General features: G+C 41.0%; 1 protein-coding gene across 1 annotated transcript; it reads right to left on the bottom strand.

The window, feature by feature from the left end:
* Positions 1-26,670: 26,670 nt before the first annotated feature.
* LOC127467694 (ovostatin-like) lies at positions 26,671-59,014 on the bottom strand. Its single transcript, XM_051779900.1, has 35 exons — positions 58,908-59,014; positions 57,188-57,371; positions 56,357-56,513; positions 55,348-55,400; positions 54,859-54,879; positions 53,952-54,120; positions 52,651-52,735; positions 51,857-51,974; positions 51,107-51,227; positions 50,769-50,878; positions 49,752-49,910; positions 48,804-49,028; positions 48,526-48,583; positions 47,516-47,661; positions 46,976-47,119; positions 46,171-46,341; positions 45,390-45,513; positions 43,977-44,073; positions 43,040-43,268; positions 42,387-42,513; positions 41,040-41,161; positions 40,323-40,374; positions 39,918-40,001; positions 38,774-38,950; positions 38,210-38,291; positions 37,210-37,366; positions 36,672-36,746; positions 35,491-35,656; positions 34,645-34,865; positions 33,363-33,578; positions 33,098-33,222; positions 32,816-32,906; positions 31,011-31,082; positions 28,164-28,266; positions 26,671-27,291 (listed from the first exon to the last, which is right to left on the bottom strand). Exons 1-35 carry the CDS (start codon positions 58,970-58,972, stop codon positions 27,242-27,244), a joined length of 4,356 nt encoding a protein of 1,451 aa, XP_051635860.1. The 5' UTR covers positions 58,973-59,014; the 3' UTR covers positions 26,671-27,241.
* Between the last annotated feature and the right edge of the window lie 452 nt (positions 59,015-59,466).

Raw genomic sequence — 59,466 nt, 5'->3', positions numbered from 1 at the left:
AAATGTGATGGGCTGCTGCTCTAGATATGGAAGTATGTTCTGTTTTCACTGTGAATATGTACAAATATTACACAATGATGTTGGGAGTCATCCTTGCCTCCCTAGAATGGTGATCATCTTCCATCATTCAGTGTCACCTGGAGCGCAAATGTTCCAGGTGGCTCCTCCTTCCCATTGCCAGTTCAGATCTGTGCTGCTCTGAGTCATGTTTGTAACAGATGTTGCTCAGAAATAGTGCTGTTCCCTTGACTTGGTCTTCTGCAAACCTCTGGTTGTAGGAGCTTATCTAGAAGCTGAATCTAGTGAGAAAAAAGTTAGCTAAATTCCAGCAGATCATTAAACAGAAATATTCAGTTCAAACTATGAGCACTTCCTGACCAGCCTAACTAGGTGGGGTGTTTGCACCAGTCCATGGAAAACTGTTAAAATTGCAGCCATAGTGCTATCAGCATGCCTTCCAGCACTGTGCAGTGAAAGGATTCAGTAACACTCTTTATGGAGATTCATGATCTCTGTGAAGATTTCTGTTGTGTGCGACTAACCCGGCAGAGAAAACGCTGCAGCACAAACCACCTTGAATGTGCCTTTGTGAAACCATGTTAATAGCAGAGGTTCTCTGTTCTGCACAAGAGAGCTTATTAGACCACAACAGCACAGGCAGCCCTATTTGCTCTCTGTCTGAAGATCAAGCTTTGAAAAAGAGTGAATGTTAAGACTAAATGTTAGCTGTAACAGCATGTCTTGACTCTGACATACTAGCCAGAAAAATGCAGGGAAGAGCACTGCAAAGGACCAGGAAAAATGTCTGTAGATAAAAGGAAATTTAAGGATGGTGTTCAAAAATCAGGCACAGACTCTTGTAGAATTAAATTTATCACCTTTTGTAAACTGCAAAAGTTAGGAAAACAGTCAGGAGGCAGCCAATGTCTGCTGGTGGGAAGTGTTACAAATATATGTCATATGGAGAAGGAATGAACACATACTCACTCAAACCAGAAGATTTAGCAGACTATCAGTCAGAGATGGAAACACTGATAAAAAGACAGGGTTGTGTAACTGCCAAGTAATAAAACCCATACAAATCTTTTTCCAGAAATGCCCCTGTCATTTGTCCTCTCCCATCTTTTACTTTAATAAATAAATTGTGCAAAATAGTGGCTTTCAAAGAAATAGTGTCCTGGGCATTTGCTGGAAAACATGACTCGTGCCAAGTTGTCTGTTGTCATTTAGACTGCTGAAAACTGAAACCAAAACCCAATCTGAATGGACATATGCAAAGTACACTTTAAAGATGAGTATATAATAATTCAAAATTCATAGATCTACAGAACCATCGAACCCTGTGATTCAAGGTGATATTTGCTATCATCTTCTTCCATGAATTTACCATTCACAAGGTATAAAATACCTGCTTCTCAGTTCCCCAAGAACCACTTACCAGCTCTCTGACGCCCTAATTCCCACTTTGCTCCACAAACACTAACGACCCTATTAGCTCAGGCAGTTGGTGCTTCGGCTGACTCCTCTCTCACAGAGCTCAGAACAAGTGGTCTGAACTTATACTTAGCTTGAAAGCTTTTGGGTGTTTTTTCGGTCCTGAAGGGGAGATTGTGTGTTTGAAAGACTGGCTACTTCTTCCAACAAGGCTATATATATCACTGCTGAAAAAGGCACACAACATCTTTGCTGTACACAGTGGTGGTTTCAATGACCTATCAGTCATAATTTTAACCACAGGAAAGATATTTCCTCATGCAATAATACTTCATATGTGTCTGTGGTCACTGTGCACATGGCAGGTCAAGAGAAAATCTGTACGTGCCTAACATCTTCAGTGACTGGTCCCCATATTAAGCTGATACAAAAGGCAAGTGAATCATTGTACCTAATTGTTGATCACAAGGAATTTAAATTATGCCATGTCACAGTAAATCTAACCAAAATCCCTAAATCAAATATCTTATATCCTTCCAAGCAGAGTGGATTTCTATACCAATGATAGCAATTAATTTTGTTTCTTCCTGCTTTAAAATAAATGATTACATATGTTTACTCTCACTTTTAAAGATAGCACATCTTTTGGCTGTTTCATAGGAGGTTTTTGAAACATATATTTCTAATGCTAAATTAAAACTATAACATTTTTCTGAAATTTTGTTTGGTTCCAAAGAACACTTGGGGAAATTAGCTTAATTCTAGATAATTCTCGTAGAGATTACAGTAAGTGTTATATTCCAGTAGGTTACATGTGCTGATACACTGGATTTCCTTTACAGATATTATTATATTTAAATGGAGCAAGACACCAGGTCAGTAAGTAACAGATGCCATGGAAGCACTTTTCCTGAGTGTATCGTGACGACTATTTTTTATTTTCTGAAGCATTCAAATTTCCACAATATTTCCTTCACAGTTTCTTTTCATCAGCACTTTAAAATGTATTATTTTGAGTTGGACTGACTGACACAAAAGTTAATACAGGCCATGATGAATATTGATAAATTCCGGTCACAGCACACTTTATCCTCCAAAGTTGCCTCTAAGCTGTACAGTCTTCAGTGCATTGCTTGGCAAAGATGACAGAAAAATTTGATGTGCCCTACTCCCAAGTTTAAAACTCAAACCTTTAAACTCCTAAGTTTATGATCACTACGGAAAGCACATTTTCCCTTGAAAATAATGTAAGATATTAAGCTGTGTCATTTTAATCACCTTAATTCTGGCATAGCTTCCTCTGACTTCTTTCTTTAGCTTTGTGGATGACTGCCAATTATCCAGTAACAGAGTGGCTTGCTGGTGACTGCAATTGCAGGAAGAAAAGGTGTCTGTGAGTGGGTGTAAATACTCTCAGTACTATCACAACAGTATTATATGTGGGAATCCTTGTCCGCCACAGAAGTCTTAAGCAATTTTGGAACCACTGTCACCAAAGGTAGATAATCCCAAGAAAGACACTTGCATCTTTAATATGTTCCTCTTCTGTCTCCTGAAGGACTGTAGCACAGTGCTGAACCCTCAAAGCCAAAGCAAAGCAATAAATTGAACTTCAACCTTTGGTGTTAAAAAACTGAGGAAATGATTCTTGAAAACACTGGTATTGTGCCTAAGGAGGTCCATGTCCTTTCACCTAAGAACCTCTGCTGGAAACCAGCAGATCTAGTAAAGGAATGTCTCTTGCTAGTACCTACATCCTCTTTGTGTGGTGACAGGTGAGAAAAGAATCACTGTAAGACCCGAGACTTATATTAACAGCTCTGGTTAACAAAATTATGCTGGCTGTTCAGCTAAAGGCTGAAAAAATACTCCAGGAGAGGAAAAAAAAAATTATTTTAAAGGAAGTCCAAATAATGATGTGGTTCCCCAACCTGTGTATTTAAAGCAAAGAAATCAAAAGCAATGTATTTCAAATGACAAAAAATATGACAAGAAAAAGTAATTGTATAAATCAATAGAAGTAACAGCAACACCCAAAGACATAAGAAAGGGTTTATTATTGTGTGGGAGACAAAATATTTCACAGGCCATAGTTAAGAGAAGGTCCTTTATCAACAAACCTCAGGAAACAGGAATATTATACAAGTTGCAACAAGCAGAAAAAGGAAGATATGCAATGAAATGAAATGCCATAAAAAGGCTTCATCAGCAAAACTTCAAATGAAACTGAAAATGTCAGAACTAATAAAGATGATCCACTTTGGTTGCTTGTTGAATATCTTAACCTGAGAGAAGGGCCTGGTGGCAGATAAACTGTTTTTCAGACACGGACAGCTGGGCTGCCAGATATAATCCATATATCTGTGGTGTCATATGAACAGATGAGTAAATTCAGGCATGGCAAGTGCATCAATTAATTATTCTCATTTTGATGCACTTTGTAGATTAAATTGCAAACCAGATCGGTGGCTGCATTTTTAAATAGTCCTGTGACCATATTTTATGGGATATAAGGTAGCCCATTTGTAGAGTAAGCCCTACAGAAAGTAGGGTTTATCTGCCATTCTCACTTATATTATAACGAACTTCATAAACTTGGTCTTTTCTTAAAAGAAACCTAGACTGTGTTGCAAAAAAGGCTATAACCAATCTTGTTAACCCTTGGGCATGAGAGACCTATAGTGTGTCTCTCTGATACTTACAGTGCACAGCACACACAGAGTAGGATCAGTTGTTGAAATCCCACTATTAAATCCATTAAAGGCAATTAGTGAGAGATATCTAATAATTTTAAAATATATAAACAAGAAACTCTTTGCATGTTCACAGATATTTTTTGGATATTATAGAGAAATGAAGATACTCCCTGATGTAGTAATGAATGACAAGCTATTTTCATTTTTACTTTTGTGCTGCTCATACTATTGCCAAGGAAGGGGAGAGAAAAAGCCAAAGCATTCACAAATGTGTCTGAGAACAGCACTTGGGACAATTATCTATGCTCTTTTTGAGTCATATGACTATGCTTTTCAGATAAAGCTTTATAATATAAAAAGACATACTAAATGCACATAAAATTTGTGTTTAGCTTTAGCTGTTATATGCTCCCTTTCTCCTCAAATGAAGTACAGGCATCTCATAAAGATCATTCTGCTGGCCCTGAGGTTGATGTTCAAGTTAGGTTGAATGGTACTGAAGCCAGACTTTCCTCAGAGATGCAGTGGCAGGAGCAGAGGCAATGGGCCAAGCTGCATACAGAGAAATTCTGAACAAATGAAAGAAAAAAAGTGCTTCCCCCAAGGGTTATGTAATAACAGAATAGGTACCCACAGGTCTCATGAGATATCCATCCCCAGAGACCATCCAAACTTCATAGCACAACGCCATGAGCAAGAGTGCCAGTACAGAAAAAAAGTACTTAAATTGTGTAGGCATTTCAAAGATCTTTCCTGTTTGGATTTGATGTTCAGTTATAGCTATAAAAAAAAGGTGAAACTCTATATCAATGCCTCCTCTGAATGGCTTTGCTAGAAGAAGGGAGAAGAAAGCAGTGGCATAGACCATGCTGTACTTGTCTGGTATAACATCCACTTACTGCAGAGATGTGCAAGGGGTCTCACTCCTCAGCAGTGCTGGATGGGGGTCCTGGCCCCCTCCACAGGGGCCTCAGGCCAGAGCCTGCAGTCTGAGCTGAAGGGGCTGAAGTTTATGCTTAGTTTATGCTTAGTTGAGTTAATGACTTGTTGGGTAACATAGGGCAAGTCCATTGGGCTCTCTCTGCGCTACAGCTAAGCCAGATGTAATTTGGTACTCAAGACAAGGGTCTTTCCCCAGTGCAGAGAGGAGCTGAGATTCAGCTGCTGTGTTTGTTCAGTTTGAGATGGAGGATGCTACAGGAAAGCCAGACAAGAAAGTCCTAATGGAGCATGAGGCAAGGAAATCAGATATTCTCATGTTTAATCCTTTCCCCTGCACTTCTGCTTTGTTCTGTTGCACCTTGATAGGCAGGGCAGAGCACGTTTGACCTTTCATGTCAGGGAAAGGTGTATGAGCCGTGACACTGCAACACAGCTGGAGAACATACCATTTATCAGGTCCCCTTTGAACACTGTCCTGCTACAGAGCCTGCCCTGGTGGCATTACACCACTGCACTTCCCACCTCTTTTGGGGTACCCTGCACTGGAAACAAGTGGTTGGAAGGCAACAGGACAAGACCTTGCCTAAGCAGCCAAGGGCTCTGAAGAGAGAGCCACCTGTGCATCCCACACTCAACATACAGGACTTTCCAGATGAGCTTTACCATGGCACAGACCTTGGGTAATTGTGTAATGTGGACACACCTTGCCTTGACAAGGAGAACAGCGAGGGGAATCAGTGGGGCCTAAAGCTAGTCACTTCTAGTTAAGTGAAGTAGAAAACACATGGCATGGTTATGCAATTGCTTCCAGGATTAACCCAGCCTTAACCTCCCCATGGGTAGTGAGCCAAAGAGTATGAGGCTGAAAAAAATGTGCAAGGTTAGCACTTTAGTAGCACGCACAGAGAGTCCTGTCAGTACACTGTATGGTGATTTTTATTCCCTCTGCCTCTGACTACCTTGTTTAAGTTTACCCTCCCTTCAATCTCAAATAGGAATTTTTAAATTTCCCAACTGTCAGGTTACATACACAGTCTGACGACATGGAGTCCAGAAGCACTGCTGAAATCATGTTCTCAAGGGAGGTGCTGGTTTGCCCAGCAGGAACATTGCTGTGGCAGAAACAAGGAGCAGAGGACTCCGGAGTAGGATCAAAAGGCATCAGGAGATGAGTGTGCTGAGCTTGTGAGAGTATCAGAAAGAGGAAGAGTAAGAAGTTTCCTTGAAGGAGGCTATTAGGTCCTGTATTCAATACAATGCCTTGCTTTTAGGATTTTCTTGACCCTCAAAAGTTAACCCTTTAGGAGGTTGAGCAGAAAGAAGCTTTCACTTTCTTTGAGCTGCAGGATTAGCTTACACAACATTGCTTCTTCACTTGAAAATTTTTGAGAAAAATTTTAATTGTTGCTCTGAATAAGAAGTTGAAATATACATGAGTGATGTTCTCAAGAAATCCTTCTCTATGTTATGCCCCACAGCCAGTGGGGTCAGAGATGTGACCATGCTTCCCTGCTACCTGCCTGATGAATCAGATGCAGAGGGTCATTTGAGTGCAAACAGAGCCCTACCTCCCTAACTGTCTACCAGGTAGGCTGCAAATGAACTCAAAGAAATAATCAGAGAACAAGGCTGAGTTGTTTCCTCACAGCAATTTGACACATCACCATTTGTTGACTGAAGGTTCCTCTGGCACCTTTCTGGTCTTTGATCAGTGAATTGGTTGATCATTACTCACACTTCGTATTTGACACAGATGGTGAGAAGAACATCTGTAAAATAAAAGAAGTCTTTCAGCTGAGGTCTCTCTGTGCCATTGTTTAATAGCTTGGCACTATTACGTGTGACACTGCAGGGATCACAGAAGATTTGAGCCAAAAGATGGAGCAACTAAATTCCCTGGACCAAGGACTCTTTTGTCTAACAAGAGTGGTAGCTAAGCAATTGAGGGGCCTAAGCAAGAGAATGATGCTACAGTGGAGCTCATCTTTCTGGAGAGATCCATTTTTTTTACAGTAGATTTTGCATCCTGCTGCCTGCACTGTGGGTAAGACTCACCATCTACAGTAAAAAAGCTTATGTTCCCTTTCCAAAGTAAGTATCGTCAGTATAAGTCATCTTCTTAACATGACATCAGCCCTTTGCAGATCCTTGAGTGTGAAATCCACATGAACAGTAAAACTCCCATGGCATAAATAAACTCTACAAGAAGTATTTAATACAAAGGGAAGTAAGCTTGAGAGAGCATTATAGTCAAAGATATTATCATGTGATTATACTCTTTGTTAATTCTTTTTATTAAAAAGAATTGAATTTCAGAACAGCTTTTAATGTACTTCTAACAGAGCCATGCACAGACCCATAGGAGATCCAGAAGCTGCAGAGCAGATGTGAGGACACTGACAGACAACCATAGTGAGTTGGGAATTTCCCATTTCTCACAGTGTTGCTGACTCAGTTCAAGGACCTGCACAACAATTTCAGCTCTTTTAAACTTAGATGTGCAATACTGAGCACAGTAAACCAGTTTCAGTGCCTTTGAGTTGGCAGCAGTATGATAGTCTGTAGCAACTCTTAGGCCAGTGAGCCTGATTTTCTCACATATAGGCAACAGAGTTTGCTTAGCCTGTATGTCTTGCCAAAATTCAAGTGGTTCTGACCTTCTAATGCCTAAAGCACTCCCTCCTCAAATCTCAGATTGAATGATATGACACCTCAGGATTATCAGGAAAAAATTACATTCAGTCTAGTGGGTGTCCCTGTCTTACTAAGACCACAATTAATATACTTCAGTTTCAAGTGTGTGGCACAAAACCTAGAGCCAAGGTTCCAGAAATCTTGGAGGTGTCAGAATGTGTTTTAAGAATATTGCTGTTGCCTGTGGGAGTGGGAGCCAGGGAGACATGATCTACATGCATATATCTGGAGGAATGGTATGAGCATGGGATGTTTATTAGATTTGACTGCAACCAGCAATTAGCTGAGTCAGAGGATAAAAATGAGTAATAAACATTACATTTTCAGCATGTAGAGGAAGGGATTGCACTGAGAAATGTGCACTTGATGTTTTTATATTCAGGTTTGGCCTTCCAGGAAGAGAGGGCTCCAAAAGAATGATAAAAATGCACACTTCTTTTTTTTTTTCCCCAGGACCTTGTTTCTTCCCAGAAAATGATGTTTGGCAGAACAGAATAACATTTGGCCAGACCTTAGGGGATTTTTATGAGTTCCATGTGCAGTGTACTGAAGCCTTAGTTTAATTGGCCTTAAATCCCTCAGAAAGATACACATCCTGCATCCACATCCACTCAGCCTGCTCTCTTTTTTCAACCTTGTTATTGTAACTATAGATTTCTCTTGCTTTAGTCCAGTCTTATGCTCATGTAAATCGAGTCAGTTGCTACAGTTTGGGGTGTGTCAGGAAAGCAAAATTCACAGCCTTTTTTTTAAAAAGGCTTTTCTCCTACTTCCAGAGAAGTTTTAATTTTGGAACTTAGCATGGAAACCAGCACTCTACCCAAAGCTATTTCATGCCCCACAAATTCCTCATCTGTGGAACTTAACGAAATGGTTTTTTATAACATCAATATCATGCATATGCTAGGTGGTCAGTCCTGCGCAATTCTAAAACTAAAATTGCTTAGTACGTTTTTCAAAAGAAATTGACTCAGGAAGAGGGATATTCTGCGTTGACATGATTAATTTTCACTGGGGGAGAAAAAATAACCAAGTCCGAGCGTGGCTTTAGCAAATCGCCCGGTGAGATGGATCCTTTCAAAACACATGCTAGCTCTCAGCACTTGAGCAGTTTGCACTGAAATTCTCGTTCGGGCCCTTGCACGGGAGGATCCGTGCCCGGTCCCTCCCCGTCTCCCCCCAGATCCGTGCCCGCTCCATGCCTGTCTGTTCCCGGATCCGTGCCCAGTCGGTCCACATCTTCCCCCAGATCCAGGCCCAGTCCATTCCCATCTCCCCCTGGATCCGTGCCCGATCCATCCCTCCCCGCTATCGAGAGGCGCGGAGCCAGAGCTCCGCCTGGTGAGTGAGGGAGGAGCCGCGACCATGAGAGCTCGGCGCGGATGGGCGAGCGCTGCCGGCGTCGCGGTGGCCCCCGATAAGAGGAGCATCATCCATGTTTCTTTCCAGAGCTCTGCTGCCTCGTCTCCAGCCATGCCTCCCAGTGCTTTTGTCCTCCCTGCTCCGGTAGTGCCTGGCTCACACTGTTCCCATCCATCCACCAGCTCTGGCATGCTGCAGCCCAATAGTGCTTTGTGTTTGCAGAAATCACCGTGACTCCAAGTGTAACGAAGCAGGGATTAACGAGGGGTTCAGGAAAACGGAGAGGCTTGTTGCTAGTGGCTGTGGCAGGGCATCTCGATCCATCGTGATCTCTTTTGGACAAACTCTGGCCAGACTTGTGGACTGGAGGGCCCGGAACGCTGAGATCGAGGATATGGGACCAGGCGCTTACCAGGCCTGGACTGCAACTGGCCCCTTTCTTCACCCTCTCCTGTACTAAGCATGATGCAGTGTCACTCCATGATGTCCATATGTAAACCCCTATGCTTATGCTGCAGAGGCAGAGGAAGCGCCCTCTCAGGGCTGGGGAAATGTGAAGGGCTGTTCAGCAGCCATGAGCAATGGGTGCCAACCTCTGGAGGTGGGAGGGACTGAACATGCTACATTTTGTGGTAGTTGCCAGCAGTTATCAGGTGTAGCTTAGAGAGGAGGTGAGTGCTTGCAGGCAGGACAGGTATGTTCCTCTCTTCATCCTCCTCTAGCCAGCAATCACAGTATGTGGACTATCATTAAAATGTCTGTTCTGTGACACTCAAAAAAGGCCAATGCCCAACGTAAAAGGGAGGTTTATTGATGGAAAGGTATACATGATTATGCTACATATCTGGAGAGATGTGCCGTGAAAGGAAACAGCGAATGCGACACTCGCTCAAATGACCATAGAATCCCACTGTGATTTGTAACGTGAAATGGCTCTTTCCAGGACTTCATGACAGAAGCAAATAGGGTGCTTGACCACTTGTTCAATGTTTATGGTGGTCCTGCAGAGGAAAATCCAAAAGAAAATAACCTCAAAGAAAACAAACCAACGGCTGCAGGATACAAAATACAGGTATTTTACTTCAAGATACAGGGTAGTCAGTTCCTTCTGTGGAAGCTGGACCAAGGTCTGGCAGCAAGCTATGCCTGTACCACTTGGAAACTGCTCAGCAAATAACAACCAGCATAACCGCTGTGCTGAGCAGGTTGCAGACTGGACCCGCTCTATAGCAAGGCAGTATTGTGCCTCTGACTACTTAACACACTGCTTCCATGATTCATACCACCTCATGACCTCCTCAGATAACTGTCCATGAGAAGGTTTCTATAAGTCCATGTGAAACACCTTGCCTATGCCTCTGAAGCACAGGCTTCAGGGGGGGAGAATTTCAAGGATGGCTACAGGTAGACTGTTCCTTGCTACGTGTCCATGCTTTTGAGGAAACTTAGAAGGTATTTCCCAGTCTCTCCATTATTCTGCACTTTGGCTTTCATTCTAGAAGCTAAGCTTTTCCTATGAACAGCAACCTGGTCTCAACTTGGAGTCCCACTGCCATGGTACAGGACCTGGCTACTGTCTCTCTCTGCTCCCTGAGAAGCCTCATGGAGACCTTATATCTTTGAGAACAGTGATGTTTTACCCACTCTTTCAATCCCCCTGCTCTTGCTACTTTATATTTCACTTCCTTACCTGCTTGGATTTTTTTCTGGCTTTCGCTTACCTTTTAAAATCATTAGTCCATTTCTTCAACAATCTCTTTGCAAGGTGATGTATATTGAGCAACAGCATACTCTTCTGGAGAAGAAGGAAATAAATGTTCCAATTAGCCACTTCCTGTACCTTTCCCTGGAAGCGGATATACCTTACGCATGCTTAAGCTGGAGATCCTTGAAATGTCCTTCATTCTGACACATGCATTTTTGTTTTCTAGTCATGCTCACTTGACACCTCGGGCATGAGACCAAACTCACTGAACTGAAATGACTCTCTCCCCTGGCCCTAGATTCAAATACTGATGGAGTTCAGAGGAGTGTTGGTTCCAGCAGGGCTGGGTCTGGGTCTCCCTTAATGCACACAGTGTTTCTACTGTCCCTCCCCCAGACTTCAGATTGGTTAAAATCAAAGACCTACCTGTAGGTCTACACAGGAGCTAGCTTGGAGTGAGTCACTATAAAGTTCTGCCCAACTGAGAAAATGATTTCTTTCCTTTTCTTCTGTGAGATCTGGAAATGAAGGGACAGAGACCACGTCTTCTTATTTGTACAACACCGTCTGGAGCAGACGAGGGGGGTAACATTGCATATTCCAAATCCCACTGATGCTGCACGTAGAGTATGGTACAGAAATTATCTGAAACATGTTTGGAGACTCCAAAGTGAAGCTGACATAAAGAGCTATGTGTTTGTTATCCTGCTTGTATTACCTGATTCTGTAATTATTACAGATCCTACTGTCAGAGAAGGAAAAATTGTCCAAAGGGATTGAGTTTAATTCTCCATGATTTCTCCAATGGTCAGGATGATAAAGTCTGGTATTCCAATACCTTCCATTTCGGACATGAACATTATGTTCCACCAAGAAATTGGGAATCAATTTAATGTACATCACTGGGATATTGGCTTCTTTTGTTAGTTCTACAGGGCCACGAGCAAATTTACTTTGACATTTACTATGTAAATTCTGATTCAGGGATTAGATTACAGGTTAAATTTTGTAGTAAACTAGTGCAAGAGAAGTAATGGAAATCTTTCCAGAGGAGAACAAAAGCAGTGTTGGAAGGACTGGGGTTTATGAGAAACCTACCAAGGAGACGTGTACACAAGGGAACCTCTTTTCTTTTGTTTATCTACTTTTGACTGAAAGGAGAAAGAGTTTTGATTCATTTCTTTGTGCTTTTTTGGATTAACTTTGTTTTCTAGTGGCTAGTAGGGCAGGTGTCAGTTTGAAGCTGTTTGGAAAGTTGGAAAATTGGAAAGTTACATGCAGTTTGGGAAGTAATCTGCTTAGTGATTATGGGGGGAAACTGATGAGGAAGACAACATGATAAATGCCTTTTATAGAGTTTAATCATGTTTTAGTTGTATCTATTACATGCTGTTTCCATTCTTTGTGGTAATCAAATAGACAGTGACCAGAACTTACATTTTGCAGATAAAGAAGAAAGTGATTTTTCTTGTTTTCTACTTGCATCACTGTATTACTGCCAATGAGCTTTAAAACAAGAAAATGAAGACAAATATATTTATAAAACATTAAAAAACAAGTGCTACCTCAGCCCTTATCACTGCATGGCTGTGGGATTCATTCTTCTCCTAGCCAAGTATCAAGGGCTGGAAACTGGTTTTTAGAGTCGTTGTTGAATAGATGGAAAGGATAGAGAAAAACCTACCACTTGACTTAGTCTTGAGTATGAACACTTCCCAAATGCACAAGTCACTGCAATTCATTTGGGGAATACTGCCTGACTCCAGTGTGATATATTTTTCAGGGCTAGTCTGACAGGTTTCCCAACAGTTCCCTACCTGGGCAGTGTCAGCTCCCTGTTGCAGCTACCTGCTGGTCAGTCTTGAGCAGGAACTTTTCCTAGGTTTTAATGTGGGAAGGTCTGTGTGTTTGAAGCTCCCTGTAGGGCATTCCCTCCACCCAGTAATAAAGACAGTGCAGCCATGCAAACACCTCGCAGGGTTTGTGGCTGAATGATTCTTAACCACACCTCTGTTTCTGTCATGACCAGTCTTCTCCTCTGTCCCTGCAGGGAGTAATTTAATCTTGTTCCTTTAATTTACCTTATCCAGGGAAGACTTAACAGGAACAAAGCCAGAGAGCATCTCCACATCAATAATGAGCATGTTGGAGCTGCTGTGCTTCCCTATGTAACTGAAACAACAGAGGCCCCTGTCAGTGTGGATCATGCCTGGGGAAGCAAACCTCAGCTCCCTTCTGGTTTCATACAGCATGGAGAGGTTGGTGTGAATCACACACACTTGCTGACTGACTCAGGTGGGAGACACTGGTGAGGCCCCCAGCATGAAGTGGACCAAGTATGTGCTACCACCAACAGTTACTGTCACAAGGTCTTTTGGGATATTGTGTCTTACAGGCTGATATCATCAACATATTGATCAGCTCACGTTTCTTGACTTCATAAGCAGAACTGAAAACACACAGCAATGTTCTCTGTGTGTTGTGTCATCTGTGCAACTGGTTTGTTGATGGTGCATTACCTGCTTATGGGGACAATATCAAATTTTGCTGGTCGATCTAGTGGGCAGGATGCATTTGATATCTCTACTGAAAGCAGAAATCCAAAGGCCCCCTGTGGAAGGTGAATGTTGTATCTCAGTGCTGTCTGGAAGAGGAAAAAACCTTTTGTTCAAGCATGCCAAGGATATTTCTTTGTATTCCAAAAAAAACAGGTGTGTCAGACTTATGAACTTTTCTGGCAATCTTGCTCTTGGTTTTATGTGGAAGATCCTTGCTTACATCTGTGACGAACACATCAGACTTCTGCTCTTTGACAATGAAGGTATTTGTATCCAGAGTCACCTCTGAGAAAGAAACTAGATGCTGATTAGAAAGGACTCTTTTTCCATGCTGTAACTCCATAGGAGTCAAAATATGGGATGGAGAAAGGAATATTTAAATAGTTTAGGGAAGTCAAGTAATTAGGAAAAATAAAGAGAAGTCACCTAGAAAATCATCAAAACTGTGGCTAAAATCATCAAAATTGTGTGCAGAAAGTGAGACACAATGAAGAGAAGAGCAGACATTTACTTGCATAAATACACATCCACTGCCATTCATGGTTAGGCTGTATTTCCCAGGGACCTCAGGAAGGGGAGTCTGTTGCACCAGGAGCCTGTTCTCATTGTTGACAATAAATACCTTCTCAAAAGGCTTTTTGGAAGTGATCTTGACTCCATTTTGTGTAGCAGAGTTGTAGGTGGCCTCACCATAAGCAGCAAGGGCTTGAAGAGCAATGACTGTGTCCTGAAGAAAAAGAAAATAATAAAACACAGTTAGCTACGCAGTGTGACCAGTGCAGAGGAGATCAAAGTCACAATTCCAATATGAATCACAGTCACTTTATCCTGGCTAAAAAAAGCCTAAATCTGTGTATAGTTCTATGGTTCCCATACAAAAGGAGCCATTTCATTCTGTCATGTGTGTTTTAGGGTGGAAGAAATCTCACTCCCCATACAAAGGTCTCGGAACATAAAATCTGAGCACTAGAACACACTTCTAGAGTTTTTCATTGTGGTGAATCCTGTGTTTTCTGGGGAACTGCAGAGAACTTCTTGGTCATATAACAGCTGGGATTTGGTGTTTTCTAGGCTTGTCACCGATATAAATATCTGTATTTGTTGGTAGTCAAATTACTCTTGTGTGGCTTTAACCATTTTATAGTTAAGAAGAGGGGGAAAAGTAGTATTTTGGTCTCTAAGAGAGAGGTGTTTGGTCTCTGTGTGTTTTAGATGGCAGATGGAAAAGTGAAATAAGACTAGGTAGTCAAAGCCTTGCTGGAACCCTGAAACAGTGTCCCAATTCCTAGGACTGAGTGGAGAGTGGAAGGTAGTTTTGGCACCTGCGTAGAAGAGAAACCTCCATAAGGATTCTGCTGCCTTATGATCCACTGCACAATCCCTGAGGCCTTTATGAGATCCTTGTTATTCCAGCTGGGTTTGTAGAGCAATGCCAACAACACGTAACTGGTGATCTCAACTTCAGCTGATGGGGCATGGTCAAGGAAGGAGGGAGATTCTTCTGATGGAGACCTCTCCTCCTGCTCCCAGTGCTGTGAGCCATCTGAATAAGCAAAGAGAGGCTGAGTAGCAACCAAAATTGATTACAGGTGCCACTGCTCTGTGCTGCCTCAGAGGCTTAACTGTGTCCTGGCCTCTTCCTCAAAAGTACACTCTGAAAACCAGTGGATGTACCATAGATTAACTCTGTAGGTTATTTGCTGAGTTTGGTTCATGTGCTCATACTCTCAATATTGTCGAGGTTAGACCGTCAGTAAGATCTGTTCCACCTTCCCAATTCCCAAATTCCCAAAATGGCTGAAACTCACCGATTTCTTTTACTGATTTCTGTAACTCTTCAAGGAAGGATTCACATTTTTCTGTCTTGCCAGCTAAGCAGAAAGCATAGGCCATGAGTGCCTGAGTGTAAACATCACTGAAACTCTTCTCAGATGCAGTCTCCAGACAAAAAAAGGCATTTCGGATTACAGGATCCTTAAAAACAAGAAAGCATGTGGGTCTAATTCAGGACAGTAGTTTTCACCTGGTCAAAAATTCATTTTCTTTAAAACTGTTTTTCATCCTGTCACTATCACAGCAATGAGAATGGAACTTCAGCTTGTATAATGACTTCAGGAGAGAGAATACAGAAGTCTTCAAGGAGGGTTTTCACAGGAAACATCAGACAAATGAAGTAGCTTTTAATCATGTTCTTGAAGAGGTTGGTCTATAACCAGAAGACTGTTATGTTTCTTTCACAGCTAATTCCTGCTGCTTACCTCCATGATAATAATTTAGTCTGCACTTCTATTGTCGAGAGTTTGTTTTCTTGAACAAATCTAGCCTAGTAGTCTCTATCCTCAATGATTCTGTTATAACTTTAATTTAATTTAATTGTGAGGTTGCACTCGGTTTATACCCAGTAAAAAATGCACAGTTTGACCCTGTGTCCTCACTAATGCAATAATCAAGAAGGTCTTCAGAAAAGATATGACAAATTGGAGGCTAACGCATACATCGAAGTCTAACATCTGCTCTGTAGTCTCCTTTGTATTAGCAACTTTTTGAAAAGGACAGATAAGCTTTTGCTAGACCTTTGTTTTTCCAATGTAGCTTTTAGTTACATCTGTAGACTTTATAGATTTACCTGCAATAAATTACTTTCTTGACTGGACCATGTTTGAGGCTAAACCATAGTGTGTAGTTTGCTACCTGTCATGTGTGAGTTACTAACTGTCAAGTTTTTTTATTGGAAAATAAAAGGTGTTACTAAATGTTTTGCAGGTCTCAAACAGAAAATCTAACACCACTGGTTTGTACAATCTCTGCTTGAACAGTGGTGGCTTAAGAGGTATAGAAACAGGGACCTTCTCTATCACAGCAACCAGTGCAGATACAGAGCATGGTCATGTACTCTGGGAGGTCTGTCCCTCTCTTTCTCTCTCTTTACTACTTAGACAGACACTGGAGCCAAGTCAACAACTGGGGACCAATTCCAGATGAATACCAGCAGCTGAAGGTCTCCTTACCAAGCTGGAGTGCCCAGCTTCTAGCATGGCAATGGTGGTGTAGGCAGAAAGTGACAGCTCGTCATCTACTCCTCCCTGAAAAGGACGCGGAGAGGGAAATAATCAGTGAATGCCACAAATGAGAAGTCTTTAAAATATGAATTGCCACATACCAGCTGTGAGAGTGTGGCAAAATCTGGAGACAGCCCAAAAGGAAGGAGAACATTTGCATAGCTCTTAAATAGCTCATGAATCAAGAGAAGCCCATTGCTATCAAATCAAGAAATGATTTGATACTCCTTCAGGCTTACAGTCCTTTAACCCCTATCACAGGTGCTCATGAGATGTAAAATATATTGTAGGAAAGCTGACTGACCTGAAAATAGTTGTTGTAAGATGTGGAGAGTTAGCCCTGGGAAGAGGGCAGGCATTAGGAGTGAGATATAGTATTTGGTAGTAATGGGAGAGAAAAAGTATAAATTTGACAAAGAAGTTATTCTCTGCTACCTTCAAGGCATTGTTGAAGAGTGTCCCAACACTTCGGAAACAGCCATCTGGCTTCTGTTTGCTTGCCAGCCACACAAAGGTTTGAAACTGGGCATTGTCATCAATATAGATGAAGTGACTAGCTTGTGCAAATGATCTGTACACAAAGGCAGTGAGCCTGCAAGGGAAAGATGAAGCTCTGAGATGAGCACTGGAAGTAGAAACAGAAAAAGTCAGCCCTCCCATTCATGCTGTTCCTAAGCATGAAGAGTTACAACCAGGATGTTGGTGACTTGCTTTCTCTTTGTGTGCTCATCTGTGAGAGAGCAGTTAAAGGAGTAGTAGCTAAATGGGACATGGGAAGGATGTCCAGCACACTCTGAGGTTGATCCTGTCTACAGAGCACTTCAGTGCAATGGGTTTCATGAGAGACAGCAGGAGTAGAAATCAGAAAGCCAGCTGGGTCTTTAGGGATCAACTTAGGGATAAAGTCTTTGTGCATCCTGCCTGGCAGGGGGTGGAGAGACATCTTTCTTAGTACTTACTGAGTCTCGGCCCTAGACAGCTCTGTAGATCTGATTTAGCTAGTGAAGCTGCCTCTTACCTGCATCATGTGAACTGAATACAAATTCAGCTCTGAGCCATTTCTGCTCCTAGTCACTCACTGGGTATTCCCTTCTTTATCTCTGGTGCCAAAGATGCTGTAGGAACCATCAGGATGTTTGTATGACAGCTGGCTGGGGTCAGTACACCACTGTATGTTATCAAAATGGCTTAAATTTTGTAGACCTGAGGCCAGAGATATATGGCTTGAAAGGCAGAGTACCTGCATGGGAGCATGATTTTCTCTAATATCCTGATCTGTTGTATGACTGTCTCTTCTAGTTTTTGGTTAGTGTGTAATGCGGAGAATTGGGCAGCACTGAACTTTCTTCAATAGAAACATAGGGCATAGGGTGACTATGAAATGTTTTTCACGTATACCTTCAAAATTTTCACAGAAGTATCAAACCATATGAAACTGGAACAGGCAGAAGCAATAGGTGGTTCTCCAGAGGTCTCTCTGTGGCATGCTGTGGCTGCTCAGAACACAGACAACCGTCTGATGTTCTGTTTTGAAAACCCACCTCACTGTCATTTCTGTTGAAGAGGATCTCTACAGATTCTACAGTTAAGGAGATTCACTAAGAATCAGGCTTTATTTTCTCTGCAATGGGATACCCATACCAGGAGCAGTTGAGAAATTCACTGACAAAGGCTTGAACTTGAGTTGACATGGTGAAAAAAGGAGACGATCAGCATTGCATGTTCTTGCTTTTCGTGGCTTTCTCAGATAGTTACAAATTTATTGCAACATAATAAAGTATTCATTCCGAATAAGTCAATTTGATAATCATCACAGTCCATATCCTTATGCGGCAGGAAGGTTTCTAAGGCTACTTTTGAAAGTTTAATCTAAAGGTCAAGTGGGTTAAGTGACATTCAACGGTTGTAGAGATGGAGGAGAGTAGTTGTGTATAACTTACTGTTATAAGGAGCAGAGATTTGGCACCAAATATAAAGTTGATTGTGACTTTAGTCAGAAAGTCCACCCTTGTATTTCCAAGATCTGGCACTAGTCACAATGTCTGCTGTGCACACACGCCTTCTGAATAGTAACCAAATGAAGGACAAAAATGACTCAGGCTTCCTATATCTAGATAATTCACTGCACTAGTTTAAGCCCTCCACTAACCATAATGAAGAAGGTAATGAAATAAACAAACAAGAAATGCAATTATCTGTAATAGAGAAGTTATTGCATTAATATGATTGCAATCAAATACCCTGGGTGAAAAAAAGCTACCATACCTTATCACAACAAAGGAAACTAGAAGGCATCCCATCTTCTTGTCTATAACATATAATAACTTGTCTTTCACAGGAAAAATAACATACCACTTGATATAACAAAAAGATTGTTTTCAGGGCAAATATTTACAAAGCGACTGACATTTGGGGTTTATGATTTTTTAACCATAAGACTACATCTCATTGTTCTTCAAATCCTAGCATTCTGTTTAACTGAACCGTATATGTGTAAGAAGCTTGTGGAGATTGCTCTATAGGGAAACTAGAGATGCTACTTCATCACCAGGTCAAAAGACTGTATTTCATAGAATCGCAGAATGGCCTGGGTTGGAAGGGACCTTAAAGATCATTTAGTTCCAAATCCCCTGCCATGGGCAGGAACACCTTCCACTAGACCAGGTTGCTCAGAGCCCCATCCAACCTGGCCTTGAACACTTCCAGGGATGGGGCATCCACAGCTTTTCTGGGTAACCTGTTCCAGTGCATCACCACCCTCACAAGGAAAAATTTCTTCCTGTTATCTAATCTAAACCTTCCCTCCTTCAGTCTGAAGCCATTCCCCCTTGACATACCACTGCATTCCCTTGTAAATAACCTCTCTTCATCTTTCTTGTAGTCAGGTACTAGAAGGTGTACTTTTTGGGGGTTCATTTTCTTCCTCATAGAAGAATTAATTCAGATGACTGGCGTCTAAGTTAACCTAAACCTCCTAACCACACACCCACACACCCAGAATATGTGTAAGACTCTCTCCTTATTCCTCTGTCACTGAGGTTTCTTGGAGGTAAGTCTCAAGGCTGATGTGTTTGCAATACTATGATTCCTTTGCAGGAGATTTTTAGAAGAACTTGCTGATCTTTCTGTGTGTATATGAGAAACTGTAAAGTAATGTTGGAGAAATATCTGTATACAGATGGATTATCTTGTGTTCTTGACTCAAAATGGGTTGTTTGCCAGCCTAACTTTGAATATTGTCAAAGCCATAACTTCAGACCTCAGGTACCTTTGTTTAGTAATAGCATACAGAGAGATATCTGTGTGTTTGCAGATGGAGAGCAATGAGAGAGCGCTTTGGCGATAGTAGAATAAGCTGATTGATTTAGTTTCTTTGTTAAGAAATGACCCACTAGCTTAGTATAGATAGCATTCTGCCACTGAAACAGCCCTGCTGCAGGCATAGTTAGACTGTAAAAATTGTGCCTTTATGGTTGTGGTTTGGTTTATTTGGGGCAGTAAGTACAGTCTATCAGTAAAAGCTTATATTTACAAATAAAATCTGTCCTGTTGTGAAGACTATAGTAATACTACTCAGGTGCAATTTTTTTTTTCATAGAGAATTTACCACAGTGATTTCTGTCTCTAGGAATTACCTGACCTCAAATTTCACTCACAATCACTGAAAAGAGCTCTACTTCTTTCCTGTGGGAATCATAAAATGGCATTTTATGATGTAGTACTGTCTACAGCTCCATGGTTTTTCTTGTTTTTGCAGTATTTGTACTCACATTTCTCTTCATTCTGGTACTCCTTCTCACTCATTGTCATCACCCAAGCATCATTTTTGCTTGATGGCAGCAGTGAAGGGGTGGTAATTCTGTGTGTTTGCACAGCCTGGCAGAGCAGCTTTGAACCATCCAGCTTAGCATTGCAGTGGGTAGTGGCATGACCTCTGGCAAAGCCCATATGAGAATTTTCATTATTACCCTCCTGCCAGCACCCCAGCTGGCACTCTAAAGCCAACCTGGATGTGTCTGCAAGACTGTAGCTATGTATTTGTGGTGTAGACACCGTCACCTTTCTTGTGAATGGGTTAATTGCTGCATTCAGAAGAGGATCAACACAAAGGAACTTGGTCATTACAGCTGCAAAAATTAGTTGAAAAGCACTGAAGCAATCTGTGACTTTGACTATGACTGCTTCCTATAAAACCTTCTTTAAGTAGATTAGATTGTAACAATATGTTTAGGCATAGTAAAGGTCGAAATGCTTGGTTTGGCCCAGGTGGTTGGGGAACAATGCTGAAACATGGTAACCACAGATAAAGTCCAGCTTGGTCAATAGGGTCTCCAGTCAAGCATGCAAGATTTCTTTCATTGTTCTAAGATATGTGAACCTTGTCAAAGTCCTCTAGCAGCTCTGCAAGCTAAAAGGATGGTGAGGTCATTAAAGAAAAAAAGTGTATCCCTAGCAGAATAGTCACGGCTTGTAGTGATTTCAATGACTAATGAAATTTTTTTTCAATGAAATGTGGTGGTGGGGAGAACTGTATATTTTGGTGGTCTATGATGTTTTCAGTCCTGGAGAAGGCAATTGTATAAAAAGTCAACCAGTTGCAAGGATTCTGTTATGCCAGTGACTCTGGTGAGTGTGGATGGGTCATCCATAACCTGTTTTCAAAATTGAGACCTTTATCCATATATGTGTAGAGGCTGAGGTCTGAGCAAGAATAACTGTGTGAACTAAAGTATTAAGACTGTCTTTGCTGTGCAGTTTTGGTGACAAATGTGCCAGTCAAAGGCGAGTGAAGCAAGAATTTGACTGCTGTTGCTGCACTTGCATAAGCCTTAGAGTGCATACTGTTACACTATTGAAATTATCTTTCCTAGTTATACACAGGTTACCTGGCAGTTTTCAGGCTAAGGTACAAATCCAGTGCTACACTTAGGCTATTAAGATAGTCTGCACTTCTTTTGGGAGAGCTTTGCAGTTTTTCTGTCCTTGCATGGACAGGAACAAGGGTTATTTGACCCTCCTTTCTTTGTGGTCTTGATAGACAGCAGCAAGGGTTCCATTCAATGTGATGAGCTCAGTAATAAAATATCTGAATAAGGCCTCGAAAAATCTCTGGTACTTAGTAGGTTCATTCTTCATACTTGTAAATATAAATCAAGTTTTTATTAAAGGGGGAAAAGAAAATACTTAATAATGAGTATCAAGGGGGAACATTTGACATGTAATTAAAAAAATATAACTATTTAAGCCCTCTCCTCTAGTGGGACAACTAGTCTGACTGTGTGTTTTCTCCCTAAACCTCCCATGCCAGCAATCAACTTACATCTGGTGCTGAGAAATCATCTTGTGTACCAAAAGCTGACACAAGCTGTACATGATGTTGCCATGCATTTGCTCTCCTGGCTACCAGAAACGTACTTCAGGCTGGCCATCTCTTGCATGTTGAAGGATGCCCAACTCATTTGCTGACCTTTTAGCCTCTAAGCAAATCCTTAACCTTTGTTTCTATTCCACAGCTGCACACAACTCTCTCCTCTTCAGACCTGTAAAGTCTGCTCCCTGTAGGTAGAAGCATTTGCTTTAATTTCGGTAACAACACATGACAATCACATGCAAAAAAAAGTGGCTCTCTGAGGATTTCATATTGCAATTTACTCTGCTATATGGAAAACCTGTTTTTTAATTTCATTCTGCAGAAATGCCCTATAAATGCATTGTAACAACAGATTTATAGGTGTTCAAAGCACCATAGGTCACTCTTGTTTTCCTCTCCTTCCCTCCACTAGTTTCCAGTGCAGTAGCTGGTTCCCCTTCTTTTCTGGAGTGATTTGGGAGGGGTCATACAGGAGTTCTGCTTCCCCTTGGAATTTCAGCCATCGGACTACAGATCTCACGAGGGTTTTACTGATGTAATTGTAAGGACCTGTAAGGTCCTTTCATGGAGTTGAAGTCTCTGATGACATAACAGATCCAAAGATCTGTCTAAAGTGCAGGTCAGTCTGCAAGAAGGGAACTATGGAGCAGCAACGTCTTTACACAGTTCTTCTGATGTAGTTACATGAGTGCAGCTTTGTGGGCCAAACAAAATTTCTTGCATGTAGTTTTTGGGGAAATGCTATATACCTAATCAAACTGCCCTGAGAAAGGAAGTGTGGATCTCGCTTCAAGGTTGTAAAATGATGTTAACAGAACCAAGAGTTCATAGGAGTTAAATCTGAGAAATGAGCAGGTGCTACCTTTTCTCATTTTTTTCAAGTCTGTCTTCAATGTAGGCATAGTATTGCTAGGGCTCTATTGTGAGAAAGAGTATGGACTTAAGAGTTTCTCACAACTGGTTAAAAACACCAAATGTTGGAGGATCCATCTCTTTATGAGTACTTTGATCTTTTTGCCATTGACCAACATCTAGCTTCTAAATCCATTTTTTGAGGTTGCGAAGGCTTTTTCTTTCCACCATGACATACCAGGAATTGAACTTGTTCCAGACACTTTAGGGAAGGCATACAAATGCTATTCAGAGCATGCAGCTTTCTCTCCCTTTATCTGTTATTATTATCTACTTGGCAGCACAACAATACTTTTGTGTTACCCGATATATTAATTGTGCTACTTTAAGGATGCCCCCCAGGGAGAGCCTGTTTGTGCCTTCAACCCCTGACCTTATGCCTGAAACGTTTTTTTGATTTATTCCTCTCACATAAAGGCTATTTCTGCTTTGTCTCCAGTGAAAATATATTCTGCAGCTATATATTGGACTACTGAGCACTGTACAGAACAGGTTGGAGCATGTGTCCTTGATGAAGACCTGCCATTATTTATTATCTTTTATTATCTTTCTTAAGAGTTGATGTTCCCAAGTTGTTGCAGGTCAAACAAGCTGGCCTCAGACAAACAGGGAGCTAGAGAAAGTCCTTGTTGCATAGTTTTCTCTTTTGAAGAACTTATATTTTTAAGACTACCAACTCACATACAACCAGTGCTAGGCAAAACTCTCTGCTGGAGAGCACTGTGTGGCAATGAGGGAATGACTAGAGTATCCCATCCATGCCTAATGTCACACATAGTTGATAGTTCAAAGGTAAGACAAGTGCTCTGTTATAACACAAAGTGGCAGAGTCCTGGCTGTTCACACCTGAGCTAAGCCTTCCGAGTCTATGCTGTCACATTCCCATGGACTGCAGCGGATGGGTCCCATAGGAGCTGCTGAAAGAACTGGAGCAGCTGAATGACCTTTTTGCACATGGAAAATTAAAGAAAAGGTTGATTCACAGTAGTTTTAGGGTTCTTGAGTACCTTTCTAACTATAGCAGAGTAGGAACACTTGATGCAGGTGATTTTTTTAAGATGGAGCAGGTCACCTGGGGACAAAACTTGATGGCACATTTAGCTATGACAGCAAAACCATAAGTCCTACCTGTTCTGCACAGGGGCTCAGCAGACTTTGAATCCTGATAAAACCCAGGGAAATGGAAAGGAAGATTCACATTGGCTTTGGTAGGATTCAGATTTTGGAAATGTGGGGAAAAGCAACACTGAAGCCCATGACAGGCAACTCCTTGGAGCTATGCTGAACAGTCAGAGTCTATGTGATTTACACTCCTGCTACATCTGTGGCTATTCCCCAGGAATGGCTCTGAGTTCAGAATGCTCTGCTTCACTTTGTTAAATACACAGTGCAGATTAAAAGGTAAAGTCATGGTGAATCTTCTTGCTTTATCTAACAAAAATAGAGTGCAGTAGCATCTAGTCACTGTAGGATCCCACATATGCACTCTCTTTAAAGCCTCCAACATGCAAGACCTAAGCCTCAGCATAACACTTCACTGGCTTCTTGGGCATTTTGTTGTTTTCTTGATTCTCTGGGTCCCTTTTGCTCTGGCTTTCAGTAAGTCTTTTTTTCTTATGATACATACCAAAAGACTTATAGTTCTCTAAGTTATTTTGTGAGTCCTCCACTGGCAGCACTGATAAAGAGGTTCCACAAGGTGCTGAAAGTTTCATACTGCTGGCCACTGAGTTGGAGGCATTTCTTCTCTTACCTGGCAATCAGAAATGTTTCTGCTAAAAGGATCAGACTATCATTCTTTTCAGGTGATTTCAAGGACTTGTTTTAATAGGAAAATATACGTACACAGCAGACTAGTATCTGTGTTAACTAAAGAACTGAGTGTAAATGTATTGTATTTGGCATTTTTGGAGATGGGAGGCAGCCCTTACAATTTTATGATTGATGTACATGATTCTAAAAACTCAGTATCTGAAATTCCTGTCAGTTGTTATATCTTTTTATCTGACTTGCATTGAGGTTCACATGATGCAACCTTCATAAGAAAAAAAAAAGGTCACTAGTTGTGCAGGAGTTAAGAGTTATAGAGGCAAAAGAAGGCTATAAAATGCAGATTTGGCTAGGTACTTCTGGCATTGTTCCAGCCACTCCCTCTCAGCCTAGTGTTTTGAAAATTTGTAGCAAAATTTAAATGCTGTGATCTTGAAAGAATCTGCATTTCGTATCAGTTTCCATCTGACCAGACTCGCAGTTGGCCATTCATTGGAATGGCATTAAACAAAGGCTTTTGTTTAACAGTAGGCTGAGTTTACACAGCTGAAGAAGGTGAAGTAGCCTGATTGACCCCTCTTGAAGCTCACACAATCTTTTTTGCTGACAGGAATGGAAGAGCAAAGGGGAGATTGGGGTCAGTGAAAAACAATGTGGCCCTTTAACTTCTTTAGAGTCATAACTTATTTCTCAGCATGTGTCTGTCTGTAGCAAAAGTCACCACAGGTCTCATGCAAACATGAAAACGTTGCTTTTGGGTCAAGGATTGTGTTCAGGGGTTGCTGCTGATGGGAAGAGAAATGCTAGGGATAGGAACTCTAGGTTTTGAGCTGAATTGAGAGAATTGAAAACTACTCCTCTCACAACATTTTCTCAAAATGTCCTTTTTTCACAAGATAGAAATTCCATCAGAATTGTCAGGGACAAAAAATTCGCTCATAACTTGTAATATAAACATACCCTCCCTTAGTTTAAAACCATTCCCTTTTGTCCTATCACTATCTTCCCATGCAAAAAGTCACTCCCTCTTTTTTATAAGCCCCCTTTAAGTAACAGAAGGCTGCACTAAACTGTCCCTGGATTATTCTCCATGCTGAGCAACCCCAACTCCCTCTGGTTATCTTAAGAAGAAATTCTAAGTTCCTACTGGGTGATTCAGGAGGTTTCAGTTGATGTCCTCTACAGGTCCCTTCCAAACCAACATTTAGGTGCTTCTACAGCTTCCAAACTTGTTTTGCATCTTTCTGGGTTTACACTGAGCCTGTAGATTTCTGCCATGACTGCCCCTTATCACGAAGGTTCCTGCACTGCTCAGTGAGACAGGATTTGTTTCATCTGAGCCATCTCTGTGCAAGGCTGACACCTTACTAAACAGTGCTCTCAGGGTGTACAATGGACTGCTCCTCTCCTACCGTGTCCTTTGCTGTTGCGTGGTCTGTCTCACATCAGGCACATTGCTGTTGAGTAAAGTGTTTGTAGGAAACAAAATTCGCTTTGAGCAGACCAGTTTCATGATAAATAAATCTCTTCCAAGACTATAACTGTGACTGTGTCTTAACACCCCAATTAAAGAAGCAACAGCTCGGTGATATGATTCAGTTGGTAAATGTCTGCTCAGATTATTATGGATATGTAGTCGGTTTCTGTCTCCTTCCACCAGTGTAATCTGGTCAGCATGAAGGTCATGTCAAGTTACTGCAGGCTGTGAGGGACAGTGGCCACAGTGTCTGGCTGTCTGCTGTACCTGTTCATTAAATGAAGAAAGCACAGTAGGAAATTTCTTGTACTTTGTCTCTCCATCACAAGATCCTTGTGGCTCTGTTTTTCAACCCCTCCACACCTTTTCCATTTTCTCACTGCAAGGGCTCCATGGGATCTACCATTCCTCTCTAACCCCTTTTTTAAGAGTTTTTGTGTTACAGCTCTCTCATTTCTCTCACCATTAGGTTTTGGGTGGAAAGCTTTCATCACATTGGCCAGGGTCCCCCATTCTGCCTGTGCCACAAGACGTCACTGATGTCAAGATGTCACTGATTGACCTGTCCACGGTATGAATGTTTTAGCTTATGAAATACCTTACATCACTCATTTCTAGATAGAACAAGGAGTGGAGACTGGAACAAACAGCATTGCCAGTTAGAATATTTTATTACAAAGCACAGTAAAATATGAGATGGGAATATGAAGAAAACATTTCTTTCTAAATAGAGACAAAAACTACATAAAAGTTGTCCTTTGACTAGAATTCTGACATCTGTAAATTTTTCAGTTCAATTGCTGAAAAAGGTGAAGATCAAAGTAATTTCTTTAGGATTTTCCTTCTGGATAATGTAAAGACCAAAACAAAATCTACAGAAGCAGCAACACCTGATTATTCTCTCAGATTGGGATTTCTTAAGAGGATTCTATGGCTAAGAACACACATTTCAGGTGTTTACCTTTACATAAAGCTCCCACTGGAATATATCATGAGTTTCAAAGAAGATGGATGGTCAGGGTTAACAACTACACAGTATCTCCCTTGTTAGGAAGAACACTTTATCTGCAGTTTTTAATCCACACTGACCCCAAGTTCTTTTTGAAGTGATCTACTGCAATATGGGATTTGTTTATTCCTTATTATTCTACTGCTTTTCATTGCACTCCCAGAAACAACAAAATCTCTTATCCACTTCTTCCTCTGTAAATGCTTGCCTGATACTTTTTGAATCATTACATCTTCTGGCACATATCTGATTTCAGTTGGAAGGGGAGCACGGTGTGTTGTATTCTGAAAGGGCATATTCATCTGGAAAGAAGAAAGGATGAAGACATTTGCATGAGAGTGAGAAATCATTCTAACTGCACTTTATGTACACCTGTGATTAACACATTACGAACCAGAAAATATGATAAATATGATAAATTTTGTGGTAGTCTTCCAGTTGCCAAGGCACCCAGTTGCAGAAGTGCATAGTTAGAGACCAATGCTCTCCTCTGACTGTACAAATCATTGCTGTGACCATGCCAGATGTGGATCAGCTGGCAGAAAATGCACTCCAGGGTCAATTCTCTGATTGCTGCTCCTGCTAATCCACTAGGATGCAGTACTCAAAGGTTGTTCAAAGCTTGAGAAAAGCTTGGGGAAACCTGAGCTACAGCTTTAATAACATAAATTCCACAACTGAGTAATGTCTAATGCAACCATACTTCCTTGAGATCACTTCAAAAGAGGTGGTCAGGCACTGAATTTTCTATTTTTAGTTACTTAAACTCCTTTTTAGTTCAGGGGGACTGTCATTCCTACTTAAGTATTTAAATTCTTCTAAGGAAAATCTTTTTGATTGCAGCCTACTATGGCAATGTTAAGCAAAAAAAAAATTAGATAATCCAGATCAGAGAAGTTAGCAACATTGCTGTTTTTCAATTATTGATTTTAAGCATCGGGTTCAAACTGTGGAACCACACTTCCTTTTGGTTTGTAAGAAAGCTACTCCTGATGTATCACTTTCTAATCTGCTTTATGTTGAAAGGAAGCAAGAAAGGAGGGGGAAACTGTCTATGCTCTGCAAACCCTTTGCGGTTTAGCAATCAAAAAGCAGCAGAATTGCTAAGTGGGTCTCCATTTGTCTCTCCTTTGGTTTCAAAGGCCTTTTACTGAGGCCTACTCAGGTCACCTACCTGTTTCATAGTAATCATACATATGTACAGGCACTGGTTTGATATCTGATACAGGCAGGCTTTGCTCCACACTGAAGGAGAAGTTGATTTCTTTCTGGGAAACCTGGAAATGGCAAGACAAGAAAATGCATCAAAACTTATCTTTTCATAACTATCCCTGAGGCCAAGGTTGAACAGATGCATTTCTCTATCAGACTGTGTGACAAAATATGTCATTGTGCAGTTCTCTCCAGTTTGTAAATTTGATGTCAAATCAAGTAGTTGTTTAAAAGCTGCTACTAAATGTATTTTGTTGCTGCTAAAATTGTGTGCTCTTTTCTTTCTTTCTCTTCATATTTCCATTGCAAATTAGCTCAACCATTCCCTGTTTTTCAGCACATCAGCATTCATCCTGTAATTGAAAGTTGCTGTTTGTTTCTTTCCTTGCCTTTCCCAACTAAAATCACCTTCAATACCCCTAATACTTTTCTCCATACTTTCCTCTCTTTAATAACTTTGAACTCAATATCTTCATTTTCCTTGTGGTTCTGTTCCTCATTCCACACTCTTGTAGCCAAATGTCCCAAACTTTCCTCCTTGTTCCTCTTTCTCTGCTTTTCAAGCTTTCTCTTGCATGCCTGGGATGGTGTCACTGTTCTCTTCTCCATTTTTCTGTGGTTTTATCTTGCTGACCTTTTTAAAGGAATGGAGCAATGGACAGGGGTTCCGGATAACTGTCTCCATCACTGGTGCCCTTCTCGGTAAATTTTTCATATCTCAACATCTCAGCTTTTCTGTGAATACAGAATACTAACTACAGTCTTCCTTAGTAGATCCTTGGAGACCAACTTATAAAAATTGCCATTTGAGACGTCTATATGATTACTATTCCTTTTTGCTTCACCTCTCTTTCCCTTCTTGTATTTTAAGATCCCTTCTGGTTTGAAGTATATTTTTCTCCTTTCTCATTCCTTTTATTACTGTCATTGATGCAGCAAGACTATTATTTTCTCTAGAAGCACTTTACAAGGAGGGCTACAAGCTTTTCAGAAGAGATAGGCTGTGAAGGACAGGCAGGCGTGTTGCCCTCTATATTGAGGAATGGATGGATTGTGAAGAGCTGCCTCTGAGAAACAGCCACAAACGGGCTGAGAGCTTGTGGATAAAAATCAAGAACCAGACCAACAAAGGACACTTGGCTGTTGGGGTCTACCACAGGCCACCTGACTATGAGGAGGCTGTTGACAAGGCCAGGAAGCATCAGCATCGGCTCCAGGAAGCATCATGCTCACAAGCTGTCATCCTACTGGGGGATTTCAGCTTCAGGGACATCTGCTGGGAAAGCAACACAGCTGGCTGTAGGCAATCCAGGAGACTACTGGAATACACTGAGGAACAATTCTGATCCAAGTACTGGACAAACCAACAAGATGACCTCATTAAGGAGGTTAAGAGCAGAGGAAGCCTGGGCTGTGACAGTTCTCAGGGTGAGTTTATTATCTCAAGGAACTGGTGAGGAGCAAAATTCAGACTCTGAGCTTTGAAAAAGAAAATTTCCAGCTCTTTAAGAAGTTGGTGAATGAGATCCCCTGGAAACTGCTCTTAGGGACAGAGTTTTAGACCAGAGCTGGCAACTCTTTAAGATTGCTTTTTGTAGAGCCCATGTGTAGGAAATCAGACGAGGCAGAGCTGGACTCCAGCATGGCTGAGCAAGGACATGCTTTTCACACTGAGGAGTAAGAAGGAAATGCACAGCCAGTGGAAGCAAGGACAAGTGACTGAGGGAGCGTACAGAGGTATGGTTTGGATGCTTAAGTATGAGATCAGGAAAGCCAAAGCACAGATGGATCGTTACTTGGCAAGGGATGCAAAGAATAACAAGAAGGGTTTCTATAAGTACATGGGAAAGAAAAGAAAGGCCAAGGAGAGTGTACCACCTCTATAAAAGAGAAGGGAGAACTGGTGGCGACTGGTATGGAGAAGGCTGAGGTTCTCAATGAGTACTTCACCTCAGTCTTCACTGGCAGTCAGGCTTCCCTTGTCTCTCGAGTCCCTGAAGCTGCAGGAGGGGTTGAGAGAGCAAAGTTCCTCCAACAGTAAGTGAAGAGCAGGTTTGAGACCATGTGATGAAGATGAATAGGCACAAGTTTATGGGACTGGATGACAGGGTTCTCAGGGTCCTGAGAACTGGCTGATGTTGTTGCCAAAGCACTCTTCATCATATTTGAACAGTTGACAAGGGAAGACCGACCGATGTCATCTACCTAGATTTCTGTAAGGCCTTGAAACGGTCCCACATGACATCCTTGTCTTCAAATTGGAGACACATGGATTTGAAGGAAGACTATTTGGTGGATAACTTCTATAATTCTATGATTCTTTTCATACAGAAACCTCCCTAAAAGGGAGGGAGATGATACTGACTCCTTGTGAAGCACTCCCAGATGAACTGGTAAGAAGCATCACACGGAGGCTGAGGATAATTATGTAGACTAGGAACTTTTGCAATATGGAATGCAACTTAGCTACATTTGTGAAATGCTATTTAATCATACAACATGCTTCACAAAAAGTAATAAATGCATATCTCTTCACTGTAGACTACAATACTGAGAATATATATATGTATATATATGTGTGTATATATATATAAATATACACATACACACACACACACACACACACACACACACACACACACACACACACACTACTATATATATATTTGATGTTGGACTGAGCGAAGTACCTTTACATCTTTAAGGCAAGTGTAGTGTTAATCTGCTATTAATGAGATTTTTCTTCTGTCTGTGAGTCTGTTTTAAACTTCCAATTTAATAAAACTGAAAGAAAACCTCCCAAACTTACCTTCTGAAGATAGAAGAATATGTGGTTGTTCTTGATGTCTACACGATCCACAACAGAATTCTCATCCTGAAGCTTTAAACAAGGCAAGAGATAGCAATATTAATGCAGAGATTTGCAGAGGAGATTTACAGATTCCACAACAAAATGCATTTAAAGTGGCTGCTACTCTCCTTTTATGCCACCCTGCCATCTAGTCGCCAAAAAAAGAAATGCAAGTTGAATGTGTTCATAACCGATGTGTGCAAGCCAGTCACAGTGGTAAACAGTTTTACTAGGTAGCTTTGATGCTTATGACTTTTATCGGTAACTGAAGACTGCTTTCATTTCAACAAAAATTTACAATTAATTTCTGCGGCCCAAGCTGACTCAATAAAAATTATCACAGGATGTTTAGGGGAAGAACCAGAAGGAACAAAGAGAAGGATAAAGTCCAATTGGAATGAAAAAGAGTGGAAAATTATATAAAAGGGGCCAGTTGCACCTGGTCACCACAGTCTCTCCTGCCTTCTTATTTGTCTCTGTTCCTGACTATTTTCCTGGGTGAAGGGCTCTCTGTTCTGTGTGGATGTGTGTGTAGGCAGTGCCCATCACTGAAGAAGGGACCACAGATAACAGAAACTGTGTGTTTGGGGTGCCAGAGACCCCAGAGTTCAGGCTTGTTGTGTGTGGGTGTGTATGTCAGTGTGTGGTAGCCAGTGAATACCAAACTGGACTAGCTGGTGAGTTAGTAAAGGGACTTGGCAGCCAGCTACTGAAGCAGGTGTAATTCTGTCTCAAATACTGATGACACCAGAGGATCTGAGTTAGCCACCAGAGGGACCAAGATGTCCAAACCTATTTCTGGAGACACCATACGGTCTTGGAGGGAGACACTGATCAGGTTATTGGGCTGAACCACCTACCGAAGAGTCGTTTGTATGTGTCTGTGTGAGGCCACTAGGAGACCAGGGGACCCCATCCCATCTGCTGCATGTCTAAGACTGCTTATAGAGGCATTCACCATGGATATATGTGGTGATGGAACCCTCAGTTCCAGGTGCTGAATTGGGGCTGAGGTCTTGAGGAGGCATATGCCCAGGTGCCAGCAACTGTACAGAACAAGGATCCCGGGGCAGCTACTGAGCAGACTGAGTGTCCTAGGTCAGTTATCTGAAGGAGCCACATTGTGTATTTGTATTTGCTTGTGTGTCCATGTGTATATTTATTTATTTATCTTTTCCACAATGAGCTTTTAGTCTGATCAGCCAGAAAAGGGAACAGGATAAGGCCATTTGTGTTATCTGTTTTGTGGAAGTGCTGTCTTTACTGATCTGTGTGACCATCATGTATTTATGTATATATGTATATACGTATATACGTATATATGTATATATGTATATATGTATATATGTATATATGTATATATGTATATATGTATATATGTATATATATATGTATATATGTATATATATATGTATATATGTATATATGTGTATATGTATATATGTATATATGTATATATCATGTATAGTATACATGCCTGCCTATTGTGAATATACACTGAACATTGCCGTTGGTTGGATTTGAATGCGGATATGAAGCTGCAGCAGTCTCACCTCTCTTGGGCTACTGGATTTGGCAACTCCTAGCAGATTTGTCTCCAACAGATGAACAGCTACAAGTCTGAGACACAGAGTATGTGACAGAAGGCCTTTCCCAGGGACTTTACAATACTCCCACGGGGCTCCAATTTGCTAATCAGAGACTATTTTTATCAACTTCTTATGTTTTCAGGGTTTATAATTTACACTGGTTCCATTTTTTACCTTTTTCAGGGATGATTCTACAGGAACAAAACCTGAGAGCATCTTCACATCAACAATAGCCATATTGGAGACTTTACGCTTTCCTGTGTAACTAAAATGAGAAAAGGTCTGTTAATCTGGTCTGCAAATGGAAAGGAGATCAGTGAATAACATTTTCAGCTTCCAACAATCCTGTTTTTCTTCCTATAGCTGCACATCAGCAAATTACTTGTATTTAAATCCTTTCTTGCATGCTTTACAAAACTGTGAATGCAAGAGGGTAGATCAATGAAAGAAAGTTACCTGGCAAAGAGGACAAGGTCAAACTTTGGTGGATAGTTGCTTGTGCAAGATACATTCGCTGTCCTTATGGAGAGAGAAAATCCTGCAACTTTTTTTGGCAAATGGATGTTGTATCTCAGAGTGGTCTACAAGAGATGGAAAGTGTGAGATGGTAGTGGACTTAAAGGGTTTTGTGTCTTTGGCATGACATATGCAGAGGAAAAAAGTATGGAGAACCCCACGCTTATATCTTAGAGAGGTCGTGCTGATTTTCCAGCTTGCTTACCTGCAGATAAACACAGCCAGTGCCATTCACTTCCACACTGTAATTCCCCGGAATAGTAGGCAAGGAAGCCTGCTGCAGTAAGAAGCGGTTCTTGTCATTCACCTGGAAAATCTTACTGGAGGACTCCATAGAGTGGACTTTGACCGTGTTAAGATTTGTTTTTGAGAAAGTGAGGTATCCGTACTGGGCTAAAGCTTGGAGAGCAACAACAGTGTCCTGAAAAGAGAACAATCCCTAATTAGGTACCCAAGTGTAAGATGGTACGTGAGATTAGCGCAGCTCCTATTTTCTTGATGCTTTATCAGTGCTTATAAATGGAGAGGGGCTTTGCAAGGAGCTAAGGAGACAAGATACAAGTTCCTTGTTGAACTTGTCCTGGTGGACAAAAAGCTGACCTTAAGTCAGCAGTGTGCCCTGATGACTAAGAAGGCCACCTGGGGCACATTAGGAAGAGCTTTGATCCTGCCCCTCTTCTCAGCTCTAGTGAGGCACATTGGGACTGCTGTGTCCAGTTCTGGGCTTCTCAGTAAAGAGAGACATGCAGCTCCTGCAGCAGGTCCAAAGGAGGGTGACAAAGATTATTAAAGGAATAAAGCATCTCATAAAGAAAGGCTGAAGGAGCTGGGCCTGTTCAGCCTCAAAAAGAGGTGAATGAGAGGAGACCTCATCAATGTCTATAAGTATCTGAAGGGAGGGTGTCAAGAAGATGCAACGAGGCTCTTCTCAGTGCTGCCAAGCAATAGCACATGAGGCAATGGGCAAAAAGTGATGCACAGGAAGTTCCACCTGAATACTTCTTTACTGTGCAGGTGACCGTGCACTGGAACAGGCTGCCTAGAGAGGTTGTGAAGTCTCCCTTACTGGAGATATTAAAGAACCATCTGCATGCAATCATGTGCAGTGTGCTCTAGGATAACCCTGCTTGAGCAGTGAGGTTGCACCAGATGACCCACTGTAGTCCCTTCCAATCTGACCCATTCTGTGATTCTGGGGCAACATATTTCAATTAACCCAAAAGGCCTGGTATAATGCTGTGGCAACAGTGACTGCTGTCTACTTCTAACTTGGAACTCAGGTAAATTGTCATTACCTAAAACTAAATTATGTATGAAGCTGCCTACAAAGAGCATGATGTGTCCTGACAAGATAACCTGTGTGAGCACCAATTATCAAATATTATTCAAATCAATATGCAGTCAGGAAGCATTGTCTCAGTATTGAGATTCAGCTTGCAGACTGGACTGCTCCCAGAAGTTTACTTTTTACCACACCCATTTGTTACCTGGCTGGAGGAAAAGCCACCATATGGGTTCTGTTGTTTGATAAGCCAGAACACAATGCGGGAAATATGGGACAAGTCTTCTGGAGCAAATTTTGTTCTGTTGAGCAAAGCCAGGAGCACATAGCTGGTAATTTCAATCTCAGCAGAAGGGGCACGGGAATAGAAGTCAGGGAAATGTTCTGCTGGTGGCTTATTTTCTCTCTGCCAATAAAATGAACCACCTGAAAACAGAAAAGTGGGGTGTAAAAAGTATGGAAAAATTACTTGCTGTTTTATTCATTGCAGTATCATTGCAGGAAATAGATATACAATTCTGTCTCTCCCTCTATTCAGGAAATTTTTTAAGCTGTGGGTGTCCTGAACTGGGTAAGTTTTATTTATTTATGGAAAAGAAAACAGAAAGTGATGGAAAGAGAATTAATAAAAGGAGGCTGTATAAGTCAGAGAGAGACTGAAGTGAAGGCAGGGCAGCAGAAGGATGCTAAGGCAGTCACAGACAGAAGCACATAACATAGTGAAGGGAACTGGGCTTGTTCAGCATGTAGAAGAGGAACCTAATCATGAAATTAGGTACAATCTTCCAGTACCTTGGACTGAGGCTTGTGGAGGACTCTCTCTCCACCTAAATTGTCTCATAATTCTTGGAAGATCAGGCCACAGCTCAAGCTTTTGTGAAGCCCAACCAGACAGACAGAAAAACTCCTAGAGATAAATTCAGTAGCATAGCAGGCATGAAATGGGAAGGGAGCAGCATGCATGTGAAAACTGTGCATCAGAATAGCTTACATCACACAACATGCCATTCTGTCAGCTGCATTGCTTGTACCATGTCCATACTACCCTTACCATCTCTGACAGCTGTCTTGTCCAGCTTCTCCAGGAAGAACTGGTGTCTTTTCTCTTTGCCAGCTAAGCCATAAGCATAGGCAAAGAGGGCCTGGTTATACAGGTTGTGGACCCCATTGGCAAATGCAGTCTCCAAACAGTTCATGCCGCTCTGAATGACAGGATGCTGATAATGCAAAACACAGTAGGCTTGTCAGGTGCTTGGGTTTGTGTCTCTGCTTCTCTTTAAATACTTCCATCACTGTTTAAGCTGCAATCACTGACCCTTCATGCTAGAAATATACATTATCCATGGCATGTTTAAGGGCCTACAGTGTGTATCAAACCTTTCAGCCTTACAGACTATCTCTGCGAGATCTACTTCACCTCAGACATTACCAGCACACTACTTACCATGTCTTATCTACGCAGCTTCACTTAAACATATGGTACCAGGTTCTTGTAAAGATACTGGAAACTAAATTAATGTTGCTGAAGAACTATTTGATTCTGCACAATGTTTTCATCCTGGTCTCAGATACTTAAATGATGGCCCATACCAAAGGAACTGAGAAATGTGCAAAAAATCAGCACATCTAGAACATATTTGTCAGCTTGGGAGCAATTCTCCTCTTCCCCATTATAAAAGAACAAAGTCAGTATAAAAACAGGGTGACAAGGAAATGCAGGAAGTATACTATGCAGAACAGAACTTGGATGTCATTGCCCTATGTCTAGTATTCCCACCAGCAACTCATCATTTCCTCCCATTACTAACAATTCCACAGAGAAATGGAAACACAGCTTGGATCCAAATGTACAGGGTGATTTTGCAGGACTGAAGGTTTGAATAGCCTGAACTTTGGACTGGGCAAATTCAGAGAAAATTCCAAAGTGGACTCTGAATGGGGTGGGCAAATTCAGTCTGGATTTTGCACCTACTTAGACTACTATTACTTAAAACTGGATTCCATAGAGGTTTTTTAAGTTAATCCATAGTTACATAGATACATAACTGATTTGTTACACTCATCAAACACTTATGGCTACTTCAGGGTTCTGGAAACTACTGTCTACAGACTGCTACTGTCCTACAATCATTATTCAAGTTCCACATTGTTAAATAATACAGATGTGAGGACTATGACTTGTGCACTCTTTGACAAATGGCTGACTGTACTAACAGAGCACCAAATACCTACTGCAGCAGAGTGTCCAGCCTCCAGCAATGCTGCCACCACGTAGGCTGTGAGTGAATATTCAACCTCTTCTCCACCCTGATGAAAAACAAGCAAAGAATTGGTTAGTACAAATATCCTAGAAAGAAACAACATAATTAATTCATAGCTCATATATCAGTTAGATTTGAGATCTGAAGTAATTTCTGTCTCCCTGTGTGCACAGGAACAAGAAAGATCAAGTTCACTTAATATAAAGTTAAAGTTATTTAATGCATTTTCTTGACTTTTATATATATGTGATAAAGCACATTCTAACCTATGGCTAAGCACATAACACAGTAATGGAAAATAAAGCCTGAGACTTATAACTCAGAAAGTTCGAATTGTTTTTATTTCATCATCAATTGCAGACATAAGAATCATGCTCTGCTTGTATATGAGAGACAAAAGAGAACAGTACTAGGAAGAGTAAGGGTGTGGTGGCAAGCTTGTGTCTGTCAGAAATTGTCCAAATCAATCCTAACAGCGGGACTGGAAATTTGGGACTATACTCAGTTACCTTCAAAGCATTGTTGAAATGCGACCCAGCATTTTCAAAGCAGCCATCTGACTTCTGCTTGCTTGCCAGCCAGATCAAAGTTTGAGACTGGACATTGTCATCAATGTAGATGTAGCGTTTGGCTTGTGCAAATGACTTATACACAAAGGCAGTGAGCCTGCAGGTGGTCCAGAAACAGAAAGCAGGTATGGTGTGAACAAGACCAAGAAGATTTACCAGTGCATAGGATGTGCATAGAAAATGACATAAAATGAACTTCATAATGTTTGAGGTTAAAGCAGCGTTTTCTAAGTTTTAAATAAATAACTTAGATAAAATGCTGATATTAAATACAGACTTGATATTTCTACTAAAAAACATGTCCTGAAATCATTTTTCAGAGTAGGGGTAAAGTATAGACACAGCTCAATGATTGATGTCAGTAATTTCTAAGCTTAGTTAATAGAATTATGAAACAAACTAGGTCAGAAGTTCAAAGTTCTGTCAGGTTGCTCAGTCTTTTCTCCAATCATATGAAAGTTACTAGGAATAGAGATATCCACATCTTCTCTGGGCATTTGTCTCAGTGCTGCAGCCTTCTCCTGGGCAAGATTTTTTTCCTTCTATCCAGTTAGAGTTGGTTTTGTTGCCATTTGAGTAAGGACATACTCTTGTCCTTACTCTGTGCAGCCCTGACAATAGTCTGACCCTGTGTTTTCCACAGTCCCCATCTAGGCAGCAGAAAGCTTCACCTAGATTTCCCATTAGCTTTCTTTTCTACAGGCTGAACAAACTCAGATTCTTCAGTTTCCCCTTGAACATTATGTACTCCAGCTCCCAGTCATCATACCGTCCTTTTGTTGCACTCTTTCCAGTTTATTAATCTCTCCTTTACTAGGGGATTCAAATTAATTGAGCTATATCCATTTAGACTATTAAAAATAAGAATCACTGAATACTTTGATCATTTTTCAAAGCCTAAAGATCCTGTGTTAGGGAAATAGAAGTTATCATCACTTACCATACACTCCCTTCCCTATCTCGTCTCCCAAAGGAGCTGTAGGATCCATCCTGGTGTTTGTATGACAGCTGTTTTTGATAACCTGAAAACATAATAAAGAAGACACATTTTCTAATCACAGAAAAGGACTAGCTCTGCTGTTTGTTCAACTGAAGCAGTAAGACTTTTGGATTTAATATCAAGTAATGTATGTCTGGTGAATATAGCCAATCACTATGAATTCTAGCTGCTTTTACTTCTGGAAGAATGACATGTTGTTTTGGGGTGCTTTCATTGCCTGATCTTACGCAATAAATGTGGTGCTAGAATTCAGAGATTGGTGCTCACCACGTAGAGCTTAAGAACTCAGTACACACAATCACAGCATTAAATCACTCAGAATATTCTGAGTTGAAAGGGACCCACAAGGGTCATCGAGTCCAACTCCTGGCCCTGCACAGGACTTTCCCAAGAATCACACCACGTGCCTGAGACTGTTGTCCAAACACTTCTTAAACTCTGTCAGGCTTGATCCTGTGACCACTTTCCTGGGGAATAAGATGGAAGAATTTTAAAACCTCTCACCTGTGGATAAATATCCAGTACCCCTGACTCTAATCTCTTCAGTCAGCTGCTCAGTCTTATTCAGATAATCCAGGGCATAGATGTTGGGTGTGAACAAGGCCATGTTCTGTTCTCCACAACCATAAGGCATATGGAGAAGGTTATCTAAGTTCCTCAAGGCTGTACCCAAAATGTCTCCTGAAGAATGAAAGATATAAGAAGTCAACTCAAACTTGCTTTTATTACATTCATTGTTTTATATTACTATGAATCCAAGAGCAACGACTAATATAGAGTAATCACAGTAACCAAAGACACAACATAGAAGAAAAGCATTATAATGCCCCATTTTTTATGTCTTGTCTGAATGCTGGACACCTGGAAGAAACTGAGAATCTGAGAGAAAAAGAATGACCATGAATACTGGCTGGCATGGCTTCTGAGAAACAGTTATGAATCCTTAAAAGGGTTAGATTTCCCTGCCCTTGACAACCTGCCTCCTGTGTTTTCATGTACATGTGAGAATGCTGTGTGGGTAAGATGCTGATGGGCTACAGAGGCTATATTGCACAGTATCAGCACGTCTCACACAGACACAGGTATGAAAAACAATTGTAAATTGTATTTAGAAAACAATCTGAATTCAGAACCTCAGAAAAAAATCACTGAAGAGAACTCTCAAGTCTTAATAAAGTCTTTCAGATAAGTAGATTTGATTGGGACCTGAAACTTTTATTTTATGGGAGCTTATTGACTTACAAATGTTTTTCATTATGCAAAATGATAAATTTGAAATTATGTAGTCAGCAAAGTTCTGAAGCCTTCTTTCCAAGAAATCAAGATAATTTTTTTGAAGAAGTCTGCCTTATGTTGCTTTTCAGCTGAATTAGCTGTTTTACTCTACAGAACAGGATATGCTAAAGCAGTATAGTCTGAAATGCAATATAAGTTGAAATAATTGGACTATTTTGTCTTCTCTTGATATGAGAGAACTTTGAGCAACTTTTGCCTCTCACTTCCATTTTGCAAAGAAGAAAACTTATACTCTGAAATCAAGATTAATTACTTCCTCAACTTTACATTAAGTTTGCGTGTGTATACATGATAGCACTTGGTACAGCACAAGAGGAGTGCCATTCACTTTTATTCTTAGTACTAAACTTACCAATGACGGAAAAATAAGCTCTGGCTGATCCCTGCACTAGGTTTCTTGGCAAGCTGAGAGGCACTGGTTCAGAAATCTTTATGTCTGATGAGAAAAGGTAACAACAAGAATTGTTAAACCCATGTTTTTTTTCCAGAAGTCTTCACTTTCTAAGCATGACTACAATGACTTTAGAATCTGCAGTCTTGGTAAAGAAAATGCCACAGAGACTTGCCCGAAGAGTCAGAGGTATCTCTGAAAACCCTAAATTTTAGACTAGCACCATGACTCTGAGAACCTCTTTCCTCTCCTGGAAGGGTCTCTGGTTTTGTGAGACAAGATCTACAAGACAGTGAAGTAGTTCCACTGACTCCCTGGAATGAATGAATGAATAAATAACTGAACGAATGAATGAACTTGCCTTACCTTTTGCACAGATGAGGGAGCTCTGAGTCAACTCCTTTTTAACACCTTCAGGCTGTTTGATTGCAGGGAAGTGGTCAGGAAGAGGAAGGAAAGTGTAGAAAATTACCATGAAACCACAACAATTCAAGGATGTGAATCAATATGTGAATGTGACTATCCAAACAGTGCACCTCTTGTACCCAGTCCTACCCTATCTCCACTACACTATCTCTTGGTCCATGACTCTCTCTCTCTTATCCAACATCCTGTCTAGAGCACCTTCCTTCTTGAAAAGCAGTTATAAAATAGGCATTTCCAGCCTCTGAGAGAGACTCTGTCCAACTAATCCTATGTAGCTGTTGCTTTATGATGCTCAAGGTAGATCTTTTTCCTTTTATGTCTTCCCTCCAACTCCCTCCCTAGTTTGCAAGTCACAGGCTAAAGGTACTTAAAAGCAGGTATGGAATCTCCTCCCTTCTGGCAATATCTCTACTGACATCCATGGTTTGTCAGGGTATGTGTGCTCATGTTCCCAAGAAGGAGACAGTGGAAGGAGAACAGTGGATGACACTTACCACTGTGATTTTTCAGTCTCATTTTCATAAGGAGAACCCTACTGTACACAGCTCCATCTGCATCAGATGCCTTGCCTCCTTACACTAGCTGACTGCTTCTAGTCCACAGCTATAGGTAACAGTTTCCATGGGGCAGAAAGCACATGCAGATCTCCTACCATACCTCAACAAGTAAAGTTTGAATCAAGGTGTCCCTGTAAATTGTTTCCTCTTCTGAAGATGTGCTGTTTTCAGTACCCCTGGTATTCAGTTTGGCCTCAGCCGTAATCACGAATTTCACTTCACCTGGAAAGCCACACACCAGCGCAAGAAAAGGAAGTTATCTCCAAATGTCCACAGTTACTCCTGGTTTTCACTGCTTTTTCTAGGCTGATGAACCGCTGAGAAATGTATTTTCTTTAAAGACAGTTCAGCATAAACAAATTGCATGAAGGCTCTGCATCTGTCCACTAGTGGCAAGGAGAACTTGCCTGGGCCATAGTATGAGTTAAAAAATAGGGGTGATCCTGGCCAAAAAATGGACAGTTCTTACTACCAGTTTCCACCCCTTCTTAGCCTTTTGCTGAGCTTTTTCTGGCCTAGAGTAGTGTTGCAATAATTTGGCTATAGCTCTGTTATGCTTTAGTTGTGCCTCTTTCCTTCAGATGGAATTTATTAACTGAGGGACTACACTGAGGAGCAGCCTCAGTGCTGCAGCAGCACTGAGGACCAACCCTGAAGTTGCAGAGCTGCTCTCTCACCCCTGCTGTCATTGCATACTGGAAATCCAAAGGAGCTTTTTACTTGGAGCAAAATGTGTTATTATCGGAGTTATCAGGGTGAGACAGCAGCCTTCTTTTTTTCAGCTCTGCAGTACTATTATGCATATCCAGTTTTCATCTCACTGTAACTTCACAACTTTCTCAGCGAGTTTGAAATAATTGAGTCATACAGGTTTTAGAAACAATTTTTTTAAGAAAAGGTCCATCTGTGGTTCATTTTGACAAAACCTCTGCTAACTAAAAGTTAATTTGTATTTCAGCTCTTGGAGCACTTACACATGCAAGTCATTGTAACTGCTTTTTAAAAAAAGGCAGTGTTGACTTTCAGGCAGTGTGAACTAACACAGCTGTAGAATTGGTAAGAGCAATTTCCTCTTTGCCCATTGAGAATCCAGTCCAAAATTATTAGCAGATTATATTCCTACTGAATACATTTGGTTACATACAAAACTGTTAGGTGAAAGATCATATGCACATGAAAAACTGACAGTGTTTCATACATCTGGCAAGTGAAGAGTTTGCCCCGAAATGGGCAGGAAATGGATTAACCAAAAATCAGAAAAGAGAAAATGCCAGAAAAATTCATTGCTCATTCAGTGCATCCAAGGAAGCTTTAGCAGAAGTACAGTACTAAATTTGCAGAGGAGTTGCCCATAAAAGCCTGCTTGTGGATTATTGATGCTACATTAAAGGGTGGAAGTAGAAAGATCAAACAGGGACAAGTCAAGGTGATGAAAAGACAATCTTACCGAGTTTGCGGGGGCTAATAGCCCAAATATAGGTTTTTCTTTCATTGGCACACACCCTTGCTGTGTTACCCTCTGGTGAAAGGATTTTTGCCTTGTAGTCACTTGACTTTGCTAGTATGGCACTGATCTGAGACAAAGAAAGAAGGAACAAGATTACAAATGAAATCGACTGCCCTTAAAGTTAGGCTGCAGAGCAAGGGAAACTTGCTGAAGAAGCTATTTGTCATCTGCATCTGCGGGATTGTACCAGAACAGAGGGATGAGACATTTATCTGAGGAAGTGGCAAATCCATCTCTTTACTGCCCACTGTCAGTGTATGTTTTTGACAGAAGTACAATAAGGTGTCTGTGCTCATCAGCTGAGTTGCCTTATTGAGAGACTGTTGCATAACTCAGTATTTATTGTGTTTTGCAAGCACATGTCCATACCCCCTGCTCAAGTTCCTCCTTCAAGAGCAAAAAGAAGAGCTAAGTTATGTAGGGATAAAGAGCAAGTTCTTATCATCCATGGATCAGCCACAGAGGGAATGGACCGGGCAGAGGATTCAGTGGAAGTTAAACACTTCTGCATTTCTGGTGTATTATGCAGGGGAATTCTGGGATCTCTGGGAAGCAGGCAAAACATATAGGAAGTAAAAAGGAACTTGATATACCTGGACACACTTGTTGAGGTAGTTGAAGACGTTGGCTATTAAATTAAATTTTTCCCCTCGAATGACAGAGTATGGCAAGGTAAGATCCACAAAGAATGGTTGGAATGCTGTCAGTGAAACAGGTGAGGTGATGCCGAATCCAACATCATCCTGCACACAGAAAGCACTGGCTTTCCATTCTGTGATGGTGTCAGGAATGGTGTAAATGGCATTGACCTCTCCTCTAGAACTGAAGAGAATAAAAAGAATGGAATGGGCAATGATCTTAGGAATTTCTCAAGACAAATTATAGAATAGACTTTCTGCTGGAGTCAGTACTTCCATTTTCATCTCACTTTCTGCAAGATACTTCTCCATATTTTTTTAAAAAAAATATAATTCTTGAACTAAGGATCAAGGTGCTGGTGAACTGCATGTTAAAAAGCACTCAAATACTCAACTTGTTAAATTTAGAAATATCGTTTTTTGAAAAAACAGAATGCCCAAACACACAGATTAGAGCCAATAAATTTAATGTTCTAGACAAGTGCCTATAGGCAGTTAAGATGGAGATATTCTCATTCCAGGTGCTGGATTGCCTGAAAGAAAAACAAAATAACCCAAGTTTTCTGCTGCTGAATTAAAAATTGGTTGAAAAAAACAAGGTTCTCTCCTGCTCTCTCCTTAACAAACACTTTTATGTTACTCTTAGGCCTTATTTTTCCCTGACAGAAAGACGGGGGACAGAGCACAGAATATTTGTCATTCACAGTTCAAGTAGGTTTGTCACTGTGTACAAGGTTGGGAGTTCAGTGGTCATTGATCAACATGGGAAAAGTAGACGCACATCTACAAAGCAAACATATGTTCCATGGTTTCTTCACAGAATCCATTTTAGCTACCTGAATCAACTCAAAAATTCACACAGAAGGAAAGCAGTGAAGATGAACATACTCACTCAGTGTGAACCAGATCCCAAATCCAGGTCTCAGGGAAGAATTTCCGAACAGTGCTAACACCACCCCCAATAATCCTTGACTCATCCAGAAGTGGGTCTATGGTTAAAGTATAATATTAGAGAGGTCAGAACACAAGAATCTAAACTTTGGTCAGACATGCTTGACACCATAAAAATGAACACCAAGTATTCTGTTTGAGCTTTTTTTCATTCTTTTTCCCACAAAAAAAAGGAAAATTCTAACAGATCAAGGGTACGGGAAGCAACAGTTTCTTATCTATTCTCTTTTCCCATGGGAAAAAACTAGAAAAATCAGCTATTTCACAAGACATTTCACTTCATTTTGTACTGAAAGGTCTCATCATCTAGTTAGAAAGGCATCCTCTACCAGTAGCTCTCTGATTTGCAAATGGGCAACAGTGGCCAATATTGCAACCAAAGCTTATAATGCTTTAAAAACCTTCCTGAAAACTTATTAATTTTTACCCCATTCAGTAGTTAAAACAGGAGCTACTTTTGTTCTTATAATCATACTACAGGTCTGATTTTAGGAACAAAGATTATCTCTCCAGTTTTCTATGGACTCACTTGTGATGCCTGAAAACTAATTTAGTATGGAGGTACCTCAGTTTTCATAGCTGTATCATGGAAATAACAATACTTTCTCATTCTGCTGGACCTAGAATCACAGAACCACAGACTCATTGAAGGAAATCTAGGTTGGGAACAATCCCTGTAGTTTTCTAGTCCAATCTTCTTGAAGCAGGACTAGCTTCAAAGTCAGATCAGGTTGCTTAAGGGCCTTGTCCAGCTCAGTTTTTAAGATTAGCAGTGATGGAGATTCCAGAACCTCCTGGACAACACCTTCTAGTGAACCACAGTGCTCATGAGGAAGAACTTTTTCCTAGCATTGAGTAATACTTTCCCCTGTAGCAACCTATTTTGGTACTTTTGCTCTTTTGCTGAGCAATCTAACTTGAAGAAAGATAATCATAATTCTTGCTGTCCTATAAAGGCTTTGGAGGTTATGTGCTAAGTGTGCTAGGTGCAGTGTGAAGTCTTGACATTGGGAATTGCCGTTATGTTTCTGAATTGACATTTTGTTTTAAATACATAATTGAATTATGATTTGATGAAAGGTTCTGACCTGAAAAACCCTGGAAAACTAATATCAGTTTATGAAAGAAGCAGCATCCCAGTACTCCATGTCTGTTCTACATGCACTGTGCACCTAAGTGAGAGAGAATTGACTCTACTGCAAGGACTGTCAGAAAGAGATTACTAGATGCAAACTGGAACACATAGACTTTTTCGCCCCAAAAAACCCCAGCATACTGGCTGTTATTTTATACAGGCAACAGTTTGAAGACCAAGTAGGCTGAGACTGAAGATACAGAATTAACTTTCTTTTACCTGAGACCTTGGCATTGGCGTGGGCACCATAAAGGTGAGGGTAATCTTCCACATCTAATTTTTCTTCACTGCACAGAACTGGCTTCCGTAGCGCAGAGTTGGTGAAGACTTTCAGACCCATACTCTAAATGTGAAAGAATCTGTCAAGTCACTCAGAGCACACACTACCTACCAGTGCATTTCACTGGTTACCTTACCTCATCTCTCTCCTCCCTCATCCCATCCCATCCCATCCCATCCCATCCCATCCCATCCCATCCCATCCCATCCCATCCCATCCCATCCCATTCTTTCAGCCCTGAATGTCATAACTCTACCTCCCCAACCTTCTGTGCATTTTTTATGGAGCAATGACACCTTGTGTTCTGTAAAGAGCAGTAATAATTGGTCTGATGTTAGCCTTATGTCCTAGGCCATGGGACCAGTGGGAGGTGGAATCAAGCATATCAGGAACCAAGTGGCCTGAATCAGGGACAAAAATCTTTACAAGGAATGCCTGAAGTCATGAACCAAGGCCATGGTCCTGCTTAGGAAATGTCTACTAAGACATGTCTACTAAGCAGCATAGGCAGGATCCCAGTGAATGTATCTAGTAGTGATTTTCAGTCCTCCTGAGTAAATGATGGGGATAAGAAAGCAGAAACTGGGTGATTGGAGACCTTAGGCAGTTTCAGGCATCAGCTGCCTTCTCTTAGCAGTGAGAATCTGAGAAAGTTGAATGCTAGTGTACACGAATTCTTCTGGAACACCTCCCACTTAAAGAGCCACAGAGACCACATACCTTGAAAATGCTGTAGACATCGCCATCACGACTGACATTCACAGGTTCAAAGTACAAGCCATCAAAAAAGATGGTTTTGGTTGGGGTACACTCCTCTGGCTTGACATCTTCAAGGTTGAGCCCATTGTAGTAATAGCCATATAAATCTCTCACACGAAGTTGGTAGTACACCTAGGAGGTGAGAATGATGAGTGTAAACACAAGGAGGGTCTCAGGCAGGTGTAAAATCACATATATTCTAAGCCTGTGGTGTTCCCTGAGCAATCCTGTTGATGTTGGTGTGCTTGCCTACTGATGCCTACCTACAGAGGAATAAGCAATTTGGCTGGTGATACACAAGAAGGACTGGACTGTACTCTCCTTCTTCTGAATTGAAATGGCTTTGTGGAGTGAACTTGAGCCAAAAAGCATGGAGATACACTCTTGAGCTAAGCCAAGAGGAAACTGGAGTTTTACATGATACTGGATGACATCTACCACTTTCACTCTTGGCCCAAGGCCTATTTGAGCCATAAAAATTCAATTTTGACATAATCACAGTGAGGAAATATGCTGTCAAGGATTTACATTAGGCATATTCTTGGGATATGTGTTACACTGTTATGATTTCCAAAGGCAGTGTGCTGCTATCAATTTTTGTCTTTGATATGTACAACTGCCTTAGATATTTCTTTAATCATGGATATTTTGTTTGCAAAAATAAATAAAAATACAGTCAGCAGCAGAGAGATCAAAGGTGGGAACTCTGGATGTTATTCTGGATGTTCCTAGCTCAAAAGAACACAGGACTGTGGATGTGGCTTACACTCTCAGCAGAAAACTCTTGCCCAGACTGATGAAGGACACTCTGAATTGCTCGCAGGGCACAATAAGAGTTGGCAGCGGCTTCAAGGTGGAGTCCAACTTTAGAGCCTGGAAGACTCTTCTTCTCAGAGAACTTGAGCTGGACCTGGAAATTAATAAATCCAAGACAATTACATGGAAAGCAGGAGAATCAGATTGGCATATAGATCTAAATCTCACTTTTCAACAGCACTCATTCTATTCCCCGTGGAGCAAAGCTCCCACCGCTAGATGGCCCTTCGGAATCCCTGTTTGTAAAAATTCCCCACCTCTGTAATCCCCTAGCCACCTCCCTCTCCCCACTCTATTGTCTGAGTCTGACCATATGCGTCAATTCCAGGGACAGCTTCTCACGATTCCAGCCCCATCTGCACCTTTTCCATTCCTAAAGGCCATCCCTTGTGCAGGGCTCCTCATGAAGTAATTTCCTAACTGCTCTCTCAGCAAAGAGGCAGCTTATATATGTATATATCTCCCTTAATAAGAAAGTAAAGGTTTTCACCTTGTTTTTGAAGCATACATCAGTGTGTATCCAAGAGCTGTCAGCCACTATCTCTCCATGGGGATGCACTGTATAGAGCAGCAGTCTGGCTCTGGGGGCAAGCTTCTCAGTGACAGTCAGTGTGATGGAGAATATACCTCTGGAAGCTGTGGAAGGAAGATGGATCAGAGGAAGACAAGCCAGCAAAAGAGATTATGCAAACCTCAGCTTTGGTGGAAGGACCACATATTTCTTTATGACCTACTAGCACCCATAAAACCCAGGGAAATTGGATATCGGAAGATTCATCTCTCAGTGGCTGAGGAACAGCTTCCATCAGCAAGACAACAGATACAGGAGATTCTGAGACCAAGGTGCTTTGCAGAGAGGGGTCTAAACTGAAAAGAAATTGAACATGGAAATCTATGCATGATTGTTATGAGAAGAGCACAATATTACCTTTCAGTCTCAAACCTGGAACTTCCTACGCCAGAGAAAATAGACCAGTCTCCTAATTTAAAGGACAGTTCTCTTAATGCTAAGAAAGATGAAGTTCTTATCTACATGGATGAAAACTAGTAGTGCATGGACAGGGAGTTAAGCTTAAGACCAAAGATGGTAAATATGTGGGTATTTTGAGACTTCTGAAAGTGCAATGAATTTTGAGAGTTAACTGCTAAATATCCCTTTAAAAAGTTTTATTATTCTGATTGGTGAAGAGTAGGATGTCACAGAATAACTATGAAACAGTAAACACTCCTTGGTAAGAAATAAAACATTCCATATGTTTGATCACAACAAAATTTTCATGTTTCAATTAACAAGATAAATTTGATTATGAAATAGGGGATTGGCTAGATACTGCAGCAAAAGCAAATGATACTGTGTGTGGTAACAGGTTATGGGATTTAGGAACTAGTACCTGATTTAGCTACAGTTCTTTGCTTTCATCACTTCTTACAAAATTTACTTTGTTCTGGTATTCAGAATGGTGCTCTGAAGTATGAGTAGTAATATGGTCTAGAACTTACCACCAGAAATGCTGACTTGCTTCTGGCCACTGAGAGTAATTTTTCCTTTTGTCATCACCTGGGCATTAAAAAAAAAAATCTCATGAAACTGGATCAAAAGCACCTTCTCCTTTCCACAATGAAATAATTGTTTTTGAGTGGTATTCTGAAAAGCCTCAAAGGCCTTGAGGTCGATCCATGATCTGTAACCACTGTCTGGTTGGGAGATTTCTGCCTTACATGGTGTTCAAGAGAAGGTGAAAGAAAAGAGATGTTTTGGGAGTCACATTAGCACTCACTACATAGTAGAAGTTTGTGTGCGTGGTATTGCTGTAGCCCTCTCTGTTCAGGACGTAGTGAACGTTGATTGTTCGCTGCTGGCCACAGCTGAGCTTCTCTGGCACTGGCTCAATTTTCAAAAAGCTGTTGGTCCGTGAGTAGAAACGCCGGACAAAGAATGAGGCTTGGGGCTCATTATGACTCCCCCAGGTAAAGTCTGCACAGTCATCTGGTGCCTGTCTGACCTGTGAAATAGAAGAATCATACATGGAAAATCGACAGTGTGGAAAATAAAAAAAATGCGAGGCAGGTGAGAGGCAAAGACACCTTTCCTCTAAAATACTCTGTCGGGAAGCTGATTTTATGGGGCTGTTTAAGCCAAGAGCAAGAGCTGGTGTGAAAAATTTGTGCTTCACCAGTGCAGAGCAGCCTATTGCAGTAGGGAGGTTATTTCAGATTCTTTCAGGCTTGGGACCAGCTGAGTGAACTGCTAGGATTTGCTGTGAATTAGAATGGCACTGTTCTCAAACAATTTGCTTTTTCTTAGCTCTTCCCATCATACCAGAGCAAAGGCATGACAACACAAGAAGACCATGTGATGGCAACAGGCATTACTTTCTTAGAGCAGAAATGCAGGGAAGCAGGCAGCAGCTGTAAAAAGATGTTGGCATGCATCCAGGCTGAATGGAGAAGGCAGTGCAGTCTCTGAGGAAGGTTCTCTAGCACAGAGAATGAAGAGAAGGAAGATGAAGGCAGAAGGAGCTTCCGGTGGGAGAGAAAAGCAGGGAGGTGCTGAAGATCACTACAACCGAAAAACATGGCTGGGATACAGACAGCCTCTTCTCAGACACTGGAGTTTCTGGTGTTTTCTCATATTAGTTTCACATAGGTTGCAGGTTTTGCTTCTAATTCCTCTCTCCAACAAAGTATTTTCATAATGAATTAGACTGTAGCTTGTATTTACTTACTGTCAGCCTAAAACGGGGATCAAAGAGGTTGGACGTGTCAATAGAAAAAGCAGCAGTGCCATTTTTGTTAGTGGTATAGTTGGCCAGATATTCTTCATTGAGCTCCAGCAGGACAGTCTTGTTGGCAGCAGGCTCACCATTCACATTTGTCACAGTGATCTGAACAAAAAAACAACAAATAAGGGATTCAGAAAAAAATCCAAACCTAACAACAACAACAAAGAAATACTCTGCTTACTAGAGGATGCTCACTCAAGCACTGAGGACAATTGCAGGGAGTAGAAATCAAGAGTGAAATGTACTGAAGAGGCAAACACTCCTCAATATTTTGAGGGACCAGTTCCGTGACAGGCAAAGACAGGCAATTCCCATCAGTGTAGAACAAAATATATGCTACAGAGGGAGGAGGAATATTCTTTGGAGAACAATGTTTAACAAACATAAAGTAACCAGATGATTTCATGGCCACAGGTAACCTGTGGAAAACAGCAGCATCTTTCAGCTCCTATGCATCTGTGCATACCCACTGTCTCCATTGCATGTCTGGATGATGCTGTACAGGTCATCTCCCTTTTTGTGCTTGAGTTTATCCTTCATGTGTAGGTCACTAACAAATCAGAATGTGCTCCAATACCTCTACTGCTTTAAGTAAACATCCCTGGGATTGCGTGATGCAACACAGGGTAAATTCTACCTTCAGTTTAGGCATAACTATTGCTGAAGCATTTTCTTGAAGACTCCTCTTCCCCACTCATATGACCTTTCACTTAGTTGCCTTTTAGGCATCCTTTGACTATGGCAGAAGTGAGACCCTAACACTCCAGGTATGATATAATTTTATTTGTTTCTCAAGGAGTATTTAATGTAACAAGGGAACTATGAAGTCCCTGTTATCTGGAATTATCATGGGAAGCTGACAGCACAGAGTTAGGGGACAGCCATAAATGGGGCAACATGAAGATCATCATGCTGGACCTCAGAGAGTTTTGGTCTAAATGTATCCTCTTATGCACTCACTTCACCATAGTAAGGAATTCCCCTCTTGTAATAGGAATCCATATTCTTGAACAGCACTTGGTCATTTTCATTGTTGACTGCAACATAGTCATGGTCCTTCATCTGGATACCTGTGAGGCACACCCAGTATAAAGAAGAGGAAACAGAAATCAGTCATGGGAAGAAAGCTATTCCCTTTGATAAGCTGTATGAAGGGGTAATGCTCAGGAGGGAGACCTACACAAAGAAAATGATGATTGTTCATTATTTGCCACACAGATTGTGATCCAGGGGATTCCTCTCAGGAATTTCCATTTATTAGCTTTAATCAGCCACCCACAATATGCACTTGGTGTTACCTGTCCCATTTTCAGTGACGATGCTTTCTATGTTGAGGCTGGCATACATCCTGGCATAGCTGCGGTAAAGCTGGAATTTTTTGATGGAGATGACAGCGTTGAGGCAGCCATCCTTCCCCAGCTGAAAAAGCAGCAAAAGGGAAAACACCATTTTTCTCAAGGTTTGGAAAATTGCTCCTAAATCTGTATTAGTGGGACTCTGAAGAACTCCCCTCCTGCCTTACATTTTGCACTCCCCAGCTCCCTTCTCAGATCACTGTTTCAGTACCATTTACTCCAGCACATGGAAACTTCTCTCCGTATCCCCCCTAGTCTTCTCTATGGTCATGCTCCTTCTTAAACCCATCTTGCATGATGCCTGCGTTCTATGACCACAGCACTTTGCATCCGAACTAGTGGAGAAATTAATAATTTGTTTGAGTGCCCTCAAAGACTCCCAGTAGAGGTCTCCTGATTAGATTTGGTAAGAACACAGCTCTGATATTTTAGGAATGATCACAAATTTACAGTTTCATGTTGCCCTCCTTCCTACTGACTCTTTCTGAGGGGAAAATCAAAGTCTTCTGATGAAGTCATTTGTAAAAGATACATTCATGGTCTTTCAGCATTCCCTGTGAGATGGTGAGAAAAAACACACCTCTGAGATTGTCTCTCTGGTGTTCCCTTGGAAATGAATGAGGCCATCAAATACTGTGCTACATGTTAGGTAGGAAAGCTGACTGGAAAGAATGGACTTATCATGTATCATACCAGTCCAGTGACAGCTTCACAGGTTTTCTTCTGGTTTTGTTCACACCGTGGACCATAAAAGTGTTGCTGACACACATTGATTTGGGCTTTCCCTTGTACTGGTTGGCCATAAGTGTACCTAGGAGAAGAAGAGACACAAGAATTCAATCATGTGGATTTAGCATGAAACCTGCAAAAATTGCACAGCAGTGCAAATTCTAAACCCCTCGGGATTGCCCAGACCACAGACAGAAGATCAGTTGGGAATTACGACCTGCTAGCCCTAGCAGAAGGCCCTTCTACTATTTTTAGGCTGGTTTTGACATTTTGTTAAAAAAAGCCTGCTTTGCTGTTGTCTTTGCATAGTCATTCTTCAAGGTCTGAAGCTGGAAAGTGGTGCTGCACTCAGGGTTGGGATGTCATTCCCTGCTGCTTGCTGTTTCTCACTAATGCCTTGCACACAGCAGGTCATATTGCAGAAAGATCCCTATTCACCCTGTTAGCTCATAGCACCCTGCACTTTGGCAGTGTCACAGCCAGCAATTTTAATGGTAGACTCTCCTTTTCTGTATTAATAAAAACCAACAGCTAACAAGGATGTAATGTTTGATTTAGACACAGACAAACCCTTTCAGTTTTTATTCTGCTATGTAGCAGGAGAAGAGTTATCATATTTTACATCACAGAAGTCATAGCTAAAGGAATTGCTCTAATCCATGCTCTGAATTGGCAGCAGAATCTCTGTTTGCCAGCACAGCACACTATCCTCTATCCCAAGTTTGTTGTGCACAAACGTGTTGTTTTCAGATACTTACGAAGCACAAACGTTCACACCGATGTCTTCATCAAAGAAAGAAATCCTCTTTGGCCCAGCTGTTGTCACTTTAAATTTTGGCAGCACTGAGAATGCAATATGAATATGACTAATCAGCAATTGCATGCCACAGGCAGGTGTGTGTAAGACAGCAAAAAAACTGTTGCCAAAGACATTTTCACCAACAAGGATGAGGAAATGGTTCAAAGAAGAGTTTAAGTAGGAACTGTAGGATATTACAGTAGAAAATATAGTAGAAAAAATAACCTTCAGTGGTAAGAGGAATAACTTCTTTAAAATTAAATAATAATCATATTAATAATTATAACAGACACAGTAAAAACTGTGATAAATCACTTTAATCTCTTTTCTTAAAGAAAAGGGTGGGAGTAATGCTGATGTCTCAAACTACCTAAGCCCTGGAGAACAAAAGTTATTATGCAATCCAGCCCCAGTGAAGGAGAAATGCAACAGATTGAGTGGAGTATTAAAGATCACTGACGCTGCCTCTCTTCAGCATATTTTTTATCCCAGGTCACCAGCAATACTGACAACATATCTGGAAAAGGCCCTTTTCTTGTGCATCCGTACACAGGAGACTGGAAGGTGTGAAAGCACTCTAGAGGGTAAACAGGAAAGCTGCTTTAACACCCTTACAAAAAACCCACACAACTGGGAGTTGTCCAAGCTTTCTCTGGGGACTACTAAGGAAAACCAGCCACTGTAAGATGAGAAAACTTGTAAGATCAAAGTGATTTTAGCAACTCCCTGATACAGTTGATTCCAGGATCACTATAAGGGCTTTAGCACCCACACTACCCATTGCTTTCTATCTTGCACTTCCACTGGTTATCCACCCTCCCCCAGTAACAAACTGGTACCTGTCCTGTAAACTGTTTTATAGGTATCTTCAGATTTCTACTGCATAGTGCTTTTCATATAGTGACGGCATCCACAAAGGAGGACAGGCCTGATTTTCATTTTGCCTCTGAATGGATGGGGAGTGTAAGGCTTGAGTGATAGGATGTGGATCCCAGAGTCACACAGTAACTTTGTGCCAAGCCCAGAGAGGAATTAGACTTCTAATTTAATCACTGAGAAATACTGCTTTTCTCAGATTTCTTTTGAAAATGAAATGCCCTTCTGCCTTCATTTTGTCCACCCAGTTCTCTCCATGTCTTTCTTTTCCAGACATGAGGTGGAGAATTCAAAGGACTTAAACTCTGCACTAGTAGATCTTGTCTGATTTAGGTAGAATCAGCCTTATTGCTAGCACAGGGTAGTTTGTAGGCCTTTGCTTACCATATTCCTCCACTCTGAAGGAGTGATACTCTTTTTCACCTGACTTTGTCTCCACAGTGATGTCGTAGGACCCCAGAATAGGCTCTGGGATTAGTGGAAAGGAGAGCTGGACAATTCCATGCTTAGATGTTACCTCCAACCACTGGAAGATCTTGTTTTGCTCTGGATCCTGGAGAGGAGAAGAAAGAGATGTAGCCAAGCCTTTATCATCCTGTTTCTTGTCTTCTCGCCTTCTTTCACGTGTTGTCTCCTGATATATTGGCTAAGTGCATCACAGGTTGAATGTGATTCAGGGCTGGTGACATGTGCTCTGACTTCCCATTAATTTTCCATCTCCGCTTCTGGATTAAACAACCCTAAGTCTAACTGTGAATCACCTAAACTGACAGATGATCTCAGATCATTCAGAAATACTCCCTGACTGGGACTCAGGTTGCTTATTCGTAACTCTTCCAGCATAAATCTTGCTGACTCAACTCCTTCTGTGAAACAGGAATATTATGCTGGCCACCTTCAGAAAGCACTTTGAGATCTAGTGATGTGAAAAGTGGCAGCAGATTGATTCATTGTTAGCCTGTTCCTAGCAGAACATGGCAGAAAGTTATTATTCTTATGCCTGTATGAGAATGAGGCTATTTCACCACCCCATTTATTGTAGTCCTACCAAAGACTGGACTGAACACTCTTGTTTGAATTCTAATGACAGACACAGCAACAGTCTCGTGCTGTTTCTGACTAACAGCTCCAGTTGCACTGACTTTTTCTCCTCTAAGGCTTGATAATGGATACTGCCACTGTTCAAGTCCACCAGCTTTTAAAAGAGTGCTCTGGATGAGCCTCCCTCAGCTATTGACTGTATGGGGAATGATGAAGCATTCTCTCTAAAGCAATTTGTGGCATCTCTTACCTCAATGATGATTCTTGGATACTGGAGGAGGAAAAAAAGAAGAGAAAAAAAAATCAAAACATCAAGAAGTTCACTGTGGAGATTGAGAAATGCTAAAACATAAAGAAGGCTCTGAATGGCTTTCTCTGGATAGAGAAAACTGGGCAAAGCAAATAATTTGGAACTCATGTCTGTAATTTTAAAAGGATAACCGTTTTGGAATTTATCTTTTCTACAAAAACATCAATTTTTTTTCTACATACCTGGGCCAGGTAAAGTGACTACAAAACCTGTGTACTGTGAGAGATTTCCAGAAGTACTTTCAGACCCTTTGCCCTCTCTAAAGGTAGGGAAAGGATGGAGTGTGAAGCTAAGCAGTTAAAACAGTTCTCAAAAAATATCAGGAGGCCTATCCCATGCCCTTCTTATTCAATTTTTAAGTGATAGAGTCTCAGTGAACAGGTACCTTAAGAAGGTGCTTGAAAAGTCTTGACTATCAATCATACTTACTGTCTCCTGAACAGGTCTGAGCTGGGTGTCCAAAGCGACTACACGGAACAACACTGAAAAAGACATAGAACAAAAAGGCATCAGAATCAGCAAGGTTAGAAGAGACTTCAAAGGTTGTCTCGTCCAACCATGAACCTAGCACCACCATAGTCACCCCTAAACCATATCCCCAACTGCCACATCCAGATGCTTCTGTCATTTGCTTTCTTGGTAGTGACAAATCACTTTGAATATACAACTAAAACAAAGTTTACCCAGGCTTTTTGGGAGAACTAAGGAGTCCCCAGACAACTAGAAAGGATTTGATTATCTTAGCCAGTGAAAAAAGAAAACCAAAGTAAATGTCATCTGAAATATCTTTAATTATGACCCACTGGGACTAGAGTAACCTCTATAGTAAACACAATTACTCTATTCTGCCTTCAGTCCTTCTTGAAGGACTCTATTCTTTGGAGCGTTTCCTAAAAAACTGTGTTACAAACCAGTTCAATATAAAACTCACAGATAGAGAAGGAAGAGTTTTTCTTTATTCTAAGTGTAAACTCTCTGCAGCACTGAAGTATACTTATACTAGACAGAACAGCTCACTACACTACAGCTAGTACTGTCATTTAAAAACTGTGACGGAATCAGCACTTTGTAATAGATCAGCAGTTAAGTAGAAAGAGCTGTTGACAGGAAACAAGGTGCTTACTTCATTTTTATGTTAATTTTATTAGTTTCAAACTTGACCTATTATTTTCTGTATTTTTAAGGATACTTTTTATATGACTGGCCTCAAGTAAACCCGACAGAACTCAAGGTCCTGTAAATGAAACTAACTCAGTAAAAATACATGAACTCTACTAATTTGTGGAAATTTTGTAAATTGGTCCTATTTTTCACTAACTTTTGGTGATCTCAGTATCAGATGAGGTCTTTTATTCCACAAGAGGAAGTTTTTGTTGCTCTAGACCTGCCCTTGCACTCAATTTCTCACTGCTATAGCTGACTCAAACTCATCATCCACCTGTTTGCCCTGGTTTGTAGATGGGTTTGTCCGTCTGGATGAAGACAGTGTTATCCACATTCTGAATCGCCACTGATCTTCTCTCAGCTAAGTCAACTGTGGTGCCTTTGGCAGAGAAGGAAATGAATGCCACAGGATCAGAAGTAGCTGGTGGGACCTGGAGAGGAACAAAACCCCAGAGGAAAAGTGATAAATGAGATATGTTGATGTTCCCTGATGCCCAGGGTTATTGAGTAAGATACTGACAGTCAATTGAGTCAAAAATACTTTATACAAAGTCATGAGGAGCCCCATCATGGCAGTGACATAATTTCTGCTGTGGAAGTCCCATAACCTGTCACCAGGTACTAAGATTTGTGGCTATTCTCTGCCTTGTGCATTTCCTAAGCTCATGTAGCTACCTGCTTGCATGCAGGTTGCTGCAGCCATATACCTCAGTTCTGAAGTGTTTTCTCCTGCTGCATTCTGGAAGACCTAACCTTGGGACTTTTTTGTCTTATCTGTACAGATCTTGCAGAGTCACAGGAAAGGGAATGAGCATCACCCATCTGGGTTCTCCAGCTTGACCCTTAGACAGTCCCAAATGGAGCATGCACCTGTGATGACAATCTAAAGCTTTTTTCTATTCACTCTGTGAATGGAAATGGAAAGTCTTTTTCTGCCTTGCTCCTACAGTCCATATGTCTTTCTTTTCCCTATTTTATAAGTCTTTCCAGCAGTTTATCTTTTTTTAATGCACTTCATATTCTTTCTCTCATTGACAAGGAGAGTCACGATCAGAAGTATTTCCAGCTTCTACACCCTCTTCAGTAGTTTCAAAATAGAAAATACCTTGAATTCACCACACTTGAAGAAATCATTCTTTATCACGGATTCCTCAAAGAGAGTCTTTTGGATACTGCCATATTCCAGGACAATGTTCACGGAGAGAGGCTCAGTGAGGTTGTGGAACTGCACACAAGCAGCCTGTGGAGAGTCGCTCTGCACAACTGATGGGACCAGCAGCACATACTGTCTGTAAGAAGGTAAGACCAAATCAGAGAGTTCAGTTATGGAGGAAAGTCAGAGAAAACAGGAGAGGAAAACACCACCAAAAGGTGTGAAGGAAGACATGGTCCGAAGCTTGCTCAAATCAGTGGATGGATCTCTGTTTCTTTTGATGAATTTTAAATAATATGCTAAAGTAGTACAAATGCCAGCTTTTTAACCTCTCACAGTTCTTTCTAAGCTGAGAGACTGGCATCATTCTATGGAGTGTCTTATCCAGCATGATACTGCATCTTTCCATTCCATGTATTTATGCATCTCCGATTACTAAACACCTGACAAGCATATCTGCATTTATCCTCCCTCTGTAACATCCTATAAGGGGGAGTGATATTTAGCTTCTTCTTGCGATCAATGACAAAAATACTGGTTACTTGCTGCAACAATTTTTAAATTTCTTTTTCTCTGGGTATCTCTCAGATGAGAACTGACGTAAGTCAACTCACATAATGCACATGAAATGATCTCGCTTTTCCATTTCACAGAATATTTCAGAGAATGCTCAATCTAATCTTTATGCTCTATTGTGTTTCCATGCCTCTGTTTCCATACTTCTCCCTGGGTTCTTTCCTTTGTTTTTTTTCTTCTATTGAACTGTTTAATTTATACTGCTCCCTATATTTAAGGCAACCTTCCATCCCCAAATTCTTCCTCTGAAAAGCATTTCTTCGTATTTGCTATATTTGTCCAAAGTTCTGCTGCTGTCCATCAGTTTGCTACCCAAACTGGTCTTTCCAAATAATGTCTGACTGAATTAACTTCTGTAGCACAACATGAATCACACAATCTTTTCATTCTAATCTGATCCTTTTCCTTTTTTTTTCCCACAGCTAGCTCATATTGCCTTTATTGTTATTTTCATTTGCTTAGTTCAGGCTGCATGAAATTCAAAGACCAAAAATAAAATTAATAAAATTAACAGTGTATCTGAGAAAGCTAAACTCTCTTTCACTGTGTTTTCATTTAGAACTTTTGAGAATGGGATTTAAGCTCTAATGTTGGTGCATTTTTGAAAATTGCAGCTGAAATCTTCTGTTTGTATAAAGACAAGGACATTGACAGTGCTAATACAAATACTGATACTAATAATGCTAGGATTGCCATTCAGCATAGTCCCTACCACCAGGCATTACCTGGCCTGTGGCACCTCCTCATACACCATGCTCCCTCTGTGCTGCTGATTATATCAATCCTGATCATTAGTATTACTTGCTAGTCTAGTCTTGAATCTCCTTCCCACTTTACCCATACATGTCAGACTCTGTATACTTCAGTTTCAGGTTTTTGTCATTCAAATTAAATTTCATAGCTCTCTCCCTCATAGAATGATGGAGAGCATCATTCCAAACTGTCCTTCACTGTCATCTGCTTCCATTTCAGACACATTTAAGGAACTAGTTCTCAACATCCTGTTTATTATATAGCAATGCCCCAGAAGAAATAAACTGGTGGGAAATATAATAAAATATGTTATCATAAAAACACAGAATGTATGATCACTTACGTTTCAGAAGACACTATGGCAAACCAGTTCAAAGATAGAATACTCAGAAGAATCCTTGACCACATCTCTACCTGTGAAGAAAGGAGAGAGACTGATCTCAAGTTGACAGCTTGTCTCTGGCTTTTAAATTGGCCTGAAACAGTGCTCCACCTCCATGGCTTCAATCACACTCTCACAAAAGACATCTACATAAAATTTGCATATGTTCATTTTCCTCCCTACTGCCTGTTCTCACACTCCTTGAACTCTCAAACAATAGCTTTGGAAAGCTCTCGTATTTCACATAGCTCTGTGAGGTATTGCAAGCCAAACCGGTTCCTGCCCATATGATTGTTTCATTGAAGCTTACCTCTTTGATTGTCATGTCATTGGCTGAGGGTTCCTTAATGTTTCAACTTGTCAGTATTTGCCATTGCCTAAGTATTTCCTTATTCTGCAGCAATCTCCTGCAGATAGATGTCACATAACAGAAATAACCATAGCCCAGTGCTATTGTGTGTCTATATGGGGTCCTCAACAGTTAAAAATACAGCATCAATTAGAATACAACTATATCTGC

Source organism: Manacus candei, unplaced genomic scaffold (assembly GCF_025592945.1).
Source record: "Manacus candei isolate 608988 ecotype Guabito, Panama unplaced genomic scaffold, ASM2559294v1 h1tg000014l, whole genome shotgun sequence".
Classification (NCBI taxonomy): Eukaryota; Metazoa; Chordata; class Aves; order Passeriformes; family Pipridae; genus Manacus; species Manacus candei.
The sequence above is the reverse complement of the archived record's forward strand: the minus strand, read 5'-3'. Positions and strand labels throughout refer to the sequence as shown.

Bases quoted from the DNA above. Each gene is read 5' to 3' on its own strand.
- LOC127467694 (XM_051779900.1), bottom strand. From the start codon at position 58,972: ATGTGGTCAAGGATTCTTCTGAGTATTCTATCTTTGAACTGGTTTGCC. The intron at 42,514-43,039 runs GTATATCAAGTT...TCTTTGTCTCAG, and splicing joins ACCTCAACAAGTGTGTCCAG to ATCAGTGCCATACTAGCAAA. The intron at 33,579-34,644 runs GTAACAAATGGG...TTCTCTTTTCAG, and splicing joins GTGGCTTTTCCTCCAGCCAG to GACACTGTTGTTGCTCTCCA.